Below are 72089 nucleotides of genomic sequence, written 5' to 3'. Positions count from 1 at the left end.
CACAGAATGAGGGGCTTGATCCAATTCCGCTTTGCTACCTTCATCTTCAGAGCTGGAGGATTTAGAATCCACGACTGGAGGTGGAGAGCATGGAGCCCATCGTTTGGACTTGGGCTTGGAGAGGTTATCCTTATTCTTTTTTGCTGGGAGAGATGGGCAGGTGTTCTGCAAATGCCCTGATTGGTGGCAATGGTGGCAACAAAATGCAATATTTTCGTAATCTAGTGTCTGGGTCCAGACAAAGTCGTTTATCTTGAGATTGATTTGTTCTGGAAGTCCTTTGCTCAAATCTAACTCCGCACATATTCTGGCATATGTGTAGAGACCTTTAATTTCCTGCTAGTAATCTCCCATAATGAAATTGCCCAAGGTGTTGCCTATAGCTTTATAGACTGCACTATGCCATAAGTGGGCAGGTAAGTTTGGAAGCCTGATCCATACAGGTGTCCTGGTAATGACTGCAGTTGCTGGATCAAAATCTGGGAACCAAGGAGTCAAGAAGAGCCCTGCAGTTCCCATGAACCAAGGGCCTTCTTCTAAAGCCTTTTCATAATGCTTACTGTCATCAAATAGAACAATGAAGTATCCTTTTGAACAGAAACTGATCTTACAATGATGAGTCCAGTTTGCATGGATCCATGCATAGAGATCCTGAGATCGCGGCCACAGTCTGTTAAATCTACAAATGATGGCTCTTTCTGCAAATTCTTGAAGTTGGATTGCAAGACCTTCATGGGTGATTTCAACAGAGGGAACTTCCTCTATCTTGTCAACCAAAAAAGGCTTAGGTTTAAGGGCTTCCGGGGGTTTGGGGTTCTCAGAGTGTACTGCATCTTTGTAAGAGAAAGGAGGAGCAGAGGATGACTGTCGTGTTGCACCTCTTCTCAAACGAAGGGTCAACACCAAGAGCTCTTTTTGGTAATGCTGTAAGAAGAAAGAGGAAGAAGGTCTTCAAGTTGTTTACCTTGAAAGAGAAGTCTCTGAAGGCCTGAAGGGATCCCAATCCGCCGTTCTAGATCCAGTTTGAGATCCAGCACCAGATCTGAAGAACTGACCCATTGCAGGATGGTTCTACCTGTAGGTTGAGAAATTTGGATCTGAAAGGAGTCAAAGAAGTGCCTAGACATAGTGCCAGGGCCTCTTGTGCGTCCGAGAGCAGATCTGCCATGGCGATGATAGGGAGGGGATTTCTCCTCTGCAAGCATATCTGGCAAGTTTGAGAAGCAGATCCACTGCTTGCTTACGGCAGAGAGGACAACGACACCATCTATGCCAAAGAAATCCCTATGCAGAGGCTTGCTAACCTGCCATTTCAGCTCTGCAAACCAGTCGATGTGTATTGCCAGAATTGGTACCTTTGCAGGCTGATCTGGTAGGTTCGAGATGCAGATCCACTGCTGGCTGTAGCAATCCAACACTAATTTGATTGTGGCTATAGCTTGTTTGGAATCGCTAAGAACATTGAGAATGGCCTTGTGGGTATCCTCCATGAATTCTCGCCGGCCCTTTTTGCACGAAACCGCGTAGTGAAAACCCTCTTCATTGATCTCCATCGGCTGCTCCACGACCGCTGCATATTGCGCCTCTACACCAGGCAGCTGGAGAGGAAGATCCAGCCTCGGCGGGCGTTTCCTCTTGAGTGGCGACGAGGGGCCCTTGCAGCCAGAAACCAAATCATTCTCCAGGCTCTTCTCCTCTGGGACACCGACACACAGAGACACGGCCCTCTGCTGCACTTTTTTCACCGGGTTTTTTCCCCCATCGCTCCGCAGAAGATTCTCATCTCTGATTGCCAACACATGCCGAAGCTGAGACCCCGCAAAACTAGTCTGAATACCCCCACTCTTGGGCGTCTGAAAGCCATGATTCCGAGGGGAACCTGTACAGATTTCAATCTCAGAATCATGCAAGGACGGGGACCTGCAAGAGCCCAAAACAGAGGGAGAATTCCCTGCTACAATGCAAGCCATATTTAGAAAACCCTCAACAATAATTTTAAAGAAATAAATAAAAAAATAAATTATTAAAACTTATCAAATTAAAATATTAAAAAATGAATTATATTAATAGAGAAAAAAAAATAAATCCAACAACAACAACAACAACAACTTGATTAAAATAGAGATGATGTATAGCTTAGAATGAAGGATGTGTTGTAGTGTAATTGATTTTTTTATTATTAATAAAATTATAAACATTTTTTCTAGGAAAAAAATCATAATATGCATATCACATGAAAATAAAATTTAACAATAAAATTTCTTTTAAAATGGGAAAGAGTATTGGTATTATATTTTCTTTTTGTAAGTATTGTAGGCCTCTATGTATTAGCTATTTTCAAAAAATATTTTTTACATCCAAAACCTTCAGTTAGTCACCTGCCCGGAGGAAACCAGGTGACCACTGGTCAGCATTGAAACCATTCCAAAATTTGAATAAGTTCATGAGGATCCACCCACTGTGTCTATAATGTTTGAGACTGTCTCTACTATTGCCACTAAAGAACAAAACATATCTACTTATTTCCTTCATCTAAATCAAAATTCAAAGATAGAACTATCAAGATTACTAGGCTAGTCCTCATCTGAGGATGCTATCTGGACTGAAGCCTTTGCACTTGGACCTGAAGCCTTTACACCAGGGCCTGGAAGCTCACGTCCCTGAACCAGCTTCCATTTGATCTCTAACAGAGTCTGTTCGATCCTTCCCAGTGCGAGATTGTTCCTGTAGGTCTGGATCTGAACAGTCGCTATATCCTTGAGAATTTCTGCTCGGATTGGGTCCTTCTCCTTGTTACTTTCCTATTTGTCCAGAACCTCTCCTTCCATGTGTTCATGGTGAAGAGTCATGGCCCGGGCTACAATATATTTCATGATCCAATATTGCTGTAGGGTCTTTTTGAACAACGATTGCCTGCCATTTGTTGTCCCCAGGTCCTGCAGTATTTCTTCCCATTCTTCCATGGGTATGTCTCTGCTCTTGAGGTTGTTTCTTAAATCACGTTCCCAGTTCCAAATCTGGTCTCTAACCTCCTTCAGGACCCTTTCCATGTAGGTGTCTATTATCTTCTTCATTTGAGCTCCGTCAAGCTTCTTGCCCCTTTTTTGTCCCTGACTGCTGGTGCCTTCTTCTTTCTTGGCATTCCTCTTGCTTCTCCTAGGGGCCATTCTTCTTTCCGCTTTGCCTTTAACACTCTTTTCTTGTTTCTCTTTGTTCTGTTTCTCGATCCTGCCCTGTTCTGTTGTGAAACCTATCACAGAGTAAACACAAATGTCAGTCTTATCATTTAAGTTTACATTATTATCCGTGGAGTTTCTCCCCCACCCCCCCACCCCCACCTCTTGTTTCCAATCCTCCAGTTTTTCTCTCTCTGTATGTTTGACCTCTGGCAGCCTCCCCTACTTTGCTTGGCTTTGGTTTTAATAATTCTTCTGGTCGTGGGGTACCCATGGCTACTTTGCTTAGCCCTGTCCATGCAAGAAACCCACATTTGGTCATTTTGCCTTCTCTCCCTCGATGGTTCGCCCCTGGTGCGGATTGGTTTACAGAGGCCTTCCCTTGGGGTGGTTTTCTCAGAGTTGCCTGCCAGGTTTATGTTGGCTAAGAGTTCTCCCCTCTCCCTAGGGTGCAACTCCATCCCCCATGGATTCTGGAGTTTCCTTTCCCCACTGCCTTCTTCCAGGGCGGCAGGCATTCTTCCTTTCCCTAGAGCATGGGACACCAGGGCCTCTATTCTAAGGTGGGGGTCAGTTAAAAATGGTTCATCCAAGCCATGGCTCTTAGATTTCTCACCATCTCTCTTAACTTTCTCTCTGTCCCTGACACCCAAGTTCTCTTCGAGGTGATTTTCTTTCAGACCTCTGAGAATGCTATGATAATTGAATTGCTCAGACCAGATATGCGTACCATACTGCATTTCTAACCTATATTCCAGACAATTTACACTTTCACAGTTTAAGACTAGAGAAGTCACATACCCTTTCACCATGCTTCTCCTGGCTTGCTCCTTCTTCTTCCTCTTGCTGCCTGCTCTTTCATTCTCGCCACCTTTCTTCTTTCTCTTCTGCATGCAAAATACCTTTTTCCCCTTTTCCTTATACTTTATTCCTTTTTCATTCCCTCCTTTTGTCGTAACCACCAGCTGTCCTGTTTTCGCCTTGGCACACCTCCCTTCCCTCCTACTTTGGGATGCTACCCTCCTGTCCTGTCCACCGTCCTTCATTTACTACTTTCCTCTCCCGGCTGCTCTTGCCGTCGGGTCGCTAACTCTGCCCTGCCACTTGGCCTTAATTCATTGCTCGTCCTCGGGTTTGCTGTCCTACCCTCTCCTCTTCCATTCCTTTCCATCTCTGCTCCCGTACTCTCAGGTATGGTCCTTTCGCTGCCCACCTCCGTCATCCTACTGAACTCCGATCTTATCCTGTCCTGCTCCACCTCCATCCTGTACTGTTCCTCTTGCGGCTGTCCTTTTCCCTCCCCGCTCCCGTCATGTCCGAGCGAATTCTCTAGATGCTCGCTTTGGGCTCTGTCTTGTTCTATCATTTGTAACAATTGCTCCATATCCTCTTGTTGGTGGAGCTCTTCCGCGCCTGCATCCAGTTGTTGCTCCCCTTTCCGACATCCCCAGTTCGCAAGGTAATCTGCAGGAGCATTTCCTTTACGTCTTACATGGGACGGTATGATATAGGCTATCTTCCTCAGTTGGTGGCTTATTTTTGTTACTATCCATGCCGTCCGCCAACTTTTACTCAGCTTCTCTGCTGGTACTCCTTGTTGTAGTTGTTTGAGTGTTTCTATCACGAGCATTGAATCTCCTTCTATCTGGAGTTTTTGATACCCTTCTCTGATAGCTATTGCTATCCCCCTGTTCAACGCATGGAATTCGACCTCATTATTTGATGCCATTCCGCAGTCCATCACATAAACCCAGCAAGTTCTACCTCCATCATCTCTGAATATCCCTCCTATGCCCGCTTCCCCTGGATTTCCTTTTGCTGCACCATCAAAGTTTAGTTTTGTGAATCCCTGTGGTGGGTTCCTGTAGTGGTCTTCTTCCCCAGCTTTACCTGCTTTATGTTCTCTTCCAGCCATGCCTGTGGTGCTTATTTTAATTTGCAAGCGATTCAGAATGCGTGTCTCCGTTGGGTCTGTTTTCCAGTCTTCATCATTCCATTTTTCAAGGATGATGGTTTCTCTTATGTTCTGTATAGTTTGGCTCCATATTTCCTTCTTATTTTTTCCATCTTCTTTGAATATCAATCGGTTTCTAGCCTTCCATATGTTCCATTGGAGGAACCCTATGGATAGATTCTAGGCTCGGTTCAAGATTATGTTACAGTATGGTTTGCTCCTCCATTTCTCTACAGTTGTAGTTATGCTACTTGTATCTCTGTCACTAATCTCAAAGAGCTGTTGATGTTTTTGCCACAAGGTATTGCTAATGCTACAGGAGTTTGTCAAGTGCTCCATTGTTTCTTCTTGTTCCTGGCAGAGGACACAGTGCGATGGTCTGTTTGTCCCCTTCATTCTCAACTGGTCCCAGGTTAAGGCTTGCCCATGGGACGATATCTAGGTAAAAAGCATCACCTTTGGCCAAGTTTTTATTTGCCAAATTCTATCCCACTTTTTGATGTCTGGGTTGCTAGTTCTTCTGGCCTTTATATGATATCCTTCTGTTATCGTAAACATTCCTTTGATGCGTTTTCCTCACCTTATTATGTCTGAACCGTCTTTGATTACAATTTTCCTTGTCGCCATTTCCTTATTGTAATTTACCCATTGTTCTGTGTCTGGTGCTTCTTGCCAGTCGTTTTTCATTTTCCATTTTCTCCAGTAACCATCCTTTTCAGGTAGCCAATAGTTCCTGGCTACATCTTCCTCCATTTGGGTGGTGAACTGTTGAATGTCTTGGAGATGGGGTCGCTGGTTGAGGGTTTCTCTCTGCTGCCAAGCCTCCTGCCAGAAGTTTGCTTTGTCGCCTTCCCTGATTTCCCAAAAACTATGCTCTCTTACCAGGTCCCTATTTGACCTTGCTAGGTTCCAAATTGCTGAGCCTTTCTTTTCTGATTGGCTTCGCAGTTTTCCTTCAGGGGACCTTGCCATCTCATATTTCTTTTCCCATAGCGTTTTCCATAGATCTTCTCCTCCTTGAATCCACCTCCACCATAGTTTCGCACCCATTACTTGGTTTAATATATATGGATCCCGCAACCCTAAACCTCCTTCTGTTAAATATTTACTCAGCCATTTCCATGAGAGCAGCGCCCACTTTTTAGTTTTGCTTGTTCCTTGCCATAGATTTTTTTTTGAAAATCTCCACCATTTTTTGGCATATAGTTCTTGGGATAGCTTGGCTAGCCATTTGGTATATTGGCATAGCTTGGAGGACCGACTTCAGGAGGATGAGGCGACTCGGTATGTTCAACGTTATGAACATCCAGTTGTCCATTCTTTTTTGAATTCTCCCTATCAGGCCTCCCCAATTCGCTATTCTATTTTGCGTGTCACTCAGCTGCACTCCCAGATATTTGGTTGGGAACTTCCCAATTCTGAACCCCATTTTTCTGGCTAGGAATTCTTGTGAATTCATTGGGGTATTGAAAAATAAAATTTCAATTTTATCCTTATTTATCTCTGTCCCTAATGCTTTTGTAAACTCTTCAAGAATTTCCAGTAGTTTCTTCGCTTCCTTAAGATTGGCTTGACTATACATCATTACATCATCTACAAATTGTTGATGTGTAATGGTTAGTTCTTCTCCCCATAATCTAAGGCCTTTAAGTTTCCCACTATTTACTCTTGCTTTTATCAATCTACCCAAACCGCCCGCTGCTATTATGAACAAGAACGGTGACAGTGGATCCCCTTGTCTAAGCCCACGGGATGGCTTGAAGGTTTCTGTAGGTGCTCCATTTAACAGTATGGACATGCTTGGAGTGGATATCATGGACATTATCCATTCTATCCATCTATCATCAAACCCATAAGCTTTGAGGATTCTTTGGAGGTATTCCTAGCTTAGCTTGTCATAGCTTTTCCCAAGTCGAGTTTGATCATCATTCCTTTGTGTCGCAAATTCTTCAATGAATGAATTGCCTCTTGTGCCACTATGATTCCATCCACTATCTGTCTACCTTTCACAAACCCTGTTTGTTCTTCTGCAATCAATTCTGGGAGTATTGATTTTAATCTTTTCACCATTATGGTGGCTAGAATTTTGTATATTACATTACATAGTGCTATTGGTCTAAAACCTTGAGGTTCATCAGCCTTTTCTATCTTCGGTATCAATGCTAGGAAGGTAGCATTCCATGCTGGGTGCATTCTTTTCATACATCTTGATTCTTCCACTGCCTTTACAATGTCTTGCTTCATAAAACTCCAGGTTGCTTGGAAGAATTCTACTGTATATCCATCCGGTCCTGGGGCCTTGTTCTTTGCCATTGTCTTCACTGTCTCCTCTACCTCTTTTTCAGTGATTACCCTTAGGAGTGCCATGTTTTTCTCTCGATTCACCTTTTTAGGAATGTATTGACTTATCTTTTCTATGTTTTCTTCTCTATTGCTTTGCGTCTCTGTCAGAATGCCTTTGAAGTGTTGTATCAGTAGTCTTTTCATTTCCTCTTTCTGAGTTAACCTATTGCCTTGGTTATCTCTTAGGGAGAAAATTCTATTCTGTTGCCTATGCTACTGCATAGCTCTGTGGAAGAATTTTGTATTTCTTTCCCCCTCTTTCAGCCATTGTACTCTTGATTTTTGTCTCCATAGAATTTCCTCCTGTTTTCTTCATTCCTCCAGTCTGTTTAAAACCCCTCCTTCTTCCTGCGCTAGTTCCTCTGTTCTCCCTTCTTCTATTGTTTTCTGTTGTATCCTTTTCATGTTTGTTTGAAGCTTTTCTTGGTCTTTTTGAATATTGCCAAATTATTCTTTATTCCATTTCTTAATTTTGCCTTTTAGCCATTTAATCTTAAATGGAGTGTGTGCATCTTGTTCCTTCCTTTTATTTCTACCTCACTACTCTGCCACCAGTTCTCCATTTTTTCTATGAATATTGGTTCTCGCAGCCAAAAAGCTTCAAACCTGAAAGGTCTGTTTTGGTTTTGATTGTTCGTGGAAATTTCTAGTTTTATGGGCCAGTGGTCTGATCCTTGGCATGGGAGGATAGTCGCTTCATAAAATATGTCTTTCCCAAGAAAGTGTTTTGTTGCTAGGAACCTATCCAACCTAGAAGCAATCTGCCTACTACCTCCTCTTCTGTTATTCCAAGTGTATTTTCCATTGATGGTGTTTATATCAATCATTTTTAGAGCTGATTGTGTTTCCCTAAATCCTTCCATGTCTGCGTCCTCCCGTTGCAGTCCCCCCTTCTTTTCCTCTTTTGAAGTGATCATGTTAAAATCACCCGCTATCAACCATAATTTTTCTGTGTGCATGTGTCCCAACTGTTGCAGATGTGTGAGGAAGTTCTCTCTTTCCACTGTTATATGGGGTCCGTAAACCACCGAAACTAAGAACCGGTCTTTGTGGCCTGTCAGTCTGAATCTCCCTGAGAGAATCGCCTTCATTCCTATCCAGTAGTCTACAGTAACTTCTATAGGGTTCCACATGATTGCAATTCCCCCCACGCTACCTTTTGCATCAATTGTCATATATTCATAAGTTGGCTTTATTTTTTTGAGAATCTCCTCCATTTCCCCCCCTGTTATTTTTGTTTCTTGTAACAGCATAATTTGGGGTTTTTCTCTTTTAATCCTTTCTACTAGGTATCTCTGCTTACCTTTACTGTTCAAACCCCTAATGTTCCATGATGTAATTATCATTGGGTAGGTGGGGTTGTTTGGTGGAAGACCACTGAGAGCGGTACTACTCTTCCCGTATTAACTAACATTTTTCCCATGACTTGTATTGACTCCTGAAGATTCTTTCTTCCTCTTTTTTTCCCTCCTTTCCCTTTACTTTTTTGTTCTTGCTTAATTTCCGGTTGTATGCCTAGTTGCTCATTCATTCCTGTGTTTCCTTGCTCTTGTTTTTCTTTATATTTTTGAAAGATTTCCTTGTATGATTTTTTATCCTCTTCTGGGATAAACCTCTCATCCAAGTGTCTCCATTTGTCCAGAAGTTTCCTTAGAATTTCTTCTTCTGTTGTTGGGTCTTCCCCTTTGCTGATTTCTATTTCCATTACTTCATTTTCCTGTTTATCCTCATTTTCTTTTCCTACCTTTTCCCCTGATTCTCTTTAGGTTTTTTGTTTAGTGTTGTTTGTGTCTTGACTTGGTCTGCTTTCTTGTTCTTTTTCCTCCTGATAGTCCATTACTCGGATCTCTGAATCTTATTCTTCTACCTGGAGGATTTCAAATCGATTTTCCTTATTTGTTTTGATTGGTTGTTCTTTTTTTCCGTCTTTAGGGGGTTTCCTTTGCGAGTCTTTTCCTGTTTTTTATCTCTTGGAACCCTTCATTGTCTTATGTAATTTTCCTCTGTTGCTTGGTCTTTCATTCTTCCTCCTCGGCATTAAGGAGGCATTCCTTGTAGAGGTGCCCATATTCATGGCATTTTCTACATCTAAACGGGATGTGTTCATAGTCCAGTGCCTGCTACCACACCTCTTCGTGATATTCTAGTTCTACTGCCCCTGGGATAGGGTTCGCTATGTTCATATATACGCAGATTCTTGCATAGGATGTATATCTTCCTTTCTTGGTTGATTCAACTATTTTAACAAAGCTGCCTATGGTATTCCCTATTCCTTCTAGGATCTCTGGATCCCAAAAATCCATGGGTAATCCAAACAATCTTACCCACACGGGCGCTGCTAGGAATTTTTCTTTATCTAGGTTATAGCATTCCTCCCAGTGCCTCATAAATAAACTTGCATTATTATGAAAATATGGACCATTTTCAAACACTTTCTCTTTATCTTGCAGGTTTGAGAAGATTACCGTAAAAGAGCCATGTGTGCCTAGCTTCAACTCTATATGGCCTTGGGGTTGCCATTTCTGTTGTATCCATCTTGTTAGGTCTTTCTCGGATAGCCAGACCCCGATGAACTTGCATAATAATGCATGGTACTTCATGTAACTTCTATAGTGCTCAAGTTTGTTCATAGGGATAACAAATCTCAGTTTTTCCATTGCACACGGTAAACATTTTCCTTTGCTTCCTGCCTGCCATCTTGCTCCGAGGTCTTCCTTCGGTTTGCTGTTACTTGTTCCCTCTCCTGCTGCTGCACCTCTATAGGAGGGGATCTCTCCCCTCCTGACTTACTCTTTCATTTCTGTGCCTCTTGTCCGCTTGTTTTCTGTGCCTCTTTTCTGCTTGTTTTCAAGGTATTCCACGCCGCCTACCTCACGACCGCGTGACCATTAGGGTTACAGAGCTCCAAGAAACCCTCATCGTTATAACACTTACATAGAATATTGGTATTATATAGTTCTAAGGTTGGTTCACAACAAATACATCAAAATTCTTCGAAATTTTCCAATTATTTTCTCCTTTCTGTAGGAATACATTTTTTCTTGAGGAGAATATATCTGCTCAACAAAAGAGGGTAGGAATACATATTTTCTTGAGGAGAATATATCTGCTCAACAAAAGAGGGTAGGAATACATATTTTCTTGAGGAGAATATATTTGCTCAACAAAAAAGGGGTTTTGTAGGTGAATATCTTACAACACTGCCCCAACAAAACACAAAATTTACAATACATAATGCTATTAGAGAATTATTTTTATAGACTTCATCCACAATCAGGGAGTTATAGCAAACTTTATTTGGTCATTAATCTTAAATTCATCTATCTTCAATTTACAGTCCTTGTTAGCATACTTCTATGCTTCTCTATTGAAGTCTCTTATGACATGAAAATTTGCTTTGGATGTGATATCTTCAACAATTTCCTTGATTCTTTTCATGATGTTTTCCATATATTTATCCTTTGGGAGGGAGCCTTTGACCAGATATTGTAGGTGTGGGTTTAGGAGAGAATATCTCATAACCATAAGTGTGTCCACATGATGTTCTTTGATTGAATCTCCCATAACTATAATGTGATTCACGATTGAAGCAAAACAATAGAGAAGAAGAGCCAACCACTATTAATTGTTTATTTAACTGCAGAATGCTAGGAACCGGAGCGAATATATAGACACATAACCGAAGCGAGTATATAGTTTAGAATTGGTTTCAGACCGCTGAGTTCAGAAGATATGCGATCTGCTATTAATTTACAATAATAATGAATTTGATAATAATAATAGTAATAAAAAAATTTGAGCTTATTAGTAATAATAATAATGCAAACCATTATATTAACCTTGAACTTAATAATAATATTAATATTGATAGTAATAATATTTCTTCGATTTCTTTAGAAAATATTTCTAGTGATAAAAAGGCTTCTTATTCAAGAAATAAGGTTGTTAATCTTTCCAATTTCTCTATTTTTAGTCTTTTAGAAAAAGGTTTAAACTTTGTTGTAGCTCCTAGAAAAATTCTTATGAATGATATTATTTGTGACATTGAATTCAGGATTCGAGATTTACCCGATTCCACTAAAGATATTATTAGGCAGGATTGTGCGGTTATCCTTAGAAAGGCTAAACCCCCTAGGAGCAACCTTAGCAAACCTGAGTTTGAAGCTCTCAAATCCTTGAACAATAACAAGGACATTGTTGTTCTAAAAGCTGACAAAGGGGGTGCAGCTTTCATTCTTAACAAGGAGGATTACTGGAAAAAGATGTTAGATCACCTTTGCAATAGCAGAAGCTACAGAAATCTTGCTAAGAACCCCCTAAAAAAGATTTCTAAAATAGTTGCTCTAGCCATAAAATCGAGTAGCACTGTTAGCTCCCTTAGCAAGAAACTTATCGAAGGCAACCCTCTCACTCCCAGGATCTATGATCTCCCCAAGATCCATAAGGAGGGGGTCCCTCTTCGCCCCATTGTCAATACTATTGGTGGGCCAACTTATATTTTAGCAAAATTTCTTGCTAATAAGCTCAAACCTCTCGTTGGCCACACTGAATCCTTTGTTAAAGATTCATCTTCATTCGTTAACGAATTAAAGGATTTTAGATCTTACCCCGAGGATCAGCTGGTGAGTTTTGACGTGGTCTCCTTATTCACTAATATCCCCATTAACGAGGCCATTGACGTTATCAATCGCATCACTGATCCCGATACTGCTTTTTTAGTTAAAATTTGTCTCACCTCTACTTTATTTAGTTTCGAGGGTGAATTCTATGAGCAAACCTGCAATGTGGCTATGGGTTCTCCCCTTTACCCCGTTGTGGCCAATCTCTTCATGGAGGATTTTGAATCCAAAGACTTGTCTTCTTCTCTTTACCAACCCAAAATTTGGAAAAGGTTTGTGGATGACACTTATGTCGTCTGGTCTCATGGTAAAGAGAATTTGGAGATGTTTTACCATCATCTTAATAGTCAATCGAGTTACATAAAGTTCATCATGGAATTCGAAGTTGATGGTAGCCTACCTTTTCTTGACGTTCTTATATCAAATAAGGATGAGGAGTCTTTTTCTCATCAAGTTTTTCAGAAGAAAACTCACACAGAGCAATATCTCCATGCTAGTTCCCATCATTTTCCTGCTCAAAAGCTAGGCGTTCTCAACACCTTAGCCACTCGGGCGTTGCGAGTTTCTGACGAAAATCACCTTGAAGATGAGAAAACCCACCTCCTTAAAGTTTTTAATAAGAATGGTTATAGTAAGTCTCAAGGTCTTAGGGCTTTTCTAAATGTTGAAAAAGGTCCTAAGAGTAAGATTGATCCCAAGGATTGGTCTTCTAGAGTTCATCTTCCTTTTATTCAAGGGACCATAGATAAAATCACTAGGATCTTGAAGAAACATAAGATTCATTCTTCTTTTAGGCCCCTTAACACTATTCGGAGTTCTCTTCATTCTGTTAAGGACCCGGTTAACCCCAAGGATGGGAAGGGTGTTTACATCATTCCTTGTTCTTGTGGAACTCCTTATATTGGTGAGACCGATCAATCAATAAACCAAAGGATTTGTGAACATGCTGCCGACATCAAGCATGGAAGGTCTCACTCCTCCGCTTTGGCAGAGCATGCAGAAAAAACCAATCATCACATCTGCATTGAAGAGGCTAGGGTCATTGCAAGGATTGACCATTTTCATCATTGTAAATTTAGGGAGGCCTTAGAAATTGAAAAGAGACTTGTTAATTTAAATAGAGATGATGGTTGGAGTATCAGCAGATGTTGGATTCCTGCACTTTCTTCCTATATATATATAATTTTAACAATTTTGTATTTTTTTAATTTATAGTATCTCAAATTTATTGCTATTTAATATTATTACTAATTATTTTAATATTCATTATTCCCCTAAACAATTTTATTATTACTTTTTAATATTATTTATATTTTTATAATATTATTATTTGTTAATCCACCTATTATTTAGTTTATGACTCTCTAAAATTATTTTTATATTAGTTAATATTTGGGGATATGAATAGGATTAAACCATTAATATTAATATTTTTAAGAATATTATATATAATAATATTCATTAATAAGGTTATAAGGGGTTAATTTTTATTTATTATTTATTATTTATTTTAATAAAAATTAATTATTTTATTAAGTCAACATATTATAACTACTTGTTTTATAATATTATTTTATCAAAATATATTTTTAAATTCTTTAATTAGATTCCCTTACCCTTTTTGGTCAAAACCATTACTAATTTTTGCCCTTAGTCAAACTAGTTGTTACTCGCTAATGGCTAGTTAGCAGCTCTCTACATCTATTTATTACAATGCCTAGATCTAGTTCCTCATCTTGTCCTGAAGATGAACCATACTAGCTGGTTCGAAATGCGTTGACAAGAATATCTCTTATGTGATTTTTACCTAAAGATGTTATAATTATAATATAGTTTTTTATTATATTTGAATTGTTTATTTTTTATTCATTTACTATTGGACAAGAATAAAATAATTATAGCATAATGTCTTAAAATTATTCATTTATAGTTAGTTTATTCATTTATTATTTGACCAAAAATAAATAAATTATAATATAGTTCTTTATTATATTTGAATTGTTTATTTTTTATTCATTTACTATTGGACACGAATAAAATAATTATAACATAATCTCTTAAAATTGTTTATTTATAATTTATAATCTTAAAGAAATTTCTATTTAGTTGGTTTTTTCATTTATTATTAGACCAAAAATAATAATTATTATAGTAATTTTGACTAGATACTTTTAATGATTTTTATACCATTTGGAGTTTATCTCTACTATAATTATGTAATTTGTTGATCTCACTATTCATCTTTCTCCTCGTGATGAACCTAGGTTTGAAATGCTTAGATCCTAAAACACTGATGTGATTTATCCTGAAGAGTTTTTCTTTAATCATGAATCACATTACAATCATGGGAGATTCAATCAAATAACATCATGTGGACACACTTATGGTTATAAGAGATTCTCTCCTAAACCCACACCCATAATATCTGGTCAAAGGCTCCCTCCCAAAGGAGAAATATATGGAAAACATCATGAAAAGAATCAGGGAAATTGCTAAAGATATCACATCCAAAGCATATTTTCATGTCATAAGAGACTTCAATAGAGAAGCATAGAAGTATGCTAACAAGGAGTGTAAATTGAAGATAGATGAATTTAAGATTAATGACCAAATAAAGTTTGCTATAACTCCCTGATTGTGGATGAAGTCTATAAAAATAATTATCTAATAGCATTATGTATTGTAAATTAATAATAGATCGCATATCTTCTGAACTCCGCAGTCTGAAACCAATTCTAAACTATATAATTGCTTCGGTTCTGTGTTTATATATTCGCTCTAGTTCCTATCATTCTGCAATAAAACAGAAAGGCCACGAGTTTATGACTGATTCATTTCATTTTCAGAAATAGGGTTTTTATGCTTACAATATCATTTCATTTTCAGAAATAGGGTTTTTATGGTTACAAAATGTAATGTAACAAAAGGGTAAAACGTTCAACATTTGGAATACGTGACAGGGCGGACAATTCGATGAGCGTGTTCTCCAAAAGTCAAGTCTCGAAACTGAGTCAAAGGTTTTATTACTTGACTTCACCCGCAATTTTAAACGCAGCGATTTGGGGAAGACTTGTGAACGGAGATCAAGATTCCATTTAGCATACTGAGGCTCGCAGATCGCATATCTTCTAAACTCGGCGGTCTAAAACCAATTCTAAACCATATACTCGCTTCGGTTCTGTGTCTATATATTCGCTCCGGTTCCTAGCATTCTGAGGCTCACAGATTACATTATGGGGCTTGCATTGTTTGCGAATCAGTGGATTGATCATTCATTTCAGAACCAGCGAAGTAAGGCACATTGCAGTAGCCATTGTTTTTCGAGAAAATTGCTCCAGGCCTTAGACCAAACGAATAAGAGGAAATACCACGGCACTTCGAACCCCCTTCAGAGAATAGTGCAACAGTCGATGCACTCTAGGGTTTCAATTTCAGCTCTAGGGTTTCCGCTCTTGCAAAATTATCCTTTTCTTGTCCAGAAAATTGCAACGACCATTGTTTTCGAGAATATTGCTCCCGATCCAATCAGGTCTGCGGGCTGCGGTGGGCACGTGCGATCTGCAGTCAGATTTGTTGATATCAGGTGCACACATTCCTTATCTTTTTCTAATACATATTTTCTCATATATTTTCAAGTATGAATATTTCACCACAGCTACCAAAGATTACCAAGGGCATACCTAGCACAATTACTCTACAAGGCTTTTATGAGTATATAGAGTCTTTAGAGAAACATAGATAAGAAAGAGAAGTCAAGCTACAAACAAAGTTAGAAGCCATGCTGGAAAATAAATTTGCATCTCTTGAAGACAAGATCCAAAAACAAATAGAAAATAAAATAGAACTTTAGAGAATAAAATGGAGGCAATGGAGACTAGGTTGCAGGCTATAGAAAAACAAAACCAAGATACTAACCAAACATCCCAGCAAGGAGATGCTGATATTTTAGAGAGTCTTAAAATGAAGGACATGATTAAAGAACTAGAAGAAAAAGTTAATAGCCGCCTCACCCTAAATAATGTGGCAGATAAACTAGATATCAAACCAATTAAAGATGAAATGAAAAAATTAATAGAATTAGACCATGAGCGTAACAAAAGGGCCTTGAACCTTATAATCTTCGGTTTAAAAGAGGAGGTAGATGAGGATACTTTAGCCATATCCAAGACAGAATTACATAATAGATTACAAATTGAAACAACGTGTCTCACAGAAGCAACAAGGTTAGGGAAATTAACTGAGAATAAAGGAAGACTGATTCGAATAAAGGTGAGCTCTACTGATCATAAGTACGACATACTTAGTAAGACCTCAAGTCTAAAAGGAATGGGAATATTTATAAATGAAGATCTCATTCCAAAAGATCAAGCAAAATTAAGAAAGGAGGTTCAAAAGGTAAAAGAAGCTAGAAAGGAAGGAAAATGGGCAATAATCAGAAATAGAAAAGACTTTATTCGAGATAGAAACCAAAAATATAGTAATAAATAGCAATTCAACATGCTCCAGATTATTTCTTGGAACTGTTAGGGTTTTCCATGGAACAAAGGCCCCAAGCTAAGTTGGATCTCAAATGATGCTGATATTATTTTGCTTGTTGAAACTTGGGAGCACGAAGAGTCTAAGGTCCCTAACATAGATGGCTTTACGCTATGGTCTACCTGGAACAAGCGATCCACATTTCTTGGGAATTGGGTGGGCGGTCGCAATATTGGGTTAGGGACTTATCTGGGTACGTATCAACTCAAATCAACTCAACTCAGAGAATAAGCTTATGATCTAGGAAAGAGCTTGAAGTTTGAGGAAGATGAGATCTTAGCGCTTAGGAAGGAATTGGTCGAGCGTGCTTGCGCATCCTCTATTTCACTCTGAAATTCACTTAGTGAAATCATGGGTTTCGGAGCAATTCCCCTCTCCTGTTGGTCGAGCGTGCTTGCGCATCCTCTATTTGTGTGTGGTTGAGATGTTCTCTCAACCAACAGATTGTGTGTCCAAGATAGTTTTCCTATCTTGAGACAATACTCCTGTATATATGTAATATCATATTTTATTAATGAATGTAAGATATCGTGTGCACTATCAAAATTTAAGTCCTCTTCTACCAAATCAACCCTATCTCTCATGGGCACAACTTTGGAGGACATATTGGGAAGGTCAACCCTCTATGCTTTACACACTTTATGCACTTTTGTAAGGGTCAGTAAGTTATGGAAGTTGTGGAGAATTTAGTGTTTGAAAATTGAACGATTTTTAGAAAAAAAGAAAGAAAGGAACACTATTAGATAATGGAACAGATTGGCCACAAAACATTCAGTGTAACAATTGGTTCATTAGAAAATGTAGAAAAAAGAGGAAAAGACTAATAAATATTTTCTAAAAACTCATTTCATTCACAGTTACTAAATAGCCACCAACATCTTGCTTTTACATATATATATACACACCATTTGTATGTAGAATTTGTTTACTAAAGCTATGAGGTTTTAGATCTTTCTAAATTGTATTGTTTTTGCATACAAAAATATAACTTTTCAGATAACATTTTTGTTGTTGATGGCAATGTATCTAAATTTCTAGAAAGTATTTTTGTTGATGGAAGTGTCTTAAATAGCTTTTAAGAATGCATTGTTGATGTTTGTAGCTATCTAGTTTGCTGAAGTAAGTATTTTTTCACATGTATCTTGGTTAAGCGCAAAATAGGCAATCCAAGCCCATAATTGTAACTTTATTAATTTGACAATCCAATCTAATGGAACAATGTAAGATTGCTATATTGTATATTTGTAGCACCAAGAAATCTCCCTCTACTCACCAGCTATATGTCCATCCTTCATAATCCCAATAGATTAAACACTAATAGCTTGTATAAGTCATAATAAAGTTGAGACTGAAGGTAATGACCAAAGCCAACATTTCACATGTTATTAGTTGCATAGAATTTCCCTACTCATCTCCAATAAAATTAATAAATAGATCCAAATTTATGGACTACAACCCAAACCTACTTCTCATGGTTTCTATAGCTTCAAGCACCAATTCACTCAAAAGTTTTTTTTGACTCGTGTGCGTTAAGAGAACTGTCCAATTCCTTTATTCCTAATTGCACAGGGAACCTCATATTTTTTGATGATTTCCTTCTTCTCCATTCCTACATTTCATCAACATCTCACTTTTCAGTTCTCTTTGGATTGAAGACTCCTCCAAAGAAGGCATCAATTGAGTGTGACTATTCATATGATTTAAGCAAAGAATTTGAACATATTTCTAAACAACAAAACATGATTTCCATGGAACTGAAATGCATTGACACTAGAATTATCCACTGATACATTATCCTCTATAGAAAAATATTTTAACTCAAGATTTAGTTTGGCATCATAGATAGTTTGCATTCTATGTCCTTTAGAAAGTTCTAAAAACTGTAAAGACTACTACTCTAAAATAAAATAAAAAACCGATCAAAGAAGCGAAAAATTTATTGCTAATTAAGTACATGCGAAAATTGGATATTAGTTTACCATAAGTAGTCCCAAATATAGTTCACCATCTGGTCACAACTTACATCATTTTTTACCACTTCCATCCAACTCTCTGCATTTGATATGGCTTCCTTTTTTATCACTACCACATTATCCTTAGCATAAAATTTGATGTCTTCCTTCCCAAACCTCGACATATCCACCAACAATTACAAAGTGTCTCTCATCCCATGGCTTCCTAGACTCACCTCTAACTTCATCACATATAGATAAAATGGTTATCAAACAGTTTGCAAACGCCAAGCTCCTCAGAGGATAAAACAGATATGCTACATGTCAAGGCAAAGGTTCAAAGCATAATAATGACATAACAACAAATGAGAATAGAATTAAAGGATCTATACAAGGCTCACAATAGAAAACATTAGGAAAACCCCCTAGAAAATTGTTGATGTTTGCAACTATCCACTTTGCCGAAGAAGGTATTCTTTCACATGTATTTTGCCACGTGCAAAATAGGCAATCCAAGCCATAGTTTGTAAATTTATTAATTTGACAATCCAATCTAATGGACCAATGTAAGATTGCTATATTGTATATTTGTAGTAGCAAGAAAACTTCCTCTACTCACCAGCTATATGTCCATCCTTCATACTTCCAACAAATTAAACAGTAATAGCTTTTATAAGTCATAATAAAGTTGAGACTGAAGGTAATAACCAAAGCCAACATTTCACATGTTAAATTAGTTGCATAGCATTTCCCTACTCATCTCCAATAAACTTAAGAAATAGGTCCAAATTTCTTGACTGCAACCCAAACCTGCTTCTCATGGTTTCTATAGTTTCAAGAACCACTTCACTCAGAAGTTTTTTTTGACTCGTGTGCATTAAGAGAGCTGTCCAATTCATTTATTCCTAATTGCACGGGGAACCTCATATTTTTTGATGATTTCCTTCTTCTCCATTCCTGCTTTTCATCAACATCTCACTTTTCAGTTCTCCTTGGATTGAAGACTCCTCCAAGGAAGGCATCAATCTAGTGTGACTATTCGTACGATTTACGCAAAGAATTTGAACATATGTCTAATAAACAAAACATGATTTCCATGGAACTGAAATGCATTTACACTAGAATTATCCACTGATAAATTATCCTCTATAGAAAAATATTTTAACTCAAGAGTTAGTTTGGCTTCATAGATAGTTTGCATTCTATGTCCTTTAGCAAGTTCTAAAAACCATAAAGACAAATACTCTAAAAAACAAAAACCAATCAAAGAAGTGAAAAATTTATTGCTAATTAAGTATATGGGAAAATTAGATATCAGTTTACTATAAATAGTCTCAAACATAGTTCACCATCTGGTCACAACTTACATCATTTGTGACCACTTCCATCCAACTCTCTGCATTTGATATGGCTTCCTTTTTTATCACTACCACATTATCCTCAACATAAACTTTGGTGTCTTCCTTCCCAAACCTCGACATGTACACCAACAATTACAAAGTGTATGTCATCCCATGGCTTCCTAGACTCACCTCTAACTACATCCCATATAATGAAAAGGGTCATCAAACAATTTTCAAACACCAAGCTCCTCAGAGGATAAAACATATATCCTACATATCAAGGAAAAGGTTTGAAGCATAATAATGACATAACAACAAATGAGAATGGAATTAGTAGATCTATACAAGGCTCACCATAGAAAACATTAGGAAAACCCCCTAGAAATTTTTTGAAGTTTGGCGGCTTTTTTTGTCATCCTAAATCAACTAATCACCCTCAGGCCTACAATTCTCTACATCTCTTGGCAAGCTCCAACACATTGAAGAGGCAAAATAATCCCTGGGAAGACCTACAGGAAATAGAAGTTGGCTTCATAACATTAGTTTTAACAGAAGCTAGAGTCTCCATTTTGGTTTAAAAGAAAAATGAATGACTAGTTCACTCTTCCTTATTTGCAGTCTGAAAAAAAGTGAACCGATAAAGCCAATGAAATTGAAGAAGAGAGCGGAAAATTTGTCCCTGACACAAGAGAGTTAGTAATAATATTTAGTACTCTATGGTGCCACTTTGCATTTATAACTCAAGCATTTTCTACCATTATTTGGGAAAGACCACATGGCAATTATCACATTATTTGGCTCCAATTAAAATTTAATTGTGTCTTTGGTATCAAAGCTTGGGTTTGGGCATGCGGTGTTTGTCCCATAAGAATTTTTTGTAAGTGTTGCTTACCACCACATCACACATAACATTATTTGTTTGTGCATGAAGATTAAAGTGTGTCATCAACTGCAAGGCTCAAACCTAGGTTCTGAGGGGAATTATGGTAACAATAATACATTAAATTAAAGAATAACGTGTACGATTATAATCAATATATTGATAAGGAAGAGTGTCATTGATGAGGTGGATTATAATGGAAAATGCCACCATAATTTTTTATGCTGATAACAATAGCCACCACACATTAAAAGACAATGTGTAAAATATGAAATTCCACATTATCTAAAATATGCACCACTATAGGCTTACTGAACACATATGTCAAAATAGAGCCCAATTTTAGTTAATTACAAGGTGATTCAATATTGGTGATTGCAAATATAAACATTATATCTTCTTTTCCACATGCAAATAAGATACCTCATAATTATTTATTAGGTAGGAATTATGTTGCATCGTAACCTTGTTTATAGATATTATATTAGGCCATGTCCTCATAGTGATGCCATGTGGTCCTGTTTACAGCACCCCTCCGACCATGGCATTGCCATGTTAACATAGTGAGAGGTCCACAAGGTCTTTACCCCAAGGTGGATTGGGGTTACTTCATCGTTATATCTAGCTAGTGTCTATCCAACCTTTCCAACTATCTATTATCCCTAGTCACCCCCAGATCCTCGAATCCTGGATGCGTCTTCATGTATTGAATATGGCATAGTGGCCACCATTGACATCTATCCATCCAACCCTTTCCACCTCGTTTCTACCTACTCTACCACCAAACTAACAAATCTTTTGATTTGTTTCCTGCATGAGGGTAATCTAGTGCATGGACCAATGTTGATATTTGGTCATTCGGGACTTGCAACCTCATGTTCTCCCTCTCCATCACCAGATTCTTGGACTCCCGGATTTCCTAGTGGAATGGTTCCGCTATGTGAGGTTTTTTTTGGTTGGCCAAACCACCAACACTATAAATGAGATCCATCTTTGGAAGGGAAATATGGCCTCCTCGTAATTGTTGGTCCTTTCCAAACCTCTGAATCTTGGTTATGAGCGACTTATAAAGGAAATATGGTCTATGGCATATCCAAGCTTTTCCAAGATATAGACGATCACCCACCTACCGATCCCCGGATCTCGGATTTTCGCATAGGCCCTAAGGAAAAAGTAAAGGGAAATTTGGGGATTTTCTTAAAGCAAGGGGGCGATGACCAAATGACAAATTTCTTAAGAGGCCCATCCTAAATTTGAACCTTGACCTCCAATAGATAATGCAAGCTTGCAACCCACATATAAGAATTTTATCATGCATTTCTAACATTGTGAACTTTTGAGTCAATAATTGGAGTTATAGTTCAAACAACATCAATGAAGAAACTTGGAGAGATTCATAGTTTACAAAAAAGTTCACAATGTAAGAACTTGTGAACACAGTCATGTAGGAACTCAACTCCAAACATAAAAATAGCTTATAAATCATGAATATGGTAGCAACTCGATGGCGCTACCAATTATTGAAACCACGATATCCAAGATAGCTAATAGTGAGTGTACTAACAATATTCAAGCATTCACACATGAATATACAAGATTACATTAACAATCATTAGTAGAACAATGATATTACAACCTATGATCCAAATATGCACAAATTTATACTTATCTGAATGTACTGGAATGGTTGGAAACTAAAGGAAGGGCTTAAACTCTCCACCCAAACACTGCAATATCTCTTACAGCTAACCACCCCAATATGGATCCAAAGTTTGAGGGGATACTTACATAGGGGATTCACACCAAAGGATTGGTCAAACACTCAGTAAATGGAGTTCATTGCCTATGTGGTTTAACAAATACTCTCTAGTAATAAGCACCACAGTGCCGCACTTACTCTTTGAGTTCAATCCTAGGGCTTCACCCAAAATTCCATATGGGTATCATTTAGTTCTAGGAGATTGAATCCATTATTTAGGTGGTTTCACAACTTCCTTTTCATGGAAAGAACCATAGGGGTTTTCAATCCACTATATAAGTGGTTTAACAAATCTTCCAACAAGCATCACAATGGCTCATATTACCCTATCAAGAGGTTCATTAGACAAATAACAAGCACCCATTGGTTTAATAGTAATTTAATAAGCACTACATGGTTCAATCATCCATTGAGACTCCCATTGGTCATTCAAGAATAGACACATAGTCCAGTGGATGTAAATACAAAATCACAAGGATTAACACCCAATCATTCTAAGCACTAGCTCAGTGACAATCCAATCTAGTTCAATCTTTCATCTGGTCTTTCACCATCTCCATATTCTAGTTCTCCACAAGCAATTTTCTCTTCATGTTCTCTCTCATCTTCCCACAAGAAATTTATACAATCCTTCGCTATGCATTTTCTTTCTCTTATGTGTCTATTAACTATTGTGTTCCTCCATTGATTCTCTATTTTCCTCTCGAGCAGTCAATCCCTTGTATTGATCCACGAGGAGGGGATAGGGATGGGAACTATCCTTGTAACAACCCCAGGTTAAAAGTCATGTAATAAAGTGAATAAAGGAAAAATAAGGCCAAGGTCATGGGACATGTATTCCAAGCTGAATGTTGGATAAAGCATCCTAGTGGCATCACTTGTTGTTTATTATGGTTAAGGGGAAATTGATAAAGGCATTGAAAAGGAAAAAAGGAATTATTGGCATTTTATTTATGAAAATAATGGAAAATATTAGAAAATGAAGGTGAAAGGTCACATATTGGATGTGAGGAGGAAATTTAATGAAAATAGAGGAAAAATTAAGAAATTATAGTCATCAATAATAAAAATACATCAGAGCATCAGTTTGGGGCCTTTTGTCAGTTGAGTTTTGTAATTAGTCAGAAAGAGGAGAAGAGCCCCAAGAGGAGAAGGAAAGAAAGCAAGCAAAGGAATGACATGGAAAGCAAAGGAAAACAAGGATCAAACAAGGAAAGGTTGGATCAAGTGGATTCAGCGGGAATACTTGTAGGTAGCAGGTTGTATGTATGATTTACTAGCTAGTTTTGGCATGCATGGTATATGAATGTGTGTATTTGGTTCATTTGTTATCATTGGAATGGGTTTTGCCAAGTTTTGATAGTGGTTTAGCCTTGCCTTGCCATTTCTAGATAGCCATGGTGTGATGGGATTCATTCTTGGTTGGGATTTGGATTGCCGAAAGGTTTTAGATTAAGGTGAGGTGGACTCAGGAAAATACCAAGGGTTGGGGGTGGAGATGGTTTTCTCTGAGAATACCTCAACACATGGGTGGAGATAGGAAAATTCCTCATGGGATAGTAAAGGAATTTTTAGGCACCTGAGCTCAGTTTGGTTTTGTGATCTTGAGATCAGTTTAGGTGAGATCACAATAGTTTGAGGCTGGAGGTGGTTTAACCTATGGATTCCCTTGGGTTTTTATGGATTGCTTTATCCCATGAGATCCCACATTCATGCTTGAATATGGCACGAGGGTGATTGGATGAAAGAAATATTTGGTTCAGCCCAATCGATGGTCAGGTGGTACATGGAAGTCCCTGACTTGGTTGGCCTTCGCATATGTTGATAAGAGCTTATAAGTTCCTCTTGTATTTAATGAGTAAATGTACTTGTTATTATGTGGATTTAATGGTTGTTCTATCATTGTTATTTATTTGGTTATATGTTGGTTATAAGCATAGTTTTATGACAGACCCAAGTAAAGGCTCTTATCATGTTTGATTGATAAATGAATTGTTAATGAATGCATGACTTAATAGATGTTATTGTAGCTATTGTGATAGGGCATTAGTCCTTCTTGGTAAATCTCAAATAAGTTTCAGATTTCTATGTTTATATATGCATTCATGATCTATAAATATTATGTTCTCAACTTTGACGGAATGACTCTCATGGTTAGACCAGGCCAAGTCAAGTCCTTGATTAAGCTTTGTGTTAGAGGATTTGTCTATGTGTTATTTATCATTTTTGGGAGTTTCAATCAATTCTGGGCAGAGGTCTGGATCATATCCCTGAAAAAATGGCTTAGATCTCGAGGTCCCTGACACAAAACTGAGTGAAAAAGACTACAGTCACTGGGAATCAGGCTTGTGGGAGAAACTAGAGGGCTCTAGTTGCATGGAGGCCTTGCCATGGGAGCGATTGAGGCTCGAGGTTAGTGAAAAAGAAAGTTAAGTTAAGGGTTGGGCACTTGGAGTGGTTGGTTAGCTCTTGGTGGTCTTGTAGCACCTGAGGGAAGTTAGGAACGTCTTGTTTTGTTGGCTGCATTTCCTTAAGGATATCTAGGAGGTTGAGTCATGTCATAGTAGCCCTCAACTGATTTTTACCCTGGGCAGGTCTATTAAAGTGGGTAGATATTGGAGGATGATTTTACAGAGTGTTATCGAAGTGGGTTGTGCTCTCTTTGGGAGGTATGGTTATGGTTAGCCCATTCGGCCCATGCGGCTAGATGCACGTGGTTATGCATGCGTTTTCATGGTTATGGTTGTCATGCATGAGGTCATGGTATGTAGTTGGTATTGTTATGCATGAGGTCATGGTATGTAGTTGGTATTGTCATGCATGATGTTGATATATTGATATGATTATGATTATACATGTATCATGCTAATGTGGACTGATTTTGTAGATGAGATAAGCCTCCCCTGAACGTCATTGAGGTATGATTTTGGTTATGGTATCTATTTGGTTTATCTGACATGGTATACTTGCAAGAAGAAGAGAATCAAAGATGATAAGAAAAATGGTGGACTATAGTTCATGTGACTCTCCCTATAGATCAGTTGGGCAACAAGGAGATGAGTATTCTCTTGATATAGCAGACACATTGAGGAGTTTGAGGGAAGAGATCAAAAGTTACAAATCAGACAATGACAGGTTGGTTGAGGCTCAGGAAAGACTTGCAAGGGCTTAGGAAAATCAATCAGGGGTCAGTGCAATCATCCTTCAGAGTTTTTTATACTTGTAGAGACAAGGATAGTTGAGGATTAGTTAAGAACAAGAAGAGAACACAAAACAGAGTCTATGGTAGCAAGTCTTGGTCTGGATACATGTTGGATAGAGGGGACATAGTCATAGGTGGTAGATAATTAGATACACCTGAAAGGAGGACTGGTTTGTATGGCTATCACTCTAGTTCCTCATTCAGGAGGCATCATCATAGTTGCCACTGTCATAATACTTATAGGAGGAGTGAGTACTTTCTTGAGGAGTTCAAGAAATTCGAGTTGCCTACATTTGATGGATAGATGAAGAAGTCAAAAGATGCAGAGGCATGGTTTCCTGGGATGAATAAATTATTTAGATTGCATAACTATTTAGAGAACATGAAAGAAAAAATAGCCACCTTCAGTTTGAAAGGGAAAGCATATACCTGGTGGGAAGATGTGAAGAATGTAAGGGAATTCAGGAAGAAGATTTGATTTCGGATGAGTTCGAGAGACTTTTAAAGAAGAAGTAACTATCTGAGAGGTATTATGATGACAGAGCTAAGGAGTTTTATGAGCAACAGATGGGTTCTATGACAAATGATGAGTATACTAGCAGGTTCCTAGAGCTATTGAGGTATGTGCCTTACCTCAAGGATGAGAAAGAAAATATTCAAAGGTTCATCAGTGAGTTTCCAACAACATATAGAGACCAGATTGAGTTTGATGAGCCACGGTTGCCAGAGGAAGCCATCAAGCAATTGAAGCATTGTTATGAGTAGTCAAAGCATAAAATTGAGACTAAGCATGATTTGAAGGGGAATGAGAAAGTTAAAGGGAAGTGGCCACAGAAGTAGGGAAAACCTCAGTATGAAAGTGAGAAATAAAATGTTGTTCCTTACAAGAATTTTAATGCAGTTGAGAAAGGACATAGGTCACAGCCTGGAGAGCAACATAATATAGGTAATGGTAGGGGACCATTCCAGTATTGGATATGTGGCAACGATCATTGCAAGAAGGATTATCCATTGTACCAGGGTGGCAGGCCTCAAATATATAATCCTCGGAAGGCGCAGAAGGTTGGGGATGTGGACCATAACATCCCTTGGATCTATGTAGTTGTGGACAGCAAGCAGACAAATCACCAAACATCCATTATTAATATGGAAGGTAAACTTTGTGGTCAAGTTGTTTATATTTTGATTAAACCTGGATCTAATTATAGTTATGTTAATCTTGACCCAGTGGATAAGTGTGGTTTAACGAAAGAAGTGCATGCAGAGTCTTGGTTGGTGCAGTTAGATACAGGTACTAATAAGAGATTTCATAACAAGGTAAGAACTTGTGCATTTGAGCTTAATGGTATGCCTGCAACAATGCATCTAAATATGCTCCCATTGGGATCATATAGTATGCTTTTGGGTATGGATTGGTTTTACCTCCATAGGACCAAAGTATATTGTTATGAAAAGGCTATTGAGTGATTGGATGATAATGGGGAAAATAGAATTTTGTAGGAAAACAAGAAGCCTACATCAGTGAGGATGATTACAATTATGCAAGCTAAGTGCATTCACAAAATAGGGTGTGTACTATTTGTAGTCCATATTTCTAGTGAAAAGGGTAAAGATGTTGAGGATGCATAAATATTCGAGAGGTACCCTGTATTATAGTAGTTTTAGGATGTATTTCCTGCAGATATTTTAGAGTTTCCTCCCAATAGGGAAGTGGAGTTTTCTATTGAGTTGGTGCTAGGGGCAGCACCATCATCGAAGACACCTTACAAGATGAGTACTCAAGATTTACTGGAATTGAAGTTACAGTTGAAGGAAATGATTAAAAAGGGGTACATGAGACCAAGTGTATCGCCTGAGGGTGCACCAATATTATTTGTAAATAAAAAGGATGGCACTCTCAGATAATGCATTGATTACAGACAACTAAACAAGGTGATCATCAAGAACAGGTATTCATTCCCGGGCTAGATGTCTTGTTTGACAAATTGAAAGGAGAAGTAGTGTTCTCAAAGATTGATTTGAGATCAGGATACCATCAGGTACACATTAAAGAAGAGGACATATACAAGACTACTTTTCAGACTAGGTATGGGCATTATGAGTTTTTTTGTAGTTCATTTGGTTTGAATAATTCTCATCTACTTTTATGTGCTTGATGAATAGTGTGTTACATGCATATCTGGACAAGTTTGTTATTATATTCATTGATGATATATTGATATATTCTAAGAATGAGGAAGAGCATGCCATACATTTAGTAACAGTATTGAGATTGCTAAGGGAGCATCAATTTTATGCCAATCTTAGCAGATGCAATTTCTTTCAGACAAAGGTACATTACTTGGGGCATTTTGTTTCCAAGAAAGGTATAGCAGTGGATCCGGAAAAGATAAGAGCTATCATGGAACGGGAAACTCCTAGAAATGTGGATGAGGACAAATCATTCATGGGGTTAACAAGTTATTATAGGAGGTTCATTAGGAACTTATCACGGATCACATATCCTATTACATCCTTGCAGAGGAAAGGAAATAATTTTGAATGGACAAAAGAATGTGCAACAATTTTTGAGTAGTTGAAGTAGTTGTTAACAAACACTCCAGTGTTAAATATTGCATATCCAGACAATAAGTTTGTGGTATGCACAAAATGCTTGCAAGAGAGGACTTGGTGGAGTCTTGATGTAGGAGGGACAGGTGGTGTGTTATGAGTCAAGGAAACTGAATGAGAACACACATAATTATGTGACTGATGACCTTGAGTTGGCAGTGATCATTCATGCATTGAAGATGTGGAGGCATTATCTTCATGGTAGGAGGTTTGTATTTATCAATAATCATAGTCGGCTTATGTACCTATTTGACCAACCAAATCTGAATACCAGGAAATCTAGATGGTTGGCAACCCTTAGTGAGTTTGATGTTGAGATCAGATACATCAAAGGAAAAGAGAATAGGGTTGTAGATGCTATCAATAGGAGAGTGCGGGTAAACCATGTTGTAGCTATGAGTTCTTTTGGGAAGGATTTACAAGATGAGATCCTATAGGTAGGACAACTAGATGACATGTACCACCAACTTAAGCATAGGTTACAACAGGTTACAAATGAACAGGATGTGGACTATAATCTTACAGTAGATGTCTTGGTTAGATACAGGGACAAGATCTATGTGCAGGATGACAATGAACTCAAGAAGCTTACCTTGAGGGAGTTTCATGCTAATTCATATTTGGGTCACCTAGGATATCAGAAGACATTGACAACGGTGAAAAAATTCTACTATTAGTCGAATCTGAAGAAGGAAGTGGCAGAGTTTGTTGCTAAATTCTTAGATTGTCAGCAGATGAAAGTTGAGTGTAAGCATCTAAGTGGTCTACTACAGTCGATTCTAATTCCAAAGTGGAAATGGGAGGTCATTTCCATGGATTTCATTATAGGTTTTCCAAGGACATTGAAGCAACATGATTCCATCATGGTTGTGGTTGACAAGTTGAGCAAGGTAACTCACTTTATTCTAGTGAAGACTACTTATTCAACTAGTGAGGTAGCACAGGTCTTCATAAGGGAGATAGTGAGGTTGCACATTGTTATGAAGAAGATTGTGTCGAACAAAGATGCTAAGTTCACTTCTAGGTTTTGGAAGGAGTTATTTGCAGGTTTGGGTACAGAGTTGGCCTTCAGTACAACTTAACATTCATAGACACATGGACAGAAAAAGAGGATCAACATGATACTGAAGGATATGTTGAGGATGTATGTCATGCATCAACAACGGAAGTGGGAGGAGTATCTTCCATTGGTTGAGTTTGCTTACAAAAATGGTTATTAGGAGTCACCAAGGATGAGTCTGTTTGAGATGTTATATGGGAGGACTTATAAAACTTCCATCAACTAGAGTGATCCAGTGAATAGGATACTTATTGGACCGTACATGTTGGCAGAAATGAAACAAGAAATTCAGGTTATGAAGAAGAATCTAAAGGCAGTATAGGATAGGTAGAAGAGTTATGTAGACTATCACTGGGAATTTAAGGAGTCTCAGGTTAGGAGCATGTGTACTTGCGCATAAGTCCTAAGAAGATCTCCTTGAGGATTGAATCATGTGACAAGTTGGTACCTTGGTATTGTGGGCCTTTCAAGATTCTTGAGAGGTTTGGACGAGTGGCCTACATTATTGCACTGCCTTCGATAATGAAAGTCCACGATGTTTTCCATGTTTCATTTCTTAAAATATATGTAAAAGATGTTGATTATCTTATGGATTGGTCTGCATTATAGGTGGATCCAGAAGGATAATTCCAGCCAGAACCTCAGTGCATAGTGTGGCGGAAATAGCTCATTCTACGGAATAGAGAGATCAAGTATGTTAAAGTGCAATGGAAGCACTTTGGGCCTGAAGAAGCTACATGGGAGATGGTTGATCAAATGTGGGCTACATATCCTTCATTGTTTGATAGTAGAGGAAAATGAGTTTTTGGTATATGTACATATGTATGTATGGGTGAAATTGTAAATATCACAATGATTTGTGTTATAAAGCTCCAATAAGCAGTATGGTTGTCATGATGGTTTTTTCTTTTGAGCAGGTTGTTCATTGTAAATACTATGACAAGCTCGGTTATAAAGCTCCATGGGCAATATATTTTAGTTTTTCAGCAGTTTTGCTAGTTGTAGGTGTCACTGAACACCGAGGATGGTGTTCCCCTAAGGGGGAGGGGTTAGTAACAACCCCTGCTTAAAAGTCATGTAATAAAGTTAATAAAGGCAAAATAAGACCAAGGTCATGGGACATGTATTCCAAGTTGAATGTTGGGAAAAGCATCCTAGTGGGTATCACTTGTTGTTTATTATGGCTAAGGGGAAATTAGAAAAGGCATTGAAAAGTCAAAAGGGAATTATTGGCTTTTTATTTATGAAAATAATGGAAAATAGGAGAAAAGGAAGGTGAAAGGTCGTAGTTTGCATGTGAGGAGGAAATTGAAGGAAAATAGAGGGAAAATGAAGAAATTAGAGGCATCAATAATAAAAAGACATCAGAGCTTGAACTTTGGGCCTTTTTCAGTTAAGTTTTGTAATGTTTTAGAGAGGACAAGGAAAGCAAGGATCAAGCAAGGAAAGGTTGGATCAAGTGGCTTCAGCGGGAATACTTGCAGGTAATAGGTTGCATGTATGATTTCCTAGCTGGTTTAGGCATGCATGGTATATTCATGTGTGCATTTTGGTTCATTTGTTGTCATTGGCATGGGTTTTGTTGGGTTTCGACAATGTTTTTAACCTTTCCTTGCCATTTTCGGATATCCATGGTGTGATGGGATTCATTCTTGGTTGAGCTTTGGATTACTGCAAGGTTTTGGATCCAAGTGAGGTGGTCTCAGGAAAATCCCAAGGGTTGGGGATGGAGAGGGTTTTCTCTGGGAATCCCTCAAATGATGGGTGGAGACAGGAAAATTCCTAAGGGGATGGTGAAGGAATTCTGAGGCATTCGAGCTCAGTTTGGTTTTGTGATCTCGAGACCAATTTAGGTGAGATCACGGTAGTGTGAGGGTGGAGGTGGTTTAACCTATGGATTCCCTTGGTTATTTATTGATTGTTTTATCCCATGAGATCTGACATTCATGTTTGGAATATGACACAAGGATGATTGGCTAAAAGAAATATTTGGTTAAGCCAAATCTATGGTCAAGTGGTACATGGAATTCCATGACTTGGTTAGCCTTTGTATATGTCGATAAGAGCTAAGTTTTCATGAGTAAATGTACTTGTTATTGTGTGGTTTTAACTATTGTTCTATCATTGTTATTTATTTGGTTATATGCTAGTTATAAGCATAGTTTTATGACAGACCCAAGTGAAAGCTCTTATCATGTTTAATTGATAAATGAATGGTTAATGAATGCATGAACTAATAGATGTTATTGCAACTATTGACAATTGTGAGAGGGAATTGGTCCTGCTTGGTAAAGTTCGGATAAGTATCATATTTCTATGTTCAGATATGCATTCATGACCTGTATATCTTATGTTCTCAATGTGTTTGACAGAATGATTGTCATGGTTAGACCAGGCTAGGTCAAGTCCTTAATTAATATTTGTCTTATAGGCTTTGTATCAGTGTTATTTATCATTTATGGGAGCTTCATTAAGTTCTGGGCAGAGGTCTGGATCCTAGTCTTGAAAAAGTGGCTAAGATCTCTAGGTCCTTGACATAGAATTGAGTGAAAAAGATGATAGTTGTTGGGAAGCAGGCTTGTGGGAATGACTAGAGGGTTCCAGTCACATGGAGGTCTTGCCATGGGAGAGACTGAGGCTCTAGGTTAGTGAAAAAGAAAGTTAATTCAAGGGTTGGGCACTTGCATTGGTTGGTTAGCTCTTGGTGGTCCTGTAGCACCTTAAGGAAGTCAGGAAGGTCTTGTTTTGTCGGCTCCATTTCCTTAAGGTTATCTAGGAGGTTGAGTCATGTCATAGTAGCCCTCAACTCATGTTTACCCCAGGCAGGATGTTAAAGTGGGTAGATATGGGAGGAGGCATTTACAATCCTCTACCCTTATTTCCTACTTTAAAACTTATAAATTTGTCACTGCAAGCCAATCCTAGGTTAGGGAGATGTTAAGAGGATTAAATGAGGTTGGTATGAGAATGCTCATAACACTCCACAAGTAACCCATTTAGAACATTGGATCCATGTGTCCCTCCCTTTAGCTAGCTACAAATTTATTTTTCACATAAATTTACATATGCCCAAAATTCACATAGTGATATTACATATACGAGGTGCCATAAATAGGGTTGTTACAGTAATAAGTCAAATTACACTAGGCATACATTTTGCATATGAACTTGATTTGACATGCTTCTTTCATAGTTGTAAATGTCTCAATGTAGACTAGCACTAAGGGGTCTAGCACAAGTGAGAGTTTTTGGACCCAAAAAACTTTGTTTAAGGCATCAAAATGCCTTCAAAAGGTTTCAGACCCCAATTCTGTAAACTGGGACTTGTAAGTAAAAATGACATGCAAGTTGATTCCTCCAGTTTTCTACTCTAAAGGAATTGATATAAAATGATAATAATATAATGATGCAATCTAGATCAATTCATCTCAAACCAACTAACTAGGGAGTCATTAGAAAGAGTATTGGTCCCATCATTCATTGTCTTTTCTTCTTTTTCTAATTGTGTTTTATACTTTTCATGAGGTTCGTGAAGAGGAAAGAAAACTAACTTGTATGTTTTATATAGGAAATGTTGCATTTCATCCCTTTATTTGTTGAGGGCCACTTCTTGTTGATTTAGGAGGTTTAGGAGTTAGTAAGAAGGTTACTATATACACATTAGGTAGCCTTCCATAGTTTTATATCATGGCATTAACAAGAAGAGAAAAAGTGCTTGCGCAAGAAATCACATTACATAAAATATTAGGAGTTTTGAAGAAGTTGTGAGATAAAGCAATGTTTGCTTTAAAGTTGAAATTAAAGTAAAAGTAACGTCTATAATAATAAAAACAACTTAATAAATGAAAGAAACTTGATTAATAATAATAAAATAATATTTTTAAATCTTAATCAATATAAAAAATAAATGTTTACACACCAAACTAACTAAACCAAAACAACATATTAATAGATTAGTGAAAATTTTTTTTAAAAAATTAATGATATTATTTATAAAAAAATAATTAAATAAGATAATAACTAATATAACCTTACTAATCCTATAACATCTTATAATAGCTATAAAACATATAGCTCATATATTTTGGCGCAGGTAAATGAAGATCGATGTGCCAATTTACTTTTTAAAAACAAAAGCCACAAATATATAAAGAACTTAATAACACTATTGCCTGCACAACTCTGCATCCAACAAATGGCAAACCCCACGATGATTACGATGCCGAGATTATTATATTTCTTTTCTGAATGCAACATCCCTTAAAGGTGGATATTACCTCAACGATAATGAGATCAAGGTCAATATTATTATTATTATTATTTTTAAATAGAGGATTTTTTGAATTAATAATTAAATTAAAATAAAATAAAAAATGATAAATTATTATCCACAAAAATTATCATAATTTCAATTTCAACTTTTTAATAGATCCCTCTCGAATCCCTACTAACATAAAAAAAAGTTGCAATAATGTTTTAGTATCACAAAGATGGTGCACTTAAATGCTTCCTTTTTTAGTTTGTTCACTAGTTACAGAAATTAGGATGAACTTTCCCATTAACTATTGTGAGAGCAATATTTTGAATAATTTCTCTATGATTTTGATTTGGTGATAGCTTCTTGTCTATGATTTTGACTTGGTGATAGCTTTCAGTTTCTCCATTAGAGGCAGTGGGGCAGCCCATGGCAATTCTTCTTCCACAAGAACGAACATGGAAAATGTGTGGTGCCCTTTCAATCTTCCATATTGACTATTACACCCTAAATCACTTGCCCATTAACTATTGTGAGAGCAATATTTTGAATAATTTCTCTATGATTTTGATTTGGTGATAGCTTCTCGTCTATGATTTTGACTTGGTGATAGCTTTCAGTCTCTCCATTAGAGGCAGTGGGGCAGCCCATGGCAATTCTTCTTCCACAAGAACGAACATGGAAAATGTGTGGTGCCCTTTCAATCTTCCATATTGACTATTACACCCTAAATCACTTTCCCATTAACTATTGTGAGAGCAATATTTTGAATAATTTCTCTATGATTTTGATTTGGTGATAGCTTCTCGTCTATGATTTTGACTTGGTGATAGCTTTCAGTCTCTCCATTAGAGGCAGTGGGGCAGCCCATGGCAATTCTTCTTCCACAAGAACGAACATGGAAAATGTGTGGTGCCCTTTCAATCTTCCATATTGACTATTACACCCTAAATCTTCTGAGAGGGGGCTGGATTTTGCGAAAACCCCTTACAAGCTCTTTATTTAGAATATCTTATACATCATTTGAATATGGTGTTAAAAGGATTCCCCAAACATTAAAAAAATGTCTAAGTAAGATTATTTTATGGAGAGAAAAACACCAAAAAAAAATGGTATAAGAAAATAACAACAAAATGGCTCTAATAGTGTTTATCAATAAACAAGAACGTTGTTATTTTAAAAGTTGAAAAAGGTGGAGCTATGTAATTGTGAATAAGAATAAGATCACTTATATTATTAAGATTTTGGAAAATATAAATAAGATGGGAATTATAAAACGTTTAACCTAAATTCCTTGAAAAAATTGATTTTTAATTCTATTAATTTAATTAATGATTGTGATAATAAAAGATTAATTGAAAATAGCTTCTCCACCCTAAATATTGATGGCCCTTTTAAGATTCACAAGGAAGAGATACCATTTATGTCCATTATTTGTGTTATTGGTGCACCCACCTACTAGCTAACTTAACACTTGTCTTGTAAATTAAGGCTATATGGTAAAACTAGTTCCTTTGTTAAGGACTCCATTTTCCTTGTCAATAAAACATAGGATGTCAAATTGGACTAGAATGACATTTGGTAAATTTTTATATGGTTTCTTTTTTGACAAAATTGCTATTAATGGCGATATGAGGGTTATCAATAAGACCATTCATTGTTATACTATGAAGTTGAGATTTTTTTAAGATCTACATTTTTTGTTTTGTTTTTAAAGATAAATATATGAACAAACCTATGGTGCAATTATGGGTTCCCCCTTCCATTCCATTGTATCTAATTTGTTTATGGAATTTCTTGAAAATAATGTCCTTTCCTCTTCCCCTCTTTAACACAGAATTTGAATTAGATTTATGGATGATACTTTATCAATTGGCCCCATGGTCATGAAAAAATAGAAATATTTAAGTAACACTTTAATGGTCAATTTGAATACATTAAATTCACCATGAAAATAATGGTGAATTTAAATATCATCTCCTTAAAGTTTTTGAAAATAACAATTAAAAGAAGCATCAAGGGGTTAAGGCCTTTCAAAATGCTAGTAGAGGACCAATAGAAAAGAATTATGTTAATAATAAAATTCCAAAGTTTTTCATCTCTACAAAAAAGGAACTATAGACAAACTTTCCCAAATTTGAGGAAGAAGGAAATTATGGCTATTTTCAAACTCCTTAACACTATTAAGAGCTCTCTCAAATCTATCAAGGCCACCACTAAGCCCACTAATTAGTAAGGAATCTAGATGATCCCTTTCTCATGTGGTAAACCTTACATGGGTGTGAAATTGGTCTTTCCATTAAGATCAATACTCAAGAGTGTCATGGTGATATTAAGAACAATCACACTTGCTCCTCTGCTTTCGCAGAACACTCCTGTAAAGACTAAGTGCAACATTTGCATTGAGGACCCTAATATTCTAGCCAAGGTGGATCACTACCATCATAGGGAAGTTTTGGAGGCAAATTAAATAGAAAATTTCATAATGATGTTAATAGGGATGATGGTAGAAAAATCAATTAGAAATGAATCCCCACATTAATGCTGAGATATATCTTTAAATAACCCTTCTTTTTCTTCGTTCTTCTTTTTTTCTTTGAATATTTTTTATTTCTCCTTTTTTATTCTCTTTTCCAAACTTATTTTCCTTTTTTTTCTCTTTCCGTATTTTCTTTATTTTTTAAGCCTTCACTTTTTAATTATTTTATTTTTATCGGATCTTATTTGGTCTAAAAGTTAAAACTTACCCCATTTTCATTATTTCTTATTTTATTCATATCTTATCTTTATTTTTCTCTTTAATCATTTACTTTACTTTATTTTATTTTTATTTTATTAGCCCCTCATATCTTCATTGGAATATGGGTTTCCTTAAGTCTTATGTATGATCCTACTTAAAAATTAATATATGAAAATTTTGTTGTTTATTTATGTAGTTTATTTCTAATTAATTCCTTTAAGATTTCTCAACCTTGGCATTGCATAGCAGCAGGCTTGTATTTGGGTTGAATATGCTTCATTATAATTTTACAGGAGTTTAGAAAATTGCAAGGGCTAAGGGCTTTATTAACCTATAGGGATTATCACTAATTGGTGGCTAATTGATTGTTTGATGACCATGCTTAAGTGCTAATTATTGTCACATGGGAAGCACCACATATGATGTGTGATCTCAATGGGGGATGACCCTATTGACGAGAGGTGTGGGGCATGACAAAATTCCTTCCCATTAATAAATAGATAAAAGTATGTCTCGGGAGATGGGAGGAAGAATGTTCCGAGAGATGGTGATCTGTCTCTGTGGGACAAGAAATTTAATGTCCGGGAATGAGAGAAAGTATGTCCCAGGGGATAGAGATAGGTATCCATGGGATGGAAAACCTTAATGGAGATATTCATGTCCTGGGTGCAGAAATGCATTGAATAACAAGAATGTTGTTTTGCATGAAGGGAAGCAACCCTATGGGACTAAACTTAGGCTGGGGTGGGGAAAGGCCATGTGGAAAAGTGGCGTGGTAGAGCTACTAACGTGGCACACTAACGTGTTGAAAATGGCAACAAGAAATGCTAAAAATAGCACTGCTATAAATAGCAGTTCAGGTACCAGTGTTGGGCTGAGCAACAAGGAACGAAAAATGGAAGTGCTAAAAATAGCATTGCTATTTTTAGTAGTTCGGGATAGATTCCTATTTTAGTTAGTCCTTGAACTAAAATAGTGAAGTAAAATTCGAATTTGATCTTAGCAGCTATTTGTAAATTAATTAATTAATTCATCTTGAGTTAATTAGTTAAGGAAAATCAAACATGAAGTCTATGTGGGGACATGCAACAGTTTCTCCATTAATTGAGGAAATTATCCATCAGTTAAAGGATAAGGATGAGTTGTAATTATGAGTTGCAATTAGTTGGCTCAGTTAACTGAGTCAACTTCAGTTAGATTAATTCAAATAGTTTGTTGAATTAATTGTGAGTTTAGTTAGTTAATGTTTGCATGCATCTAAGTATTGCACTTCATATAACTAAATATTCTCTCATAAATAACTCATGCATGTCAGTTCAGACAGAGACCTAGTTGAAATTAGAGGAGGGATAATGTACTATCAGTTGGATGGATTTTTCCTATAAAGGAAACTCATCTACGCAGAAGGATTTATCTCCTTCAGGATTGTGCAGTTACTACTAGGCCAAGTGAGCAGTGTCAGGTGGGAATTCACATGTGTGGAAGCACTGGACCCTAAGAAAAACTGCGCAAGGAAATAGGAGGCTTGGAGGGCAGAGGAGAAGGTTTGTGAGAGGCCTTTGACTGTCTATGAGCAGCAGAGGGATTATACTGAGAGTTGGTTGGCTTCCAAGCTAAGGCTTTGTGTAATTCTGTGACTATTTTCCACTTATATGATAATACAGAGATTGGGGTTTTAGGCTGAGGCTTTCCCCGGGTTATTTAGTCTATGTTATGTGTGATAGATTTCTCATTCTCAGTTATATGTGTTCTCAATTGATCGTGCTCAAATTGATTAAGCTTCCGAAAAGTTTGTTGTAGAAGTAGATCTTGTATTTTGCTTTAGTCTATTGCATAATATGTTGATCTACAGTGAGAATTTCTACATGGTATCAGAGCAAAGGTGATCAAGGCGAAGAACAATATACAAGAAGGAGAAGTTCGAAGTTTGTGGTTCCTGAATATAGAAATCGAGTTCTTATCACATCTCAATTTCATCGATGGCGTTCAGTGGTTTAAGACTCGAGTATGCCCTTGATGGCAGCTTGAATTATATAGCCTGGAAGGATCACATAGAGGCAATATTAGAGGATAACGGTCTAAAGGACTTCATTGATCAAGAAGTCCCCAAGCCGATTGATGCTACTCAACTGGCGGAATGGAAGAAATGTGTGGCTAGAGCAAGGAGAATCCTCCTATAGGGAGTTCGAGACCACATTGTCTCAAGCCTCCATGGGAAGGAGACACCGTTTTCGATGTGGAAAAAATTGAAAGATCTGTATCAGAACAACAATGATCAGAGGAAGCTGGCGCTGAAAGACAAGCTTCGTAAGATCAAGTGTGAAAAGGGCGACACGATCTCTACATATTTGAACAAGCTCACCACCTGCAGGGATGAGCTTGTAAGTGTAGGGATCACGACTGCTAATGATGACATGGTGAGTCTTGCACTCCTCGGTCTTCCTAAGAGCTAGCATAGCTACCAAGACTCGGTTAATGGAAGAGAAAAACTGCCAGATTGGGAACGACTTTGGTCGGATTTGATGTAGGAGGAGATAAGAAGAAGCACCAGAGATGGATCTTCTTCATCCAAGGAGGATGAAGAAAATTGTGCCTTAGCAAGTAAGGCAAAGAAAGGGAAGGAGAAGGATTCTCATTCCAATTCGAGTTCTTCCCATGGTGGGAAGAAGTTTGACAAATCGAAAGTGCGATGCTTTCGTTGTCATGAGGTGGGCCATTTTGCTACAAATTATCCATTGAGAAAATCCAAGAAGGGTTCGTGGAAGGATCAGAAGGTGAGGCACTGCCCTCACAGTTCGAGTTGGATTTCACACTTTTCACATGCATGGTTTCATCCATGGTGGGAAGTGGTTGGTTTCTTGACAGTGGAGCTTCTTTCCACATGACCGACGACAAGAGTTTGTTCAGTACCTTGGAGGAGAAGGCTCTCCAGATGCAGATTGCGATGGGTGATGATGAAAAGTATAGTGTCTTAGGTGTAGGCACAGTTTCTTTTTAGAGGGAGAATGGAGCTCGCATTACCTTGACCGATATCAAGTATGTACTAGGATTGAAGAAAAACTTGGCATCAATCGCGATGCTGGAAGACAGAGGCTATGATGTAGTCTTCAGTAAGGGAAAGGTTTTCCTTAGACACATCATCACGAGACAGGTGAAGCAGATCGGTTCACGAGTTAAGAACCTGTATGCTCTTGAGGTTCAAGATGCATGCAAAGCCTTGAGGAGCAAGATAACTGATGGAGACTTGGTGGTTAAGAGGGAGAGTACATTACCTCTCAACATGCAGCCATAGGAGAAGTCTCAGACGATTGTGGAGGAGCCACGATTGGTGAAGCAGCCACAACTAGGGAAACCAAGAGGAGACTGGGTGGAAGCATCCACTCATGCAGAGACCTTTAGTATGGGGAAATTTCGAGCCAAGTGGGCAGAGGGATCACATGCATCCATACCTCTAGGTCGGAGGTGGGGCGATGTGGAGTGACAGTCCCAAGTAGGCTGGAATAGGGGCAGGATCATTGAGGTACCCAACCTTTTTTATTCAACTTTGCTATAGAAGCCCTGACGAGGAGTAGCAGGATTGGCTGAGTGGGTAGAGACAGATGCGGATGGAGCGGCAGAGAGAGCTACAGTGCAGGAATCCCAAGACAGTGCAGAGCTAGCAGGCTGCAACAATGCGAGAGGCACAGGAGTGTTGCACCAATGCATGATGGCACAAAGAGGTGTGCAACGGTGCGAGATGCATGGAGTGTTGCAGCAACTCAGAGGTCAGAGAGGGAGCACTTGTCAGTGGCAGAGGGAGCTTTAGCATCAGAGTGTGTTTCTAGCCCAGAAAAGAGGTCAGTTGGGAGTTTTTTTGTTTCTAGAGTTGCTGGAGCAACCACACTTGGGAGAAGTGTTGCATGCAGAACATTCCAAAGGTTCAAGATCAGGTTCGAGTTGAATGCCTTTCTTGTTGAGAGGGAGTGTTGAAAATGGCAACAAGAAATGCTAAAAATATAAGTGATAAAAATATCACTACTATAAATAACAGTTCAGGTACCAGTGCTGGACTGAGCAACAAGGAATGAAAAATGGAAGTGCTAAAAATAGCAATGCTATTTTTAGCAGTTCGAGATAGGAATGCTATTTTTAGCAGTTCGAGATAGATTCCTATTTTAGTTAGTCCTTGAACTAAAATAGTGAAGTAAAATTAGAATTTGATCTTAGCAGCTATTTGTAATTTAATTAATTAATTCATCTTGAGTTAATTAGTTAAGGAAAATCAAACATGAAGTCTATGTGGGGACATGCAACAGTTTCTCCATTGATTGAGGAATTTATCCATCAGTTAAAGGATAAGGATGAGTTGTAATTAGTTGGCTCAGTTAACTGAGTCAAGTCCAGTTAGATTAATTCAAACAGTTTGTTGAATTAATTGTGAGTTTAGTTAGTTAATGCTTGCATGCATGTAACTACTGCACTTCAGATAAATGAATATTCTCTCATAAATAACTCATGCATGTTAGTTCAGACAGAGACCCAGTTGAGATCAGAGGAGGGACAATGTACTATCAGTTGGATGGATTTTTCCTATAAAGGAAACTCATCTATGCAGAAGGATTTATCTCCTTCAGGATTGCGTAGTTACTACTAGGCCAAGTGAGCAGTGTGAGGTGGGAATTCACATGTGTGGAAGCACTGGACCCCAAGAAAAACTGCGCAAGGAAATAGGAGGCTTGGAGGGCAGAGGAGAAGGTTTGTGAGAGGCCTTTGACTGTCTATGAGCAGTAGAGGGATTATACTAAGAGCTGGTTGGCTTCCAAGCTAAGGCTTTGTGTAATTCTGTGACTATTTTCCACTTGTATGATAATACAGAGATTGGGGTTTTAGGCTGAGCCTTTCCCCGGGTTATTTCTTTTGTGTTAAGTGTGATTGATTTCTCATTCCCAGTTATATGTGTTCTCAATTGATTGTGATCAAATTGATTAAGCTTCCGCAAAGTTTGTTGTAGAAGTAGATGTTGTATTTTGCTTTAGTCTATTGCATAATCTGTTGATCTACAGTGAGAATTTCTACATAACGACATGATATGTGGTAGGTAGAATTATCCTTTTAGCTGGACAAGTGGCACGGTTTTGAGTGACACGTCGCACCCTCAAGGGATGTTGTGTGGCGGGATGATGTCACCCTAATGTTAGCAAGATGCAATGGGAGCACATGGTGTGGAGGTTAGGATTGTGCAACACCTAGGAGAAACTGTGAAAATTTCTGAATCTACACATCATAAATCCTATTGCAATCACTGGTTTATCATCTCCTACTTGTTTTTACATTCAACAAGTTATTTAATTATTTAAACGCTGATAAAAAACATTACTGTGGACTACACTGACATACAGATCATAAACTAAAATAGCTATGAGACAAAAACACAAGGGACACCATTATTTTTGGACAAACGTCCCCAAAAAACCTAATGCAGGAAAACCATGTAGCAGATAGATGGTTTGTATTATTAATCTTCAAACAAAATTCTACATAAAAATAAGACACTTATGAGAGAAACACCTGAGACAATTTTTCTCCTCCTCCTGGAGAAGTTCTAACACCCTGGAGACCCTCTACCCTTTTCTTCGTCACTTCTGCGTCAGCTTGCATGAGGACTACGTCTCCATCTGCACTGTCTCACTGATCTTCCCTCAATGCTATCTCTCAAATGCTCTGCGTCACCTCTTCCTCAGTCTCTAATTGATGTTGATTCCCTCCTCTTCCTTCACCCTGCTACTCTCCTTCTGAAATCGAACTTCTTCTCCTTGAGAATTGAGTTCCCTCGAGTTACTGAGTATTTTCCCGATGTATCTCCAAATGACTCTCAAGTCTTCTCTTATACTTTTCTTGTTGATGAATCAACGACTGAGATTAAGTCCCTATTCAACGGCTAAGATTAAAACAAACTTTATCCTTGTCTCTTAGAAGCTTCTCATCCATATCTTTATTAATACCCATTAATATTTTTATTTTCCTAAGTTTAGACTTAGGAACCCCATTAAAAATATTAATTATTTTAATAACTCATCATCTGGGTGGAATTTCTCCAAATGATTTTTGAGTCTTGGAGGTATCATTAATTTTAGCCCCTCCACAAAATTTTGGAGCTATATCACATCCAATGCTACCCAAAATCAACACTTCCTCCTAGCGAGGAATGTGTTATAGCTATGCCTCCCAATAGAAGCATCACATTGATCCATGACATCACTCCTCTGTGTTGTTGATGCTTGGTCTGCTGCCCTTCATCCATTGCACTGTTGCACCTTTTACTACTGCCCATGACACTGCCACTACCACTGATGCATCTATACTATAGCTCCCTCTCAAAATGCTGCATCATGCTGCCCATAGCACTTCCACTACTAACTGTTGCACTTCAACTCAATTGCTAAGAAGTAAGCAACTGAAAACTACCCAAAAACTGCCATATTGGTCAGTCTGGATACCTTGTGATGTGAAGCTACCTCTGTTGCTAATTTGTGTTGACCCTCTTTTGCTATTGTGCTGCTACAATCTGCTTTGTGCCTCCCACACTGTTGCAACTTCCACTGTGCTGCTTCAAACTCTGGCACTCTAGCTCTGCCAGTATTTCTCCATCACCCCTCGCACCAACTGACTCCCCTCATTCTGCTACTGTCGTTAAGGGCTCCCGTAGCCATATGTGATCCAAGAGTTTGGGCACCTCAAGGATCCTTCCCCTGTGTAGTCCTCATGACTGCAACTCTATGTTGGCCCACATCTTCTCCAGAGGTGCATGAGAACTCATGGCACAATCCTCGTCATCACCCTACTTGTCAGCTTTCACTATAGCAACCTTAGAGTCAGAACCCTCTTCATTGCCCTTCTTGTAGGGACACTAAGTGGTGAAATTTCCTAGTTCACCACACCTGAAGCATTTGACCTTGGATATATCCTTTTTCTTCCTTTTCTGCTACCCATGCTATCTCGATGATGCAAGAGTTACATCCTCCTCCTCCTCCTTCTTGACCTAGGCTCCTCTACTGTTACTTCCTTCCTTGGTCAACCTCTTGATCTCTTCTTGTTGAAGAGGTGCCCACATTTCCTCCCAACTAGGGAGAGAAGCTCTGCCCAAGATACTCTGGACAAATGTCTCCCATTCTTTGGTGATTGCATTTAGTGTAGTCTTGACCATGAACTCAGGATCTGGTGTAGACCCCACAGAAGTCAATTAGTATCGAATCCCTTGCAACCTGAGATGGAAGGGATCGATCTCTTCTCCCTTCTACATCTGGTACTGTCTCAGTTGATTCTCCAATAGCATCTTCCGTTGAACTGAAGTCCCCTGGTACAAGGTGGTCAGTGTCTCCCACAACTCTCTTATTGTTTCCTTCTCAACAATGTGTGGGACCACATGATCTTTGACCCCGTCTAGAATCATGCATTTACCCTTCACTTGGGCCTCTTTGTACTTCTTCAGTGGATCATTGTCGATCGGAAAAACAATTACCTTCAAGGCATAGTCCTTGATGCGATTCTTGTCTAGGACTGCGAGGATCCTAACCTTCCAGATGAAAAAATTGGATGCTCAATCCAATATGTCCTGATCCCTTCGTCCATTGACTTCCATCTCTGCTCAAAAAATATAGGAATGGTTCTCTTCTCTCTCGCCTGCTATTAATACTGCAAGACTTAGATCTAGATTTCTTCGGCGCTAGAAATCCTCTAAGGAACAAGATCCTCTAGACTCCCTCTGAGTCTTGATTTCATTCATAGAAATCCTCAAGCTAAATGTCGAATGACTTCTCTCCAATCCTCCTTTGCTGCTAAAACCTGGATTTAGATTTCTTTGGCTAGAAATCTGTCAAGGAAGTGACTCCCTCTACCTCGGCTTTGTCTCCACAGACACTGTTCTGCACCAACTACAACAATGTCCCACCAGCTCCACTGATCGAATCTTCTTTGCTCCTCCAGCCCCGACAACTGACTGATTTGAGCCTCTTAGGCTCTACGCTGGCCCAAAGAGATGACGCAGTCACTGCATGAGCTCCTCTTAGGTACTACATCACCCTATACAGGCTCGAAATGCTGACGGAGGCACTACGTGAGCCTCTACGTCACTCCTTTAGCTGCTCCTCTGCCTCTGAAACATCACTGTCACTCGGGACAATTGCTTCTATGTAGCAAATTCACTAGATCTCTTGGATGATGTCTTCAGTGTCCTATGATCTACAATTCTTTGATACCATGTGGAAATTTCTAAATCTACACATCAGAAATCCTACTACAATCATTGGTTTATCATGTGCTACTTGTTTTTACATTCAACAAGTTATTTAATTATTTAAACATTGATGAAAAACATTATTGCGGACTACACTGACATACAAATCATAAACTAAAATAGCTATGAGACAAACACAAAAGGGACATTGTTATTTTCGGACAAACATCCCCGGAAAAACCCATTGAAAGAAAATCGGTGTAGCAAATAGAGGGTTTGTATTATTAATCTTCAACAATAATCTCTTTACAAAGAAAGATTCTACAAAATACTGAGACACTTCTAAGAGAAACACCTGAGACAATTTTTCTCCTCCTCCTGGAGAAGTTCTGGGACCCTAGAGACCCTCTACCCTCTTCTGTGTCACTTCTGCGTCAACCTACGTGAGGACTGTGTCGAGGACTGTGTCTCCAGCTGTGTTGTCTCACTGCTCTTCCCTCTGCGTTGTCTCTCAGATGATCTGTGTCACCTCTTCCTCAGTCTCTATTTGATGTTGATGCCCTCCTCTTCCTTCACCCTGCTACTCTCCCTCTGAAATCAAACTTCTTCTCCTTGAGAATCAATTTCCCTCGAGTTACTGAGTATTTTCCCAGTGTATCTCCAAATGACTCTCAAGTCTTCTCTTATACTTTTCCTGTTGATGAATCAATGGCTAAGATTAAAACAGACTTGATCCTCATGTCTTAGAAGACTCTCACCCATATCTTTATTAATACCCATTACTATTTTTATTTTCCTAAGTTTAGACTTAGGAACCTCATTAAAAATATTAATTATTTTAATAACTCATCATCTGGATGGAATTTCTCCAAACGATTTTTGTATCGTGGATATCTCATGAATTTTAGCCCCTCCACAAAATTTCGAAGCTAGATCACATCCGATGCTACCCAAAATCAACAAAAACGTGGTGGTGGGTTCATTGTGCCACCTAACATGGGGTTGCCATGTCGTACTAACATGATAGGACACATGGATGGGAACCGCATCACCGTGGAGCTTGGTGTTGAAAAATAGAGTGCAATGGAAACAAGAACTATTTCTAGACAATGGAAATCACTTGTGAATATATATTATAGTTCTTTTATCTTCAACAAACAATCACACTTTAGAAATTCAACCAATAGCTATGAAAAGGAAAATAAAGATCACAATGTTGAAAACTTACAATATGTGAGATCATGTGTGTAAGAGAGAGAGATATGTAAGTGATAAGTGAATGTATAAAATGAAAAGTTTCAAGTGTATTTTATACTCAAGATACCCAAGACACATATCTCTTTGTAAATTAGATTGCGTCTCTTGTAAATTAAATTCTAGTAAGGCTGCACATTTACATTTTTACGCATATTTGTTAAAGTGCTGAAAAGCACGTAAATAACGGTGGGAAGTAACTCCTAGTAAGTATATTTATTTACATCTTGCTCCTTATCCCATCTTTTACTCAAATACTTGCTTAAATTATGGCGGGTAGTAACTTGTGGTAAATATGTTATTTATGAGTGTATGAGTTGTTTTCAAGGATCTTAATTTTAGATGGTTTTTTTTATTTACTTTCTTTTCATTTTCCTTATTCTAATTTAAAATTTTAATTTATTTCATGTTTTTACATAGTATTATAAATACATCAAGGATTATGAAGAGTACCAACCACAACTACCTTCTTCAACACTTCCTCTTAGCTAGGGAGGTATTCATAATGACTATCTAGATGTTTTTAGCATACATGATCTTTCTAAAAAGAGAGGTAAATATCATCAATAATATCTTTATCTTGGTCAATACGACCTACATCAACATCATCAATAGGTACCAAAACTTATGTTAGCACTCCTAACCAATGGTACTCACTCAACTAGTCACCATGATCCAATGGACACCTTACCTCATGGTACTTCAACTAGTTCAGGTTTTCCATCACTCATGGTCAAACCCCAGGGAAACCCATGTCCCAAATCCAAAGGCCTTACTCTAGGCCATGATGCTGAAGAGGTACCCACTCCATGAGTGTTCGGGCCTCAGGGACCATTATATCTAGAATGTTAATCTCTCATGCTATCTCACTAAGGCACCCAATCTATCGAGTGTCTGGGTCTCAAGGACCATTCTCTTTAGAATGTTCATATCTCGCGAATAGTAGGGGGCATTCTTCTATTGTCACCAACATTCTGATATACACCCCTACTGTCCACCCATCAACACTTTGGGCCAAGCACCTGTTGTTACCAATAGTTTGAGCCATGCCCCTGTTGATGTCACATCAATGCTTCTCTCACTGATAGAGGGGTTCTTCAATAGTATGGGTCATGCTCCTGTTGTCATCAATTGTATGGGTCATGCTCCTATTGTCACCAATAGTCTAAGCCATACCCCTATTTTCCACCCATAAACAACTCACACCAAGATCTTATTGTTACCAACATTCAAAGCCATGCCCCTATTGATGTCACATCAATGCTCCCTCTCACTAACAGAGGAATTATTCAATAGTATGGTTCATGCTCTTGTTTTCACCAATAGTCCAAGCCATAACCCTATTGTCCACCCATCAACAGTCCAGGCCAAGTTCATGTTGTTGCCAACAATCTGAGCCATGGACCTGTTTATGTCAGATCAATGCTCCCTCTCACTTATATAGGAGTTCTCCACTAGTCTAAGCTTGTCTCTAAAGTATACAAACTTCACCAGATAGAGCATTTGTGAGAATTTCAATTGCTTGCTCATTAGTGGAGATATAATAGAGCCTCACTGCTCCCTTTTGTACCATATCATGAATGTAGCGGTACTTGATACTGATTTTCTTCAACTTTCCATGCAGCTTTGATTATATCAAAATATCATGGTCAGTTCCAGCAACTACTCAAACATTCTAGCAAGAATTTTTTGAAGCCAAACTGTTTCACAACAAACTACACAATATACCATATATTCATCTTAAGTAGAACTAATTTCTACATAGAATTGTTTCTTTCTCATCCAAGAAACCACTGTTGAGCCCAATCAGAAAATCATCTGTTAGATGTACTCTTTCCACCAGCAACACTTTCATCCCAATCATAGTTAGTGTATCCCAATAACCTAATCTCATTCCCTGCCATAGACTTCAAACAATAATTAGTATAACCACAATAATATCCAATGATCATACTTTGGCTTCATCTGATTTAATGTATTCATTGCAAATAAAATATTTAGACCAAGTTCATTAAAGAACTGATCAGTTGAATATCAACATCAAAATCTTGCAAAGAATATTTCATCAGGCTTCATCAATTCAAGATCACATTCAATGGTCAACTCCTTAATATGAGTCATATTCTACTGTGATCATTTCAAGCTCCCTATGAAGCTAACACAAGTTTTTCTATCTTCCCCTTCTTTGGTACAACATATCATAGTTGATCCACATGAGTCCCTAAGGTACTTCTTAAATTATGAGACTTCTTCAAAGTCATCACAACTAGAACAAAAAGAAATTCTCCCTCTTACTCAAAGAATCTTCTATTTTCTCATCTCTAATCATAGATAGGAATATTTCAAATTTTCTTATCTGTCTGCTCCTCTTAAGCTCATACCTTCAAATATTTATTTTGGGATAGTTCCTTTTGTCACAAGCTTTACTTCATTCTTCCACTTCTTCTCCCTCTATTGCAAGAGCCATTGGCAACCTTCCATATGTACCTACAATCCCCACTAGGAGGCCATGGAAGAAAAAATTTGGAGAAGAATGTTAGCTCCCTGTTAATCTTGGCCTTCTTTCATCAAATTTATCCACAATGTCATCATGATGTCATATATTCCTTGCATGGATTAAGATTTCTATCTTCAACAAAAATGACCAATTCAATATTTTGTTGATTTTTGGGTTTTACGAACCCTAGATTTTCAATTTCATAATCAAATGTCAAAATCCTAGAATCGACAATCCCTTCACATATCCAACATTGTCAACAATCAATCAACATAATCCAATGATGATATTCTTTCTCTAGATCATTGTAGCAGTAGTATTTTATTCATAAGAGCTTAGCCTTCATTTCAATGTACAAGGAATAACTTCATCTGACTCTTAAGCAATAAATGGAATATATCTTTCATGGCATCAATACTTTGTCTATAATGAAACCTTCAATGTATGTAGTCATTTTTTCCTTGACCTGTCATAGTGCAAGGTTTGAAAATGATTTTATCAGGAACTCCTTAGAACTTCTAAGCTTGAAGAAGGGCCTAATATTTCCTTTTGAACTCAAGATATTTGAGCCAACTAAGTGACCTTAAAAGAATCATCTTTAGATTCTCCATGGCTAATTCAATTCAACAATTTTGATATTTTGGGCTTAGGTAATCTTATGATAACATCTCCCTCCATTTCTAAATATATCATCATGATTCTTAAGAGACAATTCAACATATTTTTCACTGTAAGCGGGCTTTCTTCAAAGGTATACTTCAAATATACTTTCAACAATCATTTGCAATGTAGGGTTTATGACATAGTAACATTTTTCAAAGAAAGTATATGTTCAATACTTCAATCTGAGCAAAGGTCACAAAATTTGAATATGTGGTTGTGATTTTATATACAACTTGCATAATAGAGGTGTCATTACTCTAAAGCATTAGATTTATGGTTCTTCTTGTAGGTTTGAATTCCCATGACAAATTCAACATTGTGTAGCATCAATTCTTCCTTTAGACATGTACTAGTCATGAGGTTCATAAAGATACTCCAGGCTGATATGTCAATCCAAACTAAGACATTTTCTTAATGCATTCCATAACTTCACAAACTTTGCTAGCATTTTCAGAGTGACATCATTTCATATCCTTATGAGATTAAGGGATTCAATTCAAGATTAAAATAAACATCATTATTAATATCATAAACATTAACATCACAATCATCCAAGTCAACCCTCTTGACCTATAATAATCATGTCATCCACTTAGTACATATGGTACAACATCAATATCAACTAGCCACCATGATCCAATAAGCACCTTCAACCTCATGGTATCCAAAATAACCCTTATTTACCATCACATGAATAGTGCACACAGTCAAGGTGACACTCCAAATGGTCTCAATCTAATCTGGATGCGAAAACATGGTCTCTCTAAATAGAGATCTGAATAGTTGCCTTAGATATTCGAGTAGATATATTAGAGACCCTAGAAATTCTCTCCGAGATCTGAGCAAGATGTTGGGAGGCACCAACTACCATATACCAGACTATTCTCCCTAATTCTGGTTACAATACTTGACATGGGGATACATTCCCTAATTTCGGTCATATTACATGACACAAGGAGATGTCTATCCATGATGTTATCTCCTTAACACTCCCTCTCATTGAGAGAGTCATTCTCAACAAGTCGAAACTTGTCCCTGAAGTACATATAAAGACTTCACATGGGGATAGAGGATTTTTTAACAATTTGCTAATCTAGTATGCTTCTTTGTGTACCATATATTGGTATTGAATCTCAAGGTGCTTCAGCCTATCATCATGGTCTTCATCTACAACTGATGAAGAAAATGCTCCAGGTAGCCTCTGAAGTTATACTACTTCTTGACTTTCCAATCCAACGACAATATACTTGACCACTATAATATGGAGTGTGACAGATGTCTGCTTCATGTTCATAGTCATAATGGAACCTAGACTAAAACAATATCTTAATGAACTCTTTTTGTCTCTGACACTCTCTCCCAATTTGAATCTAAATTTGTACTTCACTATTTGAGACGAATATTAAAAAAATGAATTTTCCATAGCCAATTGTACCACGTTAGTACACCAACCCTTTTACTTGGTCTATCACCATAGTTGCTTCCTTTTCATCTTGACTAGGTGCTCCCTCTCACATTGAGACATATCGTGGTATGGTAATTATAGTTGCTTCCTCTTCCACCGCAACATTTCAACATTTGAGCTATCTAACCTGGCAATGTCAATGACAATCCATACTTTTAAACTCATATATCTACTCTCTTTGAATATGAGACTCTTTGACTTCTCCCTAAGGCAATTCTTTCTGCCACAATTGCTCCCTTTGACACAAGTCCTTCACCTTTCGTCAAAGACAATTGCATGAGATCAACCAAGCCTATAATGTCTTGCTTGTAATAGCCTTCTTGTGAACTTGTGCCCTTGACATCTCATAAACCACAAGTAATTCTAAATTTGCTCCTTATTATCACCATTCTACATTTTGAGGTCATAAATTTTGGAACAAAAATAACTTGTTTATGTTGGATCTGAGCCCTAATCTAAGGTGTCTCAATATTTACCTTTGACAGAAAATATCAAATCATTTCATTTCATAGGCTTAGAAACTTTCTTGCTTCATCAAAGCTCTGATGCCATGTTGAAAAAATTAGAGTGAAATGGATACAAGCAGTGTTTTTGAACTATGGTAATTACTTGTGAATATATATTATAGTTATTTTATCTTCATCAAGCAATCACGGTTTATAAATTCAACCAATAACCATGAAAGGAAAGTAGAGATCACAATGTTGAAAACTTAGGATATGTGAGATCATGTGTATAAGAGAGAGAGATATGTGAGTGATAAGTGAAAGTATAAAATGAAAACTTTCAAGTGTATTTTATACTCAAGATACCCAAAAGACACTTTCTAAATTAGATCACGTCTCTTTGTAAATTAAATTCTAGTAAGTCTATGCATTTACGTTTTTACTCATATTTTTTTAAAGTGTTGAAGAACACACAAATAATGGTGGGCAATAACTCCTAGTAAGTAAATTTATTTAGATCTTGGTCCTTATCCCATATTTTACGCAAATACTTGCTTAAATTATGGTGGGTAGTAACTTATGGTAAATATGTTATTTACCCGAGTATGAACTATTTGCAAGGATCTTAATTTTAGGTGTTTTTTTTTTTTTTTTATATAATTTAAAATTTAATATTCCTTGTTGTTTTTAGATAGTATTATAAATAAATCAAGGATTATGAAGACCGACCACAACTACATTCTTCAATAGATGGGACTATAGAGGTATTTTGTAGTGCATTTCTTGCATTTCTTAGGTGGGTATAAGTTGAAAAAAGACAAATGAGATATAGATTGTCCCCATTACCTAACAAAAATATTACTTGAAAAGCCCTATGCTAATCCCTATTGTAAATATTATTATGAGTTGTGATTCATTGTAAATAATATGGAAATGTAATACATTAACTGGCTAAGGAGGTAGGCACAGATTTTTAGGATTGAGGAGGAGGAGTTGCTTGTAAACCTAAGCCTTCCATTTATTTCTTTACCTATATCCCTATTGGTTTAATGACGCTGTTATGTAGACATTGAATGGAGGAAATGTGCCTCCTGAATGGAGGATGAGTTTGCAAACTTTTTCTCGTAGCTTCTATTGATAAGATCAACATGCAAGAGGAAGGCAAGGACAAAAATCCCAACAAGAGGAAATATCAAGAGAGTCTTCATTCATGCATTGGGCACATGATGAGAAAATAATGGCAAGATAAAATATAGTCAAATTTGGAAGTGGTCATGTATTTTCCTAGAAGATTGAATTTCTCCAAGCCCGTGTTTTACTTGCATGGGATGGGTTCCTTATTCTTTTGCTGAGGCCTATGTTTCTTCCTGTCTTTTATTTTGTTAGAGAGAATTTGGTGGAGTTTTGATACTGAGGTTCTTGCTAGGCTGATAAACCCGTAAGGGCTTGCTCATTGATAAGATACCTGAGAAGTGGTTTTCTTTGGGGTTGATAAACCACTAGGAAACTTTTGGGTTGACAAACTACTAGTCAGGCTAAGGCACTCAAGTACTAGTGGGGACTGATAAACCACTAGTGTAGCCTTAGGGATAATAACGCTGGTGCTAGTAGTTGTTAATAAAATACCTAGAGAAGTGGACTCGTTGCTCCTAAAATAACTATTTTAGTTGATAAACCTCCCCTTACACACATATAATCCTTCTCTTGGAGTAAAATGGAATCTCTCTATTCTCGAAATGAATTCTTGTGGTTGGTTTACTAATTTGAGTCATTGTGGTGTTATAACTACGAGGGGGTTGTTGAGAAATCACCTTATAAATGAACTCTGCTTCTTAGCCTTTGTTGACTGCATTGTGAGAGAAATCTTGATTAATGACCTTCCTGATATTGAATCCAACTCGGGGGTGGTTAGCAAGAAGAAATGTTGTAGTTTAGTTAGCCTATGGTTGGTTAGATATTTGAAGTGCCTCCTTTAGTTTCCAACCTTTAAAATAAGTGTTTACCGGTATACTTGTTGCATTGAATGTTAAATTTTGTTTTTGTATAACATTGGGTGTGTATCAACATTGTTCAGATAGAGGAATGGGAATTCTTGCATGTGTTTGGAATGAGATATATTGCATGATTTTTCTAAAAAATGTGAGGGACTTGAGGCTTCCTGTGAATGCTAATATGCTTCCTAATATGCAAGGTTATTTGCATGATTTTGTTGTCTGTTGAAAATCTAGTTTAATTGTTATGGTGCTTAAAAGTCCATGGTTATATATATATCTATATCTCATATATATATATATATATATATATCACTAAAGGAACTCTGTGCTTGGGCATTACAGAGTCTATTTATTTTACTAATGGGATGTTACCTATTATGAGTTAATGTAGATCCTTGTTGTCTATTGATTATGGTTTCCTTGTTTAGAGAAATGCTCGGAATAATGCATTTATACTTGGATGTGCCAAGGCACATAAGAAATTGTGCAGGATTTGCATGGATATATTTGGTGTTGTTGTAGTTGAATTTATCGAGTCCAATAGCCATGGACTTGGCTTGGTTGCAATTCCTAGGTGGTAGGTGGCGAGCCCTAGTATTGCAACAAGAGTGTTGCAACTCCTAAGGCCTCCTCAACTCAAATGATCAACCTGACGTTTGTACAAAATTTGAGGTGATAGTTATATATGCAAAACATATATGATTCCACTCATGCCACCCTTAGTTATGACATCAGATCAAAAATTTCTCAAAGACCCTTCCTTCTACTGAATTATAATGAAAGCTTGATAAAAGGACAAATTGGAAATTTCTTCTAAGTATGAAAATAGAAATTCCATTGACTCAACTTGTAAAACCCTAATTACTCAATTCATGAAAAGATAAAGGCTAACCTACTTACAGAAATGAAGCTATGTTATCTTGCAAAATTCATCAAATTACCTCATCTACTTGCAGAAAAGAAACTAATATATCTTGCATAATTCATCAAACTACCAATCAGAATCACAAGTACCATCTACCTAGTTCATACTTGCTCATAAATCAATAACCTACTTGCATGATAAAGAAACTAAATCTACTATTTATTTTTGCAGTGAGGACAAGGAAGGTTTGGAGTGGCCTGGGAGATTTTCAAGGTCATGTTATCACAACTGGAGGTCATTATGTGTATATGCTAAGTCAAAGTTGTAGTGTGGGTTGAAATTGATGAAGAAAAAGGCTTCTACAGGCCTATAATGCTACAAGCAGGTCTGTAATGGTATAGGAGGGCATCCGAGTAGTTTTTGAAGGTGAAAACGTTGGCTTGAGGGTATGGAGAGGTGAATAATAGTTGAAGCAAATGAAAGAAGGTTTGTTTGAGCCCCTAGCCAAGCTCAGGACCTCTCAGAGGCCTGTCTTGCACTAGGATGAGTGCTCTCAATGACCTAGACAGAATAGCTTATAAAATAGGGTTTTTGGGACAAATCTTGGAGGTGGAAGGAGAAGGTGAAAGAGCTCAGGATGGAAGTGATGAAGGTCCCTTCCCTGTAGATCAATCATCCCTACAATCAATCACATGCATGCATCCATTTATCATTTAAAAAATGAAATAAATTATGATGGAAAAGATGAGTTGAATTTAAATGACATATAATTCATGCAAACCACTGATCTAATCACTGAACTAACTTCTAAAATACATAAAGAAAATGTAAAACATGACAACCAACACTAATATATTTCCAAGAAATCATAAACACAATATTTTTGGGCTATGGTTGTGAGACCTTCCACTCATTCTCCACAAGAGAGGTGATGTAGAGGCTGGCCCACAAGATTTTAGAGGTTAACTTCTACTGAAATGCAAGAAACTATGAAATGATTGGATTCAAGAAGAAACATAAGTACAACAAGAGGGGCCAAAGCCTCTGGGTTGGGCCCAAACCTAAGGCTCTCAACCCTATGAAACTAACTCAGATGCAACTTAAAATCCAAATTCTCGTTATCAAAAAGTGTAGGTCTAATACATCACATAAAAGTTAAAAATAACAATGTCAATGCTTGGAGATCAATAGCTACACCTAGCTGAACGGAAACTTTGAATCCTAATGAGCTCTTCCTCTATTTTATTTATACAAAAAGGGTAGTTGAAGCAACTCCCTTGAAAATAGGAATGGTTCCCTCCTTGATCTCTAAAATGGTGGACATTTTCCTTCTTGATCTTCACTTTGACTAGGAGTCACTTGGCTACCAATGAACTTGAACTAGTGAGAGAGGGTATGGTGATCCCAATCCGAGTTTAGGGTGTTAAGGAGGTGGATAAACCCCCTAGATTCTCTCCTAGCTGTCCCTATTAATCCCTACATAATAATAGACTACAAAATATTTTCCTGCAATTAAACCACATTAGGACACATACTATGACAAACATCTTTTACTCCTCTTACTAAGCATAATATAATGAAAAATGTGAATTAATGCAAGAGAAGGGTAGTTTTAAGGATGTAGGATGGCATATTAATCTTCGAAATGTACCTATTGATGGGACTCATCATCACCCCTGTGCTGAAGTTGTTTCTCAACCTCAAAGAAACTTAGTCATCCATGTGTAGATCTTTCATGGCCCTGGTGGCCTCCCTCACATCCCAAGGCTCCTCAGATGGTTTCCCCCCTTCAGGGTAAAAACCTGCATTCTTCTCTATTTTTTTCCATTGCTTCTGGTCTCCTACTTCATCTCTTCCTTCTTGTAAGCCTAACAACAAGGGTGGACTGAGATTGAGTCCTATCCCCCTAACTTTCATCCTCTACATGATCCTCTTGTATAATGGTGTTCTCTCCAAGGCATTCCTTAGCCTTTCAGGAGAGTAATATTCTTTGATCTGTAGACTGTGGGATAAGGAATTCCATCTCTCTGGAAAGCTTGCAGACTTTCTATTCCCAAAAACCTGAATGTGTCTTCAAAGTGTAGAATGGCTTGCTCCTAGGTAGCAAGGTATTTAGGTGCTAAAGCAACATCATTGGAGATGAGGCCATGATTTCTAATGACAACCCTTGGGCTCACTAGCTCTGCCCTGATATACAATGGTTCCTTTTCTTCCTTTTCCATTACCCTTTTCACTTCCTCAGCTCTTGTCTCCTCATAAGTCATCCAGGATGCTAAGGACATCAGTTGCATATCTCCCAATCTTGCATTGGGATCCAAAAAATTCATATTTGTCAGAGTGAGGTTGTGCATGTAAAATTCAACCAATTTTTCTTTGTCTTCCATGTTAGCTTGGCTACAAAATTCAATGAATTATTTGTAATCCTGAAAGGGCATAGATCCATGTTGTGCCAAGGTTTTGATTTGGAATTGCAACCACTGTTCTTTGAGAAAGAGGGCATAAGACTTTGATGGTTGTATGCATTATAATGCTTCCATGGAGAGACTTGCCATGGTGGAAAGTTGTGTTTCTTTCTCCTGCAGCCTCTCTCTCAACCTCATATTTTCTGCTTGTAGTTGCTCCTTCATTGTAGACTCTCTCATTCTCAGCTCACTTAATTATTTGTTCATTTCAAAAACCTTTTATTCCACGAGGCCTACATCCTTTACCTTCTTATATTTAACAATTTGCATCCACCTGTGGGTTCTACCTCTTTCTATCTCTAGCTCATAAAGGAGTGGGATTGCTAATGTTTTAGGGATAATCCTCCCCCCTTCAATGAATTTATAATAGGAGCTCAAGCTAGGTTGTGGGATAGGTTCTTAGAGATATTGTAGATCTTTTCTAATAGTTTTTGAGGTGGTGGCTTCCTCTTGTGAATATTTCTTGGGCTCTTGTAGCTTCCCCTGTTATTCCTGTAGAAAATTTTGGCCCTCCTATAGCAAATCATGTCTCTCTTGTAGGTTCTCTTTTTCCTCTTCCTCAAAGGCAGATTGAGTCCTTGGCTTCTTGAAGGTGGCAGACCTAGTAGGCCTAATCACAAGTGCTATGGGTGACTTGTTTTTGGTTCGAGGAGGAGTGACCTCAATTTTTCCCTCATTGGGTCCTATTTCTTCCTATTTTATTGGTGACTCATCAATATTTATAAGAACCCTTGTAGGAATTTTTGGCTTTCCTTGTCTAATTCTAATGCTCTTCATGGTTATGAAATAAATTTGACTTGGTCTTGATTTCTTCCTTTTGGGCTTGACAGAAGTGCCCAATGTAGCTAAGGTTGCAACCACTTCCTATTCAGTGTCTTTTGTTCCTTGGGGTGGTGAAATATTTTTAGGTATTATTATTTCTTCTTCTTTCTTCTCCTCCTCTTCTCCTTCATCTGTGTCTATTGTCTCTTTCTCTTATTCTTTCGTTTCCTCTTCTTTTGTTCTTGTTGCCTATTCCTCCTCTGTATTTCTTTCTTCTTCTTTTGATCTTGCTGTATCTTCCTCTTCTGTCTTTGTCCATTATTCTTCCTCCATTTCCCCCCCTCTTCCTCCAACACTAGAGGATGGGGTTTCTCCCGGTGTGAGGGCTTTTGTTTCTATGAAAGTCTCCCTATCCATGTCTACAAATTTGTTCCATAGGACATATCAAATGGTTCATAGCATCTACCACTATCAATTTGATGAGGCCATGGTGAGCTAAATGTTGATGTTTTCCTTCCCTTACCTTTTGACTCATCTCCATGATTTACTACATAATAAAATGAGGGACACTAAGTCTTTGAGAAAGGGGTAAGTCTACCTTGAATCTTAGCTCTTGAAGTAACCTAAATTGGTGGGCATAAACTAAACTTAATATCCCTTCACAAGATATGTATTTAAGGATATGGTAGGTTATCTCATCCCAGGGGTAAGGCAAAATTTTCTCTCCTCGCTCCATTCTTGTCTTCTACAAGTTTCTCTTTTGAAAGGAAGAAGTTTTTCCTAGCTGCGACACTTACTTGCTTGTCTTATTTTTTCCATCTCATTCCTAGAGGCAAGGTGGTTACTTTGTTGATAGTTTCTGGACTGAGAGAAATGGCCAACCCTTCGAAAAAAGTTGTGGAACTGTCTTCCCCTGAGAGTGCAATGTTGTGGCAAATTCATGGGCAATGTCATCATCATACCCCTTTAGAAGCTCAAAGAAGCCCAACCATTGGTGGTTTTTGAAGATGTCAACTACAAGGGGTGTTGGTGAATTATCCTAGTGTCTGAGGGTTCCATTATATTAAATCCTCCACCAATTTATTCTCTATTACTCCTTGATGCTATGTAGGTGTGGAATTTCAAAAATTCAAGCAGTCTCAATGGTGAAATAGTGGCATAAACAATGGTGAAACAATGGCACAATACTTGGTGATAGTGAGGAAGAAGGGTGCTCAAAGTTATATTCACCAAGCTATTTCTTTTATCTTAACCACAAACAACTCCAAAAGGATCCCCTATTGATCAATTGACTGCTATATGCTCTTAATTTCAAGTAGGTTGTTCATGAAATTGGGTGTAGAAACAAAGAAGGAGGGTATCACTTACTTCTTATTAGAGAAATTATGGGTGTGCATGAAGTTTTTGAGACAGTATCGAGCCACTGTGACTCTTTTTTCTCCTCTCAATTCCTCCTGTAGCTCCTCTTGGCCCTCCTATAGCAATTGTAAGCATGATACAACTGCTCGATGCACTAGCTTGTCCTTCCTTCACCAGTTTTTGGAATGAATGATGGTGTAAATGGAGTTGAGCCAACACATAATATCCTTTTTTGGTTAAAATCATGGAGCGTTGTGGTGACTTGGCATTAACATGAGTTTCTTATTTTGGATCACTGTCCCCACTAATTGTCATCATCTCTCCCTCCTTGTGATTATCACCCCACTCTTCGAGGACACAAATTTTTTTTGAGTTGACATCCCCATGTTGCATGGGTAACTTAACTCACACTTGAGTTGACTAGTCGAGGGTGGCTAAGTTCACTGGCCACCTTCAACCTATTAAAACACCCTTTCTCACTTAAAACATATTTTTGTCATTTTTATGTAGAGGGAGGAGGTTAGGGTTTCCATACCTAAGCCTACCTGTGGATCGATTTGCTGCAGAGGCTTGCATGCTGGAGCTGGACCATACATCATTATGAATAAGGGAGTTGACCTCTTTGACTTATTTCCTATGCATGTCTTCATTTTTTATGTTTCCTTGACTATTGTTGTTGCTCTATGTTTGTAGGGGCTTTGTCTAATATCCAAGTTGTTGTTACTAGTGGAAAGCCTTTTTGAGAACAAGGCGTATCTTCATGGTTGCAAACTGAGCTTCATCATCCCTTCTAGTGGTGAAAAAACATAATATCAGTGTTTGTTGTGTGGTTGCACAGGATGCTACCGGAGGAGTTTCTTCTTGTGGCAGTCTCTTGCTCTCCCCTTCAAGTCTTCAGTTGGCATGAGGGAGATGAGAGAGATGATGATGAGTGATTAGGATAGGGTTATTCTATGTTATTTTTGAAGGTAGGATAGAGTGGAGAAGTTTGAGCAAACTTTTGGTGAAATGAGTGGATGGATAATGGATGACTGATGGAAAATTCATAGGAGGACCCTCTTTAATGTTTATAATAGTAAGGATGGTCTTTTGGATCATTTTTCTCCTCAAATCTCCCTCATGTAGCTACATAGGCTCCTCCTGTAGCATTATAGGACCTTCCTGTAGCAACACAGAGAGGAGGTGAATTCCAGATTTCTCGATGATGGGATGGTGGAGAGAGATAGTAATTTGAATGGAGAGGATGGATATGGGGTGTCTGTATAGAGGAATGGATGGAAGCCTATAGGTCTTGACTTGTAACCATGAAATATGCCATTGTGTACAACTTTGCAAAACAAAAGAAAGGTTAGAAAATAGGATATAAACTTCTTCCTTTTCCTCTTTTCTTTTCTCTCTTTTTTTGTATTTTTTTCTTTTTCTTAAGACATAGGCAACCTCAGATGAGGTTTTCAACTTGCTTGCCCTAGGTACCTCAAGAGAGGTTTCACCTAGGGATCTTTATTATTTATTTTTTTTCTTTTTTCTCCTCGACTGCCTTAGAGAGGTTTTCAACCCAGGAGTTAGCCTCATGCCTCACAGAGGTTTTCATCCAAGCCTTATTTTTCTCTTTATTTTTTTTTAAAACAAAATTTCTATAAGTGTTGTGGACTAGAAGCTATGAAACTCCCAATCACATTCAATTCCTTGCTGATTGAACTGATAAATTCCTGCTTGGATAGAGTTCGTCTATATAACTTTCTATAGCCATTTACAAGAAAGGGGATTCCTTCCTCGTCAATGGTTATGATCTAGAAAGATCCATTTTCATGAAACTATTCCACTAGGTATGGGGCCAACCATCTTGTCATTAGCTTCCCTTTAAAATATTTTAACCTAGAATCATATAACAGGTCCCAATCCCCTTCTTGAAAAGTAATTTCCTTGATATGATTATCATTGCAAACCTTTGTAGCTATATGAATTCAGTGTGTAAGAGAGCTTGCATTTTGAACTCATCTAATCCATTCAGTTGGAGCAACCTTTCTTGCTATGCTGTGGTGACATCTAAGTCCAACTAAGATGCCATTCTCAAAGTGTTATATTCAAAATCAATAGAAAGCAAAGCTTTCTTCCCATAAACCAAATCATATGGAGTGAATCCAATGGTGGTTTTCCAAGTGGTATTGTAGGCCCAAGTGGCCTCTACTAGTCTCTTTGCCCAATCTTTCCTGTTGTTTCTAACAACTTTGGTGAGGATACTCTCCAGTGCTTTGTTTGTGACCTCTACTTGCCCATTTGCTTGAGGATGATAGGTAGTGGATGTCTTGTGCTTGATATGGTGCTACCTCATGAGATCCTCAATCAAATTGGATGTGAACTATGCTCCTTGATCAATGACTACCTCCCTTAGATACCCAAACTTATAGAATATTTTATCTCTTAAAAATTCTGCCACTTTCTTCTCAGTTGCTGCTTTGACTGCCTTTGTCTCAGCCCACTTTGTCAAGTAATCAATGCACATAATGATGTACTTTTTCTGCCCTAATGGTGTATCAATTAGCACAATTAAATCCATGCCCCAATTGTCAAATGGCTCAAAGGCCACTTGAGGTTGTAGGGGAATTTCATCCCTAGGTGTGGGTTTTCCCATTCTTTGGCATTGATCACATCTAGTGGTATATCTCCTTGCATCTTGATGTAAGGTGGGTCAATAGTAACCAGCCTATAAAACTTTAAAGGTTGTTCTTTTTGCAACAAAATGACCTCCACAAGGACCATCATGACATGTTGAGAGGATGTAAAAGACCTCCTCCTCTCTTACACATCTCGTCAAGATTTGATCTGGTCGCAATCTAAAAAGATTGCCCCCAATCCAAGCAAAAGGGCAGTTTTCCTTACAATCTTGCTTTCCTCCCTGGGTGAGTAACCAAGGAAAATTTTAGGGGCTAATATTCGTAGATGGGTTAATTTTCCATGCTTTTTCCAAAAAAAAGATTCGCCAATTCCCATTTTTTCCTAAAAATGATTCACCCAAATTTTATAAGAAAAAAAAATTACCTTAAAAATCGCCAAAATTTTATAGAATATATAAAATCATTAGAAGTTTGAATATTTTTACTAAAATATCACCAAGAATTTTATAGTTTGCATATTATGGATTAGTAAGATTCACCAAGGTTTCTAATCTTTAAGATAAATTTCCATCCTTAAAATTTTCCCTGCCATTAACCAAGTAGTTTTCTATGTTAGAAAATGAGGGAGAAAACAACGAGATAGAAAAGAGGTGCTCATTTGGAGGTTGATCATACACCATCTCTTCATTACCTGCAGGCAAGGTTAACCTAGACAAAAAAATCTGTAACCACATTTTATTTTCTTGGTTTGTCAATGATAGTCAAATCAAACTGTTGTAGCAATAACAACCACCTAATTATCCTAGCATTAACATTAAAGTCTTGTTCATAAAATATTTAATATATGAACGATCAGTATGAACAAAATTTTGGTACCCAATGATATAGTGTCTAAATCTATTTAAAGAATGTACTACAATGAAGAGCTCTTTTTCAGTGACAGTGTAATTCAACTCAGCTTTAGACAAATTCTTACTAATGAAGCAAATGGCATAAGGAAACTTATCTTCTACTTGTCCCAAGGCTCACCCCATAGCTTGTCTGATGCATCAGTATGGATATTGAAAGGCAATGCCTAGTTGGGACCTCTTAGGATGTGTGCAGTAATCAACTTTTATTTCAACACTTCAAGGGCCTCTTGACAAATGTTAGTCCAACAGAAATATGTATATGTTGATGGTGCTGGACCCGCAAACATGTAAGGGGATATCCCCAGTAAGAATTCCCAATTAGACCTTAGACCTTTTGGTGTAGGAGTCCCAGCAGTGGGTCGTATAGTAATGCTTTGACTGCGATTTTTCACAGAGGCAATTAAGATGTCTCTGTTGGTAGCAAGGGTGTGACAGTTGTAGCAAGCCAAGCAAGGTGCATGAGAGGTTCAAACACACGGGGGTTGAGATGAGTGCGCCCCTTGGAAACCTGTGATAGCACGGAGTTACGAAGGGAACACACGAGCAAAGATGTATCACAACATGGAAGGCAAGTTAGCTAGCAATCCAAAGTGATGGTTAAACCAACAACACGTTTCAGAAAGATTCATACATTCATACATTCATACATACATACACAGAAAAGTCCACACATGCATGCGTAAGAAAAAAAATATATATATCATTTAGAGTAAACCAGGTAGCATAGAATACAATACAACATATGCATGAAACATGCTAGACCTATTATGTTAATAAGTGCAAGTTCCAATCATACAATACATCCATGTCCAACCACTAGTTCCGACAATGGAACATTACAGCCACAACGGCCTGCTCCTCTAAAGAGATATACTAGCTCTACGTAGTGGAGAAGCCAAGGCTCATTACAATACTGTCAAAACTCTCTCCAAAAGCCTCTACAATGAGTTATGAGGTTCTATTTATAGCAAAGGGTGGGGTGACCCTTGACATTCCCCTTTGTGATAGTTCATCAACCCTCATGACTCTTCATCTACACTATGACTGTTACATCCAACTATCGACACTTGAACTTCCCATGTGAGACAAAATGGCTTGAGAAAGCCATGCAAGACATCAATGACACCCAGTATGTTGTGGTGAGACCAACTCTTTGACATGCTTGTGATGGTGAAGGTGGTGAGCTAATGCCAAGCTTGGTCATCAGTGATGGTGTGCATGCACTCCATGGTGACATCTTGCTGAAGCGAACTCTTGCATCCATTGCATCCGAGTGCATTGGTATGGCTCCTCCATCCAACTCATCTGCTAGAATGCACATGATCTTCTTGGGTGCAGACGAACTGATAACACACTGATGCATAGTGTCCGTGTTGATCTTCTAGTGTGTGCTGGTGGTCATGCGCATCAACTCTCAACTACATGTTCAGCTCTAGTTGGACTTGCTTCTTGTCTTTGCCTTGGTGAGTGTTCCAAATGGGTTAGATCGCATGCATGTGGGCAACGACATCCATCCTGTTGAATTCCCTTGCATGCGATCAACAACACCACTCACCATGTCTACTCCATGCCAGTTGCTGGGATGAATCTATAATTTGTACGGGTGTAGTCTCATCTATCTGTGCATGTTGCGCCCCTTGATGTACCTGTTCTTGCTGCAACTCATTCTATCATTTGTGAAACTCATGTTCATCCTTGAGTTGCTGCTTGAGCACATGCAATTCCTTCTCTGTTCCGTTCTCTACCTTCATGTGATCTTCATGTCGCATCGTCACCTCATAGCCTGAGTCGCCAAAGTTGCTTTCACCACAAGTACATTGGCTTGAGCTTGCAACTTTTTTCCGCCTCTGTGTTGTCAACAACCTTCCTCTTGCGTTCATTGCATCTGGAATGCTGCCTTAAGCTACTATTCATGGTGATTTTTGCTGTGATTATTCTTCCGTCATATCTTCATGTCCTTGTCTACGAACAACTTGATGTCTTCGTGGGTAGGCAAGTTCATGGATACTTGATCGACTTCATCCCCAAGTGTGCTCTGAACGGTGTCTTCAGCTCTGCTCTCTAGGAAACCATTGTACCTTTGCTACTGAGAGGTAGATGAACACTTGTGATACCTAGAGACATGGAAACACTCATGGCAAGCAATCTGTCAGTCAAAAACCAAAATGAGCTCGAGAACTGACTTGCAACATACTTGTGTCACTGATCAAGAAAGTTGCGCAATTTCCGCCGGGAGGTTAGGAGACTCACTGCCAAGACTCCGCAAGGCACAGTCTGGGCTGTCAAGAGGCTCAATGACTGTTGGATCTACGCAATGCACAGTCCATCCTGGCTACTGACTGCTGAAATTTCACAATGTGCAATCTCAGCTAGCAATGGTTGTAGGCTTAGTGACAGAATTGCGCAATTTTCTAGGCTAGCAATCACTGTCCCTCATAATTGTGCAATGAAATACTGGAGGATAGTCATTGGGAAAAATGCACATTTCCTAAGAGGAAGACAAAGCCATCCCTTTCAAGATTGCGCAACACTGTCTTAGTGAGGCAGAGTCTGGGTGAACGCTGCCCAGACCCACTGACGGGCCACTGAAAGCGAATGTGAATGTGAATGCATGGTGATACTGAGTGTAAGCATAAGTGAATGATCGTGCATGAAAAAGGTGAATGAAAGATTCAGAAAATGGAACAACATGCATGTGGGTGAGATGAGTCACCGAATCGGCGACCATTTGTGAAAAAAAGTTTCATGCATGTGACAGTAGTGAGATCTTAACGAAAACTGAAATGGTGCTAGTACAAGCTAGTATGTATCAAAACGACAGCAAGCACTCACTGAAATCAATCAGAAACATTCATACAAAGCGAAACACAAAAAGCGCCAGAAATGCAACATAAGACATGGAAGGAGGGCTTACCCCAAAACAACTAAGCTCAATGTGTCGACGACTCCCAAATGCGATGTGGGATGTCAGAGCTGCAAGGATGATGTAACGAATGAGCTCTACAGCATCTGGTTCATGAGTTTTGATAAAATCGAAGATGTGATATGCATATCACAAATATAGGAAGAGAGACACTTGGTGGGAGGTTTCCGAAATGATTCTTGCATGCAACCTCCAGCTGCTAAATGTAGATCCATGAATTAAGGGATTCCTTTGCATGTTTCCTTTTGCTATTATGGGAAAAGCAAGCCATGCATGCAAGTCAAGTTTCCTCAGTCTCGAGTGCAACTGGTCAACCCAATTGCACATGCAAGAGGCTGCTCAACTACTAGGAGAAAATACACACTTCTAGATGGGAGTTGGGTTGGTTTCCCAAGAGATTTGCACAATTTCTAGGTAGAGCAACTGATTGTTGCCCAGGATTGCACAATTCCTGGGCTAAGTAGTCTTGTTAGGAAGAATTGCGCAATTTTCTAGATGAAGCCTAACTAGCAGAATTGCATAATTTTGGAGCGCAACAGGCTGCCAAACTGAATTGTGCAATTTCTGTAGGGAAGGCTGGTTTCCCTCTAGAATTGCGCAATTTATTGAAGGAGCTGCTCAGCCTGTAGCTCGACCAAGTCCTTAGGAACAACCTGTGAAGGGAATGTATCATTCTCTGATAGAGAGGCCGCCTTTCTACAAGAAAATCACTAAATCTTGTGTACTTGACGAAGTAAGACATGCTGCTATGAAAGGTTGGTAGTGAGGCTCCAAAACAAAGCTAAGGAAAAATTTTGGAGGGTGGTTGTAGCCGCTACAACACTTGGCAACACATTGGTAGAACTCCATATCTCTGAATGGACCTTGTTCATGAAAAACAAGTCTAACACCTTGTTGAGCTTTGAAATTACACCTCTCCTACACATTTTCCCAGACTTTTTCCCCTCACCAGTACTCCATAAGCTATCATAAATAATTGCATATTGATTCTAAAAGAGCAATTAAGTGGTTTTCTAACTATGTTTTTGCGTTTGTTGTTTGACTTAGATTTTGCTCATTAGCTGCGGAATGCAGCCACTTTCCGCAGCTGATTCAACTTTCCGCAGCTCTTTTTGTTAAACTCCAGGTTGCAGGTGTCATCAGGCAAAATGGGACACGTGGGTAGATTAGGAATGACCTAGACATGGATCAGGTCCTATTGGTTCAGTCGGATTCATCAAGGAATGCCGTGGTCAACGGTGGTCAAGCAGTGGTCAAATAGAGGAATCCTATAGCAACAGGACTCCGTCTTCAAGCACGTGAAGGATTCGTGGCTGTTCCTAGATCCTTGGGGTCATGTTGATAGCTGTAGACTGCCCCACGATGCGAATCCAACAACCACTTTTGATAGATTGAATAATCTCGGCAACCATTATGCTAAATCCATGGACGCTGTCTTTTACGTGTCCTCTGTTCACGTAGTTTCACAGGAAAACAATTATGAAGCTTTTGTTATAAATAACGCATTTCCAAACGCATAGTTTAGTTTTCTGTTGATGTAATTTCGCTGTTAAGTTTACTGTGTCGTGACACTAGTCCCACTGTGGTAACGAGAGGATTATTCCTCTGTTTTGAATTATAAAGAAGACTCTGTTTTTATATGCCTGCGTGAGCACGATTTTGGACTGATAGCTTGTTGACCAGGGCCATGCAGAAGGCCCCTGCATGCTGAGGTTTTGTTTCCTTATTGTTGTACAGTTTTTATGTACTGTTTCCTTATTTCTATTGCACATGTTTCATAGTTATCCACCTGTGTATATATTTCATCTGTTATGGTACTAACATTTCATTCTTGTTTATGATTTTACAAGCTTTGTATATTGCTGTTAACGCTGATCAGTGTGTGTATGTTTCAGGATAGAGTAGGCCCGGGCATTTTCATATAATTTTCGCAATAACTAGTGACATGGGATTAGCCTCTCTACTGACTTTGCTTTTCTTAGTTTTTTTTAATTCTAGTTCTGTTTTTTTTATTCCAGTCTTGTTCACTTGTTTTGTTAGAGAGTTTAAATATCAACTTGCTCATATCATTGATGATTATCTCCGAAAGCCATAGCTTAGACTACCTGGCGAGGAATCAGATTATGAATGATGTGATTTGATTTTAGTTTTAATTTTTTGCAATTAGACATCAACTTGCTCGTATCATTGACAACTATCTCCGAAAGCCATAGCTTAGACTACCTGGCAAGGAATCAGATTATGAATGATGTGATTTGATTTTAGTTTTACTTTTCTGCAATTAGACATCAACTTGCTCATATCATTGACGATTATCTCTGAAAGCCATAGCTTAGACTACATGGTGAGGTATCGGACTATGAATGATGTGATTTGATTTTAGTTTTGCTTTTTTGCAATTAGACATCAACTTGCTCATATCATTGACATTATCTCCGAAAGCCATAGCTTAGACTACCTGGCAAGGTATTGGACTATGAATGATGTGAATTGATTTTACTTTTACTAGATTGCAATTTTTGATTTATTTGAGTGCAGTAGCTTAATTCATTTTTCTGTATTTAGACAGTAGCAGAGATAATGGTTTCATGATCAGTAGTTCATTATTTGCTTGATTTGAATAGTAGCACATTTTTGTTCAAATATTAATTTCATCACTAGTATGTTCTAAGACCCTCTGAAGTGTTAAGTTCTGGAAATCATTATAGAGGACATAATTGCCTTAAAATCTATATCCATACTTGCCTTCTAGAGTATTCTTAAAACTCAGGAATAGGATTTCCATTCATATTAGGAGATAAACGAAGATAAAAACCCCCAAAACAAAATAAAAATTGAAAACGACAAAAAGGTAAGAAAGAGGCTGTCTTGCACATATAGTGCGCCACACTTCATCAGTCTACGACTCCCGGATTGATAATTAATGTAGCAATTTAGGACACACTAAATTGACTAAACATTTTGGTGCCATTGCTGGGGAAGTGTAACTAGGTAGCCAATCTCTTAAAAAAAAAAAAGGGAAAAATTGATAACTTCTTGAAGTATGCTCTCCTCTTGCACCTAGTGTGATCTGGAGGATCAGAAAAGAGAGTTGTTAGTTTAATAATTTCTTGATTATGCTCTCTTCTTGCACCTAGTGTGACTTGGAAGATCAGAAAGAGAATTATTAGCCCGACTTGAAAAAAATAAAAAATAAAAAAATGACATGCATAGAGCAAGAGATTCTAGGGGAAGGTTTATAGCTAGGGCCAAAAGTTTGATTTTCACAACTCCAGCTACTTCAAGGCATAGACAAGATACACCTCCATCATCTCCGACTCACACTCCCAGCCTTAGGATTCCTGGAATTCAAGGGGCAGTAGCCGAATTAGGAGACTCTCCCACACTATCCATTAAATCTGACCTAGGAGAAGAACCTTTCTTCACTTCTACAGGGGAACATATTGTAATAAAAGAAGTAGAATCACCTGAAGAAGAGGAGGGAGAAATTCTTCCTCGTTCACCATTAATAGAAGAACCAGAGGACTCTGAGAAATCTGAGGAAACTATCATGACAGAGGAAGTAGTGAATGGATTTGGAGGAGGGGGTAGAGGTAGAGGTAGAGGAGGAGGAAACAATGGAGGAGGTAGAGGTAACAATGGGGGATATAGGGATGGAGATAACTCATTTGGATTCCCTATCGCCGATGAGGAAACCCATACAACAATGAAAAACATTTCACCATCTGTCCTCCCAAATTTTTATGGGTAGTGAGGATCCTAAAACATTTCTATTTGAGTTTGAAGTCTTGTGCCGAACCTATGACTATATGGAAGACTCTCAAAAACTCAAACTGTTTCCTTCAACATTGAAAGTAGCTGCTTTGAAATGGTTCATGGGATTAGTCACTCAATCTATTAGGACTTGGAATGATATGAAACAAACATTTTTGGATAGATACCTGGATTATTATATGCCCACCAATCATAAGGATGAGGTATTCAAGATGATGCAAAAAGAAGATGAAAACTTGGAGGATTTACTTGAAAGATTTCAATACAACTTAAAGAGAGCAAAAATGAGTAATTTAGATGAGGAAACCTTGAAAGCCCTTCTATTGAAAGCCATTAGAGATGAATGGATAGATATTTTAAACATGATGGAGAAGGGAGATATTTCTCAACTTCCACACCATGACATAGTAGAACTATGTGTCCATCTCTCGAGGGGAAAATCTCAAATTAGAAAATGGCCTAGAGATCCTTCTCTTCTTAGAGCAAACAAATCTGCAACTGGATCAGTAAGTAGGGCAGAGATTGGCAATATGCTTGATGAGTTCAAAACTGATATTCTAGGGAGCCTTAGTGAACAACTAGACACCCTTAAAATACAAAACAAACAGAAAGCAGAAGTCGAAGCCTTAGCCATCTTTTGTCCAAAATGTAGAAAGAAACATGCTTTAAGGGAATGTCCCTTGGATGCAAAAGTTGTAGAAACATGTGTGATTTTCTCAGAAAGCCATGAGACCAAGGATTGTCCTTCAATTCTTGGGCTCAAAGCTGTCTTTCAGGAAGATCCAAATTCAGTAGAGTCCCTTTGTTTTGTTTCAAGAAGACCATGGTAGGGGCCACAAAATCAAGGATTTAACAATCCTATGAACTTTCAGCTTCCACCAATTTGGAATTCTTGGCAACAAACTTGGCCCCAATCTCAAAATCCATACCAATCATGGGCACAAGGGATGAAAAATCCTTATGGGAGATTTGCTCAATTTTATCAATATCCTCCATCTTTTCAAAATCAACAAAATCCACAAATTCAAAATCAAAATCCACAACTTTCATTACCATTTCCACAACAACAACCTTCTCAATAAAATCCAAATTCTCAACTCTTGCTTCCATTCAACAAAAGACAAATCAACTACCAGCCCAGCCACTGCCAAATCCCAACAACAAAAATCCTAAGAATGCTTACATGGTAGAAGGACAACAATTTCCTACCTATATGATTGTTCCTCTCAATGATGTACAACTCAGGTCTGGTAGAGTTTTAGAAAAACCTTCTATAGATGTTCAAGAGCAAGATACCTCTGAGGAGGATTCTCTTAAAGCCAATAAAGGTTCTGAGGAAGCATCTCTTCAAAACCCAAACATTCAAAAATAAAAAGAAAAAGAGTCAACCCCCACAACTCCTATAGTTGAGCAACCTACATCTTCATCCACACCTCCTTTCCCTGAAAGATTACAAATTGACAAAGGGGTGGAAAAACAAATCTTGTTGCCTGACTATGATTTTCTAGATGAATTAAAGAATGTCTGTATCAAGATTCCCTTGTTACAAGCCATTAGAGAGATTCCTATTCTGGAAAAAACAATAAAGGAGTCGAGTCTCAAAAGACCAGGAAGGAAACCAAGAGATACAAGAAGAATCCACCTGGTAGGAAAAATTGCAAATATCATGATGGGAAAAATTACCATGCAAAAATATGTAGATCCAGGTAGTCCAATTGTCAAGACACATAAATGGGATAGAAATTCCAAATACTTTGATTGACTTAGGGGTCGTTATCAACATTATTAGTAGACAAACTATGGAACAGCTTAAACTTCCTAATCTTCTTTTTACACCCACCTTACTACAACTTGCAGATAGATCAATAATCAAACCAGATGTTGTTTTAGAAGATATTTCAGTCTCCTTAGATTCTTGGGAATATCCAGTAGATTGCATGATTTTGACTCCCAAGAGTAATTTAGGAGGGCACCCACTTATCTTAGGAAGACCTTGGCTAGCCACAACTGATGCTTTCATTAGTTGTAGATCTGGAGATATGTACATTTCTGATGGTAATTCGACAAAGAAATTCAATCTGTATCCTCCAGCAAAATCAATTATAGAAGTAGGAGACAATGAATGGGTCGATGATGAGGACAGTATACAACCTGTCTTTACCATTTCTGAAATCAGTGAAGATAGTCAAATTCTGAATACATTAGAAAATTTTGAAACATCTTCAGAATATGACCACACACAATTTCAGTTAGATTCTGATATTGAGTACTTATCATCAAGACAAATGTCTCTTTACTCTATGGAAGAGTTTGGTAGTTCTACCATTGAGATTTTTCCAAGTAAGACATTGAATATCAACAAAAATTTGGAAAAGTCACAACAGGAAGAGCTAACCAAAATCTTGCAAAAACATTCTACTGCATTTGCATGGGAGTATACTGATATGAAAGGTATTGACCCTAAGACTTGCATCCATCATATCTATATCGAGGAAAACAGTAGACCAATCAGACAACCTCAGAGAAGGATGAATCCAAATCTTAGGGAGATAGTGAAAGAAGAGCTCCAAAAATTACTCAATGTAAACTTCATTTATCCAATTTCAGATAGCCGATGGGTTTCTCCTTTGGTTATAGTACCCAAAGAGAATGGTAAATTGAGGGTATGCATTGATTACAGGGAATTGAACAAAGCAACTTTGAAGGATCACTTTCCTTTTCCCTTTATCGATCAAGTATTAGATACATTAGCAGGCAAAAAGTACTTTTCATTTCTGGATGGTTTTAGTGGTTATAATCAAATTCAGGTAGCACCTGAAGATCAAGATAAGACCACATTTACCTATCCATGGGGAAATTTTTCTTATCAAGTGCTTCTTTTTGGATTATGTAATGCACCACAACATTCCAAAGAGCAGTACTAGGAATTTTTTCTGATCTAATCCATGATTGTGTAGAGGTTTATATGGATGATTTTACAGTTTATGGTGATTCATTTGAAGAGGCATTAGAAAATTTGGAAAAAGTCCTTGTAAGATGTAAAGAAACAAACCTTTCACTAAGCCATGAAAAATGTTTTATGATGTTTACTGAAGGAATTTTTTTAGGACATCATATTTCAGGGGATGGGATTAAAGTTGATAGATCAAAAGTTGAAGTCATCTCCAAATTTCCTATTCCAAATTGTCAAAAAGATGTTAGAAGTTTTCTAGGATTTACTGGATATTATAGAAGATTTATAGAAAACTTCACTAAAATAACATCTCCACTCTTCAAACTGCTTACAAAAGATTGTGAATTCAAATGGGATCCTAATTGTCAATCAACATTTGAAACTTTGAAAACAAGAATATCTGAAGTGCCTATTTTGAGAGGACCAAATTGGAAACTTCCTTTCCATATTTCTACAGATGCTTCAGACATAGCTTTATGAGTTGTGTTGGGTTAAAAAGATTTAG

The sequence above is a fragment of the Pinus tabuliformis genome, chromosome 3_2 (assembly GCF_031772625.1).
Source record: "Pinus tabuliformis cultivar Carrire ecotype Pingquan chromosome 3_2, CPIR1, whole genome shotgun sequence".
Classification (NCBI taxonomy): Eukaryota; Viridiplantae; Streptophyta; class Pinopsida; order Pinales; family Pinaceae; genus Pinus; species Pinus tabuliformis.
The sequence above is the reverse complement of the archived record's forward strand: the minus strand, read 5'-3'. Positions refer to the sequence as shown.